The 71554-nt window shown below is 33.3% G+C and overlaps 6 protein-coding genes and 2 long non-coding RNA genes across 8 annotated transcripts in view; 2 read left to right on the forward strand and 6 right to left on the reverse strand.

Annotated features, from left to right (window-relative positions):
- Nucleotides 1-20663: 20663 nt before the first annotated feature.
- On the reverse strand, nt 20664-27737 carry LOC121208314 (uncharacterized). The gene is made up of 3 exons (XR_005903270.1): nt 26155-27737; nt 25937-26048; nt 20664-20989 (listed from the first exon to the last, which is right to left on the reverse strand). It is a non-coding gene; the product is annotated as an uncharacterized lncRNA (long non-coding RNA).
- Nucleotides 27738-29643: 1906 nt separating this feature from the next.
- LOC107896805 (receptor-like protein 15) lies at nt 29644-31210 on the reverse strand. The gene is made up of 2 exons (XM_041078558.1): nt 29902-31210; nt 29644-29744 (listed from the first exon to the last, which is right to left on the reverse strand). The coding sequence occupies exons 1-2, from the start codon at nt 31208-31210 to the stop codon at nt 29644-29646; spliced, it is 1410 nt and encodes a 469-aa protein (XP_040934492.1).
- Nucleotides 29709-34007, reverse strand: LOC107896804 (receptor-like protein 13). Its single transcript, XM_016822083.2, has 9 exons — nt 33647-34007; nt 33416-33574; nt 33173-33328; nt 33025-33090; nt 32752-32907; nt 32553-32627; nt 32324-32479; nt 32087-32236; nt 29709-31970 (listed from the first exon to the last, which is right to left on the reverse strand). Exons 1-9 carry the CDS (start codon nt 33987-33989, stop codon nt 31276-31278), a joined length of 1956 nt encoding a protein of 651 aa, XP_016677572.2. The 5' UTR covers nt 33990-34007; the 3' UTR covers nt 29709-31275.
- Nucleotides 34008-34968: 961 nt separating this feature from the next.
- LOC121208316 (uncharacterized) lies at nt 34969-35551 on the reverse strand. Its single transcript, XR_005903271.1, has 2 exons — nt 35336-35551; nt 34969-35254 (listed from the first exon to the last, which is right to left on the reverse strand). It is a non-coding gene; the product is annotated as an uncharacterized lncRNA (long non-coding RNA).
- Nucleotides 35552-39186: 3635 nt separating this feature from the next.
- Nucleotides 39187-41505, forward strand: LOC107896803 (uncharacterized). The gene is made up of 5 exons (XM_016822082.2): nt 39187-39386; nt 40291-40360; nt 40451-40870; nt 40967-41022; nt 41105-41505. Exons 2-5 carry the CDS (start codon nt 40303-40305, stop codon nt 41294-41296), a joined length of 726 nt encoding a protein of 241 aa, XP_016677571.1. The 5' UTR covers nt 39187-39386; nt 40291-40302; the 3' UTR covers nt 41297-41505.
- A 1061-nt stretch (nt 41506-42566) lies between these two features.
- Nucleotides 42567-48992, forward strand: LOC107896802 (membrane-associated 30 kDa protein, chloroplastic). The gene is made up of 11 exons (XM_041078876.1): nt 42567-42855; nt 43731-43852; nt 43962-44072; nt 44339-44403; nt 44494-44575; nt 45569-45643; nt 46333-46403; nt 46495-46577; nt 47257-47321; nt 48063-48137; nt 48579-48992. The coding sequence occupies exons 1-11, from the start codon at nt 42720-42722 to the stop codon at nt 48696-48698; spliced, it is 1005 nt and encodes a 334-aa protein (XP_040934810.1). The 5' UTR covers nt 42567-42719; the 3' UTR covers nt 48699-48992.
- A 17934-nt stretch (nt 48993-66926) lies between these two features.
- On the reverse strand, nt 66927-68895 carry LOC107896801 (endochitinase EP3). Its single transcript, XM_016822081.2, has 2 exons — nt 67597-68895; nt 66927-67509 (listed from the first exon to the last, which is right to left on the reverse strand). The coding sequence occupies exons 1-2, from the start codon at nt 68006-68008 to the stop codon at nt 67106-67108; spliced, it is 816 nt and encodes a 271-aa protein (XP_016677570.2). The 5' UTR covers nt 68009-68895; the 3' UTR covers nt 66927-67105.
- A 136-nt stretch (nt 68896-69031) lies between these two features.
- LOC107896800 (transcription initiation factor TFIID subunit 1) overlaps nt 69032-71554 on the reverse strand; it is an 18749-nt gene continuing 16226 nt past the window's right edge. Inside the window, exons 20-21 of the mRNA XM_016822080.2 lie at nt 71184-71554; nt 69032-70074 (exon numbers count right to left, since the gene is read on the reverse strand). The exon at nt 71184-71554 is cut by the window's right edge and continues 757 nt beyond it. Coding sequence (XP_016677569.2) covers nt 69718-70074; nt 71184-71554 — 728 coding nt within the window. The 3' untranslated portion in view covers nt 69032-69717. The remainder of the gene's footprint in view (nt 70075-71183) is intronic.

Below are 71554 nucleotides of genomic sequence, written 5' to 3' on the forward strand. Positions count from 1 at the left end.
CCCTAGGGTGCTCCTGTATTGTTTGTGAAAAAGAAAGATGGCACGATGAGAATGTGTATCGACTACAGACAACTTAACAAAGTGACAATCAAGAATAAATATCCTTTCCCGTGGATTGACTATTTATTTGATCAACTGAAAAGGGCTACAGTGTTTTCGAAGATAAATTTGAGATTGGGTTACTACCAGTTGCGAGTTAAACACTCTGATGTGCCGAAAACCACATTTAGAACGAGGTATGATCATTATGAATTCTTTGTTATGCCTTTTGGACTAACAAATGCACTTGCTGTCTTTTTAGATTTAATAAACCAGATTTTCAGACCGTACCTAGATCGATATGTTGTTGTGTTCATAGATGATATTTTGATTTATTCGCGAAATGAATCCGAGCATGCTGAGCATTTGAGAATCATACTACAGACTCTGCGAGATGATGATATCCGAGTTGACCCAAGTAAGATATCTACGATTGTAGATTGGAAGCCTCTGAGAAATGTTTCTAAGGTCTGTAGTTTTCTGGGACTAGCGGGATATTATAGATGGTTCGTAAAATACTTTTCTATGATTGCAACTCCGATGACAAAATTGCTTCAAAAAGAAGTTAAGTTCGGGTGGTTAGATTAATGTCAAAAAAGCTTCGATTAGTTGAAAGCTTTATTAACAGAGGCACTAGTATTAGTTCAGCCTGAATCGACTAATGAGTTTGTAGTGTTCAGTGATGCATCATTGAATGGTCTGGGTTGTGTTTTGATGTAGGAATGCAAAGTTATAGCTTATGCCTTGAGACGGTTAAAACCGCATGAAAAGAATTACCCGATGCATGATTTGGAATTAGTAGCTATTTTGTTCGAGTTGAAAATTTGGCGTCATTATTTGTTTGGTGAGAAATGCCACATCTATATCGATCATAACAGTTTGAAATATTTGACAACTCAGAAAGATCTAAATTTGTGACAACGGAGGTGGCTTGAATTACTAAAGGATTACGAGTTAGTGATCGATAATCATCCGGGAAAGACTAATTGTAACAGCCCGATTCTGGGCCTAGTTGGAATAGTGGTTTTGAGACCATAAATCCAGAGTCAGAGAAATTATTTTGGAATTATTTTATGTGTTATGGCATAATTATACGAGTGGATGAAAATTTTGGTGGGTTAATTTTAGCAATTGCATGCTTAATTGTGAAAAAAGATTAAATCGCATAAAGTGCAAAAGTCCTATTTTGATAGCTAAGGGTGTCAGATAGCTAGAAAACAAAATTTGGGGGTCTTTAAAGGGAAAATAAACCCTTAAAATAGTGGTGGCCGACCATAGGGACAAAAGGGATGAGAAAGTCAAAGTTAGGTGGCCTAAATTGATTAAAATAAAACCTAAGAAAAAAGGCTATCATCTTTTTGTTTTGCTCCTTCTTCTCCACCAATTTTGCTCCAAGAAATAGACATTGAAGCTTGAAAAATTTTAGCAACTTAAAGCCTTTGCAGGTTAGTGACTTTGAGGGCTTTTCTTGAATATTTTTGTACTTTTGAGATCCTTGTAGCATGAGCTTTCTAACAAGGGGACTATTTTGCAAAATGGTTGAAAGTCTAGGGTTTTTCCATGATTGTAGACATTTTGATTTATGAAATTTTATGGAAGAATATGAGTTATGGTTGTGAAATAAACAATTTTTGTGAAGTAGTTTTCATGAAAACCCTAACTAGGGACTATTTTGCATAAGTTGTAAAATAGTTGATAAATGTGTGAAATAATGAGAATTGTGGGCTACTCCTAGTATGCAAAGTATTCTACTAGGCTTGATTAATGAGAAAATGTGATAAAAATCGATTTTCAAACCTAGGGGTAAAATGGTCATTTTGTGAAAGTTTAGGGGCAAAATGGTCATTTTTCCAATCATGAATTTTAGAGTGCCTAGATTAATATGCTAACAAAACAAATTAATTTCTATTTTAGATCAAGAATTACAAAATTCAGGCCTACACTGAGAAAAGCAAAGCAAGTGGACTAAGCCGAACTAGTCACCTACATTTTGTATACCGAGGTAAGTTGTATGTAAATAATACAACTACATTGTTATTATATGTGTTTGAATTGATATAGCATAAATTACTTATTTGTGGAAGTGATTATGTATGATGACAATTGAGATAATAGAACTCCCGGGTGAACCTTAGGAACAAATCGGATATTCATGCCAGGACATTTGGGTTATTTTTGCGCTAGTGTAAGACATGTTTGAGACATGCATCAGGCACATTATGAGAGCCAATGAAAGACCATGTCCGGGACATGACATCGGTATTAAGACGAGAGCTAGTGTAAGACATGTCTGGGACATGCATCGGCTACGAGATGTATCAGTGTAAGACCATGTCTTGGACATGGCATCCGAAAGACTATGTCTGGGACATGGCATCGGCACGAGTATGTGAGAGCTAGTGTAAGACCATGTCTGGGACATGGCATCGGCTTCAATTTCTATAGTCAGTGTAAGATCATGTCTGGGACTTGGCATCGACATTATACCCTATGTTTAAGGTTTAGTGAATATCCGATAGCATTCCAAATGGTTCAATGGTGAGAGTTACAATTTAAGTTAAACGAGAAAGGTATAACCATGTTATGAGTGGTACAGGTACTTATTTGAAATGTATTAGATGTGAGCTCAATATATTCTATGTGAATTGTGTTGGATAGTGATGAGTATGTTGTACTTATGTCTATTTATGGTATTCATGAATAAGTTATGAAAGGTTATAAGCATATTGCTTGATAATAAGTAGTTGTTGTTTATTTTCATACAACTTACTAAGCTTTATAGTTACCCTATTTCCTTTCTATTTTCTTATAGTACTGCCTAATTAGCTCGAGGATCATCGGACGTTGGAGGCATCAATCACCCTATCATCCGAAGCACTTGGTATAGTTAGTTCTCTTACTTTGATTACGGCATGTATAGAAACTTTTGATTTTGTGTTAGTGTCACATTGTTTTGGGGCCAAATGAGTTGGCTTGTTTTAGTATTTGACTCATTTTGTATAAGGCCATGGAAAATGGCTAATATTGAAAGTTATTATATGAATACAATAAGATCTTTCATGAATGAGTAATTTGTTGATTGCTTAAGCATATGTGAAATATGTAGAGACCTTAAATGTGGTTGCTGGATTGAGAAATCATGTTATGTTAATCTTTAGTATGTGGATGTTGTTATATTATGTTTTAGGGTGGCAAAGGGCTTTGTAGATAGCCTTATATTATCCATATGGGTAGACACACGGGAGTGTGTCTAGGCCGTGTATGACACACGGTCAGCCCCACGGGCGTGTTGTTCGACCGTGTGTCCTCTGCACATTAATTTTACAAGTCAGTATGCATGGTAGTAAACACACGGGTAGAGACACAGTCGTGTGTCTCAACCGTGTGGAGGACACGACCTCTGGCCATAGGCGTGTGCCTTGGCCATGTGCCCCTAATTGGTTGCTGACGTAAGAAACAGAATGTCAAGGTTTTTAGACACGGGTGTGTCATGGCTATGTGAGGAAAATGGGCCATGGACACGGGCGTGTGTTAGGCTGTGTGAAAGCCCTTGTAGGTTCGAATTGAAAAATAAATCTATACGGGTAGGGGGACACGAGCGTGTCCCTAGATGCTTAGGTCGTGTGTGTCATACGGGCCATCAGCACGACCATGTTCACGTTCTACACGGGTGTGTGCCTATTTCAAAGGTTATTTTCCTAGTGTTGGTTAAAGGACCTGAGTTGGTCCCGAGTGGTTTCCAAGAGATGTTTTGGGCCTATTATGATAAGAAGTTTTAGACAAAGTTTGAAAATTTTTTAAATTTTAATGGGCTCGTATGATCCGACTTGTATGTATGTATGTGATTTGTGAACGATAATGCGTCGTACCCAGAATCAGAGTCGAACTCGGGTTAGTGGTGTTACACTAATGTCTTTGCTGATACTTTGAGCTGAAAATCCCTATTCACTCTACGTGTAATGAATACTCAAATAGCTTTATGTAATGGCGGCTCAGTTGTAGCTGAGTTGAAAGCAAGACCGTTTTTTTTACAGCAGATTTGTGAAACTCAGAAAGTTTATAATGAAATGTTAACAAAACGAGTTCAATGTGATTCGAAACTTGATTCAAAATTTCAAGTTAACGCTGATGATTATTTAAGATTTAGAGGTCAAATATGTGTTCCGAGAAATTCAGAGTTGATTCGGATGATTTAGGACGAAACATATAGTAGTCGTTATTCTGTTCATTTGGTAAGCACGAAATTGTATAATGACTTGAATCAGCTCTATTGGTGGCTTGGTATGAAACGTGACATCTCAAAATTTGTTTCAAAATGTTTGATTTGTCAGCAAGTCAAAGCTGAACATCAAGTACCATCAGGTTTGTTACAGCCTATCATGATTCCTGAGTGGAAATGTGACAGAGTAACTATGGATTTTGTTTCGAGTTTACCCCTATCTTCGAGAAAGAAAGATGCAATCTGGGTTGTTGTTGATCTATTGACGAAATAAGTCATTTCATTCCGGTACATACGGATTTCTCGCTTGATAAGTTAGCTGAGTTATATATCTCCGAGTTGGTGAGATTACACGGAGTACGTATTTCTATTGTTTTAGATAGGGATCCAAGGTTCACTTCGCAATTTTGAAAGAAATTGCAAGAAGCTTTAGGTACAAAGCTGCATTATTTCATCCTAAAACGGATGGTAAATCCGAGCGAGTTATTCAAGTACTCGAGGATATGTTGCGTTGTTGTATTCTCGAGTTCAAAGATACGTGGGAAAAGTATTTTTCGTTGATTGAATTTGCTTATAACAATAGCTTCTAGTCGAGTATAAAGATGGCAATGTACGAAGCTCTTTACGGACGTAAATGTTGAACACCGTTGTGCTGGATTGAGCTAAGCAAGAATAAGATTCATGGGATTGATCTGATTAGAGAAACAGAAGAAAAAGTGAAAGTAATTCGCTATAGTTTAAAAGCAGCATTAGATTGATAGAAATCTTACGCAGATTTAAAATGGAAAGATATTGAATTTCAGATCGAAGATAGAGTGTTTCTAAAAGTGTCTCCGTGGAAGAAGATATTGTGGTTTGGTCGGAAAGGGAAATTGAGTCCGCGATTCATTGGACCGTACGAGATTATTGAACGAGTCGGACTAGTTATTTATCGACTAGCATTGGCGTTTGAGTTAGAAAAGATTCATAATGTATTTCATGTATCGATGCCTTGGGATATCGATCCGATCCTTCACATGTCGTTTCAGACTGAGGTTGAAATTCAATCAGATTTGTCATATGCTGAAGAACCGATTCGAATTCTAGCTCATGAGATCAAAAAGCTGAGAAATAAGAAAATAGCTTTCGTGAAAGTCTTATGGCATCGAAACGGGGTCGAAGAGGCTATGTGGAAACTCGAGGATTTTATGAGAAATCAATATCCAAACCTATTCACCGGTAAGATTTTCGGGAACGAAAATCCCTAAGGGGGGAAGAGTTGTAATAGCCCGATTTTAGCTAAATCAGAACAGTAGTTTTAGAACCACAAATTTGAGGTCAGAAAATTATTTTAATATTATTTTTGGTGTTTACAGCATGTGATTATATATGTGTGAAAGTTTCGTGGAATAATTTTATCGTTTGGATGCTTAATTTGAGAAAAAGGACTAAATAGCGTAAAATGTAAAAGTGTCATTCTATTTTATAAAGATGTCTAATTGCTATGGCTTATTACATGAAAGGTCCTTATGATGATATTAGACCATTGATAGTGGAATTTGACATAAATGGGCTTGTATTAGGTGTTTTTAAATGGTTTTAATTAAGGTTAAAATGGTAAATTGGTTAATAAGGTTAATATTAATAAAACAAAACAAAAACAAGCCTTATTATCATCGTCCACCACCGATTATTGAAGAAGAAGAATCCATTTTTGTTTTTTTAGGGTTCGGCTAGGATATAGCTTGATTAAGGTATGTTTTGAGCTCGGTTTTTAATGATTTTTATGTTTTTGTAAACGTTTCTTTTTATTCTAGCTAGCCCGTACCCTAATTTCTTAATTGTTTGGTGAATTTGTGAGTTTCCATTGAAGATAGCTTGATGTTTGTGAATGTTAATGATGGAAAATGAATAATTGTTGATAGATTTTAATGTTTTGTAAAGCGATTTTTGAGAAAAATGTCAAATAAGGATTAAATTATGAAATATGCAAATTGAGCTTTTAAATGTGAAATAAATGAAAATTTTGGACTGCTAGGGGTCCCTATAAAATTCGGCTAGTATGTATTTAAATTGAATTATGTGAATTTTGTGTAATTATGAAATAGGGACTAAATTGTTAAAGTGTGAAAGTTTAAAGGCTAAAGTAAAAAATGCCCAAATGTATATTTTGAAATAAATTGAATGAGTTGGTGATTAAATGGGTTAATTTTGAATACATATAGATCAAGAAAGAAAGAATTTGGATTTAGCTCGGGAAAAAGCAAGGTTATTGAGTAATCGATGCAATCAGTCAATTTTGAATACAAGGTAAGTTTGTATGTGAAAATTTCATTATAAATGTATGTTATATGCTTTGGTATTGCACAAAATGTGATTATGAGATTACAGATAATGTTTGAATTGTGAATACGATTATACGAATGTGTTCGACGATGAAATCGACAAGTGAAACTTCCCAGTTGAACCTTAGGAATAGTTTAGTATGCTAGTGACATGTAATTAGGTTAAAGAATTGGCTTCGGGCCATGATATCGTCACTTCGGGTGCGAATAATACCTTGATTTGGCTATGGCCCATGGTATAGGTACTTATCGATTGAGATCTTGAGTATCCGACTTCTTTTCCAAATGGTTTAACAGGTAAAAGAGTGGCATACTTGAGAAAGAGGTTAGTACGATGCGGTATAGGTACGTACGAAACATATTCAAGTATTACATTGAGAAAGTTCAATGAGATGGTATTTAATCATGTTTTGAGACATGATAAAGGTTTGTGGTTAATGTGATTTTGATTTGGTAATGTGAAAATAGTTAAATTACATTTATTTGATGAATTGAGCTAATCACTTACGAACTTACTAAGCTATGAAGCTTACTGTGTGTTATTTGTCTATGTTTTATAGATAATCAAAGCTAGCTCAAACCCGAGGATCGTCAAAAACCATCATCACACTATCGATCGTTTATTCGGTAGAAGCTTGTAATTTTGGAATATGGCATGTATAGGCTAGTGTCATCTTGGTATGATTTGGGTTATGATATTAGCCATGAGATTTGGCTTGTAAATGTTGTTGTGTATTTGACCATATAAGTTGGCTTAATTCATAAGTTTGATAAGTGATTTATGATGTTTATAATGTCTTATGTTTTGGTAAGATTAATATGGATTCATGTGTTTGCTAGATGGGTAATTGATTTGGTTAATTGTCAATGATGTATCATGGTTGAGAAATGGCATATAATGTGTGAAATAATATGTTTTGGCTGCCTTTGAATGTATTGAAATGATACCATTTTGATTTCTAGGTGTACATGAGTAAAAGGGTGGCAAATTGGCTTTGCAAATAGCCTATTTTTTTCCATACGGGTATAGGCATGGGCATGTACCTCAGCCGTGTGTAACATACTGTCACGCTACACGGCTATGTGTCCCTTGAGGTAACCCTTCAAAATAAGTCAGGATACCCTATAGGTTTGACATGGCCTAGACACAGGGGCGTGTCTACTGGCTGTGTGTGGCATATGGGTTGACACATGGGGGTGTGTCCTGCTGTGTGACCCAAGTCAGTAACCCCTCCAGTTTTCCCACGACCATGGCACACAGGCGTATCTCGAGCCGTGTGGTGCATGTTAGTATGTATGCCCTGTTTTCACACGGCCTGTGACATGAGCGTGTCTAGTGGCCGTGTGAGGCATACGGCTTGTTCACACGGGCGTGTGACCCCTGTATGCACCTGTATGCATGAAAATTTTCTAAGATTTCCAAAGTTTTCAAATGTTATCAGTTTAGTCCCAAACCTCTTTCAAGCATGTTTTCAGGTCTTGTAGAGCCTTATAAGGGACACTGTGATTATATTTAATTGATGTTTATGTGAAAATGTATGATTTCTGTTGTGATTGATCGGTAATGCCTCTAACCCTATTCCGGTGACGGATACGGGTTAGGGATGTTACATAACCATTTCATATATATATTTATACAATCACATACACGATTCAATTCAAGCATAAAAACATGCATAGCTAAGTTATACGAACTTACCTTGATAATTGGTCGTATACATAAAGTCTATTAATCTGACATTTTCTCATTTCCTCGTTCTAACCCTGTATTTGATTTATCCGGATCTATATGAGTAAATTTAACATCAATTTAATGAAATTCATACTCAATTTAGTCCAATTTACATATTTGGTAAAATTACCATTTTTCCCTTAAACTTTTAATAAATGACGATTTCATCCCTAGGCTCGGAAAATGAAATCCATGCAATTTAATCCTTGTTTCGAGCCTAACCAAACTTTACATGTAATATTTACAGCCCATTTATTTCATAAAAACCAAAATTTTTCCATGTATTTCACATTTTTACAATTTAGTCCCTAAATCAAGTTTTCATCAAAATTCACTTTGTAAAAGTTGTTTATCTATCAAAAACCTTTAATTTCTACCATAAATTTCATAATTTCAGCATATTCATCCATGGAAAAAAATCTATACTTTGATATCTTTTCAAATTAATCTCCAAAATAGATAGATTAAGTTATCCCGATCTCAAAAATATGAAAATTACTAAAAACGGGACGTGAATACTTAACTGTTTTGGCCAAGAAAGCTTGCTTTCTCTTTCATAGGGTTTCCATGGATATATTTGGGGAAGAAGATGATAAATGATGATATTTTTTATTATTTAATCATTTATCATCTTTTATTATTTTACTTTCCAATTTAGTCCTGTTTTTTATTTCTTTTTCCATGGATGAATCATCATCCTTAATGACTAAGCATATTTTAATAGTATATTTATGATATAAGGACCTCCAAATTAAAGTTCTATAGCTATTTAATCCCTTTAGCTATTAGAACTCAACTTTTGCACTTTGTGCAATTTGGTTCTTTATCAAATTAGGCATGTAATCGGTAAAATTTCTTTACGAAATTTTCATATGACATTTCAATCATACTATAGTTCATAAAAATATATTAAAACAATTTTTTTCTTTCTGGATTCGGATCTGTGATCCCGAAACCACTGTTTCAATTTTTATCGAAAATGGGCTGTTACAACCAAAGGTGTGAAACCATAAGGTACCCCAAATCTCGGGCACGTCAAAAAAAGTATCGAGCATCTATACCGACTGCTGTATGGGCGTATGTATCGGATGCTACAGGTATGTTAGCGACTGTCTCGAGACAGGGTTTTGCATCGGTACAGGGGTGGAGTATGTGGGATTAGACGTTGGTGGAGCCCAATATGTACCTGCAAGAATAGGAGAATCGACAACGTGCGATGGTTCTCTGTAGTGCTATGGTGCTTGTGAATAAAACACATGCGGTGGTAATTGAAAGGGATTACCTGGAGGGAAGTGACCTGGAAATTGCCTGGCCATAGGCGACGCATCCTCTGCCAGAGTGGATGACGAACTTGTCATGCAACTGCATCCTCTACTAGTTTGTTGTGGCCAAGTATGGATTGTATCCTATGATTCCACGCCTCGATGTGCACCCTATGTCACACCGACTAGTCGATGTTATCCTTTCCACGCATGTCCACCTTGTGCAGATCCTTAAGGTCTTGCGATGGTGACAAAATTCGTTGCCTCCACCCGAACTGCCTCAACATTTGATCTGATTCATGCATTTCCAACAATGCGTACACTATCATGGCGCCTTCGCATCCCACATCCACCGATTTTCCAAAAATTTAGTAGGATACAGGATATGACATCGATATCAGTGTACGACATCCATTCAAACTGATAACTAAAATTGTAAATATCATTATTTATGATTTTTTTTACGAATCGTTACGTAATTAATGTAGATACGAAAGAATAGGTAACTAACCTCAACTTTCGACCATTGATCTAACAATAGCCTAATATCTTCTAGGACCTCAGGCAGTCCCACGTAGCTCGACTCATGGTTCCACTTGTACAAGTGATATGCTAGTCGAAACGTATAATAATAAAAATTATTGTACAAACTACGTATTTGTTAATAAATGGTTTTACCTCATTACCAACAGGATCATATATGTGATGGTTACCTTGGGACATAAAAATAATAGTCGCCACCAAGCCCACGATTGCAACAGGAGCAGACAACCACCAATCGACGCTGACTTCGGGTTTATGGTGTAATATTCCGGTTTAAACCCTAGTCGAAACAGTGGTTTTGAGACCATGTAACCGATTCTAAAAAATATTTTAATATTATTTTCTGTATTTGTGATATGTGAATTATTATTTGCGAAGTTTCTGTGATTTAATTTGTCTGTTTTTGTGCTCGATTTTACAAAAAGGACTTAATCGCGTAAAATGCAGAAGTTGCATGCTAATTGTTAATGGGGTTATTTGGCCTTGGCTTTTAAAATAAAGGTCTTTTCATGTCAAATTTACCATTTGTTTTAATGGTGGACAAATATGGACATTAGTAGGTGGGTTTTTATATGTAATTAATAAGGGCAAAGTTGGTATATAGCCTATAATGTGTAATAAAATAAAATAAAAACATATTTCATCCATTATATTGAGTGTTCATCCACCGAAAATAGGAAAGAAAAACCTAAGTTGAAGAGCTTTAAGTTTCGGAACTTATTTTGGTTGATTAAGGTATGTACTTTGGTCCGTTTTTTATAATTTCTATGTTTCTATGATCGTTGCTTCGTGTTCTTCAAAATCCATGTCTGAATTTCTATTTCTTTTGAGGATTATGAAATGTGCCATTGATGATTATATGAGCTTTGTGATGTTTTTATATGGATTATGAAAGATATATGTGAGATTATCATGTTGTGTTCTTAAATTTTGATGGAATAGAGGTATTTGGGCTAATTTGTGAAAATGAGATTTTGAAGGACTAAATTGTAAATTAAATATGTTAATTGGGCTTGTATGGAAGCTAAGAATATTCGGCCAAGATATAGTCTTGGTGAATTTTACATAGTTGTGATTTTGTGAAAAATGGACTAAATTGTCAAAGTGTGAAAATGTATGGGCTAAAATGTAAAGTGCCCTAAATATGTGTTCGTGGATTATTTTGAATGAAATGAATGATTGACTGGTTGAATTTGAATTGTATTAGATCAAGAACAAAGAAAATCAGACTTAGATCGAGGGAAGTCCAAGATAGTTGAATAGTCGACTCATTTTCGTCCGAAATCTGCACAAGGTAAGTCAAATTACAATTACGTGTTAAATTGGCTAAATCCTGCATATTCAAACTGTAATCTGTATTGGACGGCCTTGAGAGCCTAATGAATGAATTTCGAGTAAATTTCTAATAATATGTTAGTATCTGAAAAGCTCTGTATGTATTTAAAGGAATGTGGATATCGATCTGAGATATCGTGTAAGACCGTGTCTGAGACACAAGCCTCAATTTGAGATTTACGTATAAGGCCATTTCTAGAACATCGGCATCGTATATGATTTCGTGTAAGACCTTGTCTGGGACAGAGGCATCGATACTGAATTACATGTAAGACCACGTCTGGGACGTCGACATTTTACTCGTTTGTGAGTATTTGTATCGTTTCTGAACCGTCTGATGATAGAGTGTAAGATATGGGAATGAATATATGAAATCTATAATCTATACAGGTACGTTTGTATCGTACTAAATTTCTGAATATGAAAGAATTTGTTTCTGTGAAATAATGGATGTGAAGTATGTATGGAATTTGGAAATGAAGCATGACATGTATGCAAACAAATGAGCATGGTAGGCTTATGAACTATTCTGTGAAATGGCTATGAATTCTTACCGTTGATTTGTACTTTATATGCTTTAGTAGTTAGACCAATTGTATTTGACTTACTAAGCTCTTTGTAGCTTACTTTGTGTGATTTCTGTCTGTTTTACAGTTATCGTAGCTACTGAAGGCTCAGGGATAGTCGAGGATCATCACCACACTATTGAATTCATTTTGGTACTTTTAAAAGTGTATATATTTTTAAGTATGGCATGTATAGGCTAGAAGGTCTATGTGTTTAAGTTTTGATATGTATATATATGTTATGCCATGAAAGTTGGCTAGCAAATGATATGTTTGTGCATAGTTTTGGTATTTGGTTGGTGATGCCAAATGATGTATGTTTGTAATGTTTTATAATCTAATATGATTGGGTCATTTTAAGAATGGAATTGACTGATAATTGTGGAATGAATATGGTTTAATATTGCTTGTATGATTGACCCAAAAAGGGGTGGCATGTTAGCTTAAACCAAGCCTGCATTGTGCTACACGGTCAGGGAGCACGAGCGTGCCTTGTGGCCGTGTATGCAAAGTAGTAACCTCTTAAGATCACATGGTTAAGACACATGGGCGTGTCATATGGCCGTGGGCTCAAGTCAGTAGCTAGCTAAGTATCACACGGCCATAGCACACGTGTGTGTCTATTGGCCGTGGGTGAAAGTTAGTATATGTGCCTTATTTTGGCACAGCTTGTTCACATGGGCATGTCTGGTGCCCATGTGAGGCACACGGCCTAGTCACATGGGCGTGTGACGTCAACAAAATTGAAAATTTTTTGAGTTCTAAAATTTATTAATGTGTTCGATTTAGTCCAGACTGTCTTGAAAAGTATGTTTTAGGTCTCGTAAACCATCATAAGGGATGAATGGTTGATGATTGCTTACGTGATAATGTTATGTGATATTTGTGATTCTAAATTTATCTGAAATGTTCTGTCTGTCTGGTAATACCTCGTAACCCTAATTCGATGATGGTTACGGGTTAGGGGTGTTACATTTTATTGGTATCAAAGCTATGGTTTAGTCGGTTCTAGGACTAACATAGTGTTTGTGAATCTAGCTATACATGCCATATATCTGAAACTGCGATAGTATGATAAATCCTTATATTGAAATGTGCTTTTACATAGCAAATAGATCCCGATAGAGCTGTAGATGACGATGTTGAAAGTAATGCGCCTGATCCCGCGCAAGGTACGGTGCAAGCTTATTCTCGATCGGCTACGTGTAGTTGTGATGGTGAGGCTAAGCAAGCCTTCTATCAAGTTATGAATGATTGGTTCACTCAGTATATTAGAACCAATCCGGCTATACAACAACCTTCACCCCCGGTTAATCCTTCTCAAATTCCTGTTATGACCTTAATGAATCTGGTTCAGTTAAGTAAACCACCAGTTGAAAAGACTAGAAAGTATGGGGCTGAAGAGTTCCGAGCTACAACGAATGATGATGCTGAAAGAGTCGAATTCTGGTTAGAGAATACAATACGAGTGTTTGATGAAATGTCTCTGAATCCTAAGGAATGTGTAAAGTGTATCATTTCACTTCTGAGAGAAACGGCATACCATTGGTGGAAAACTTTTATATCTGTGGTTCTGAGTGAACGGGTTACTTAGGATTTCTTCCAAGCTGAATTTAGGAAGAAATACATTAGTCAGAAATTCATCGATCAAAAACATAAAGAGTTTTTTGAGCTTAAACAAGGCCGTATGTCTGTTACTAAATACGAAAGTGAATTTGTGAGATTGAGTCAGTATGCTCGGGAATGTGTATCAAATGAAGCAATAATGTGCAAAAGGTTTGAAGATGGACTAAATGAAGATATACGTCTATTAGTTGGGATTTTAGAGATTAAAGAAATGGTAGTGCTCATTGAGCGAGCTTGTAAAGCTGAAGAATTAAGTAAAGAGAAAAGAAAAGTTGATTCTGAAGCTAGAGATATTAAAAAGAGATCTTCAAGTAGATCATTTCAGTCTGTGTCAAAGAAATTCCGAAATGATCATAGTCGTTCAAAGGCTGATGTAAGACATTCGAATCGAGATTAAGCTAGATCGTAGTCGAATTTCAGAGCTCCTGCTACTTCTATTGCAAGTGTTAGGAATGTCCGATCTGAGAAACCTGAATGTAAATACTGTGGTAAAAGACATCCGGGAAATTGTAGATTGAATGATCGAACCTGTTTCCGATGTGGATCTCTAGACTATTTTGTAAGAGATTGCTCTGAACCTGCTGCGCAAGAGAATGTACAGAATTCGAGACCGAGCAATAGCTCAGCTAGAGGTAGACCTTCCAGAAATATGGGAAATGCAAGTGGTGGTCAAAGAACTGCTAGGGATGCTGCTGTTAGATCTGAGGCCATAGCACCTGCCAGAGCCTATGCTATTTGAGCTCGTGAGGAAACTTCATCTCCCGACGTGATCACTGGTATTTTTACTCTTTATGATACTTCTGTGATTGCATTGATAGACCCTAGATCAACGCATTCTTATATCTGTATAAATTTAGTGCACAGTAAGACTTTGCCTGTAGAGTCTACTGAATTTGTGATTAGAGTATCGAACCCCTTAGGCAAAAGTGTCTTAGCTGATAAAGTCTACAAGATTTACCTGTTATTGATTCAAGATATCTATTTTCCTACTGATTTGATGCTTTTGCCTTTTGACGAATTTGATATAATTCTAGGAATGGATTGGTTAACTTTGCATGATGCTATAACGAAAAATCATTAATTTAAGGTGTAAGAATGATGAGATAATTCGAATTGAGTCTAATGATCTGAATGGACTATCAGCTGTGTGCCTATTGAGATCGAGATTCCCTCTCTACGTGTACTTTCAGAACTAAAATTAGATGAAGCAGAATGGATCCAGTCTCGATACGACCAGTTGAACTTGATTGAAGAAAAGAGGCTAAAGGCTATCCGTCATGGTCAAATGTATCAAAAGAGAATGATGCGGGCTTATAATAAGAAGGTTCGCCCTAGAGAATTCCATGAAGGAGACCTCGTATTGAAAAAGATCCTCCCCATACAAAAGGACTTCAGAGGGAAATGGATGCCGAATTGGGAAGGACCTTATGTGGTAAAGAAGGCTTTCTCTGGAGGGGCTCTAATTTTGACCGAGATGGATGGTAAGAGCCTACCTAATCCCGTTAATTCGGATTCGGTCAAGAGGTATTTTACCTAAAAAAAAAAAGGAAGAGGCCAAGGTGAAAACCCGTGAAAGGGCGCTTTGAGACCAAAGGGGTTTGAATTGAAAACCCAGGAATGGGCAATTCAAATTTTGATTCGAACATGGGGCATGTGGCAATTTTGCCTTCTCTGAATTAACAGGAGGGAGGGATGCTACATATTAGGGCATCAACAAAGTACTCTTGGTCTTCCAAACACATACCGAGTTCAAAAAGTCCTCGAGAAGTTTGTGCAGCGAAGCTCATACTGCGATATCTGGGGCACCTATTCTTATCTTATTCATTTTGTTTAGTAGAATGTGCCACCGTAATTAATTCGTAGGTTCACATTTTGTACCTTAGCAAATGTGCTATCTTAATTACCTTGTTCATCTTGAGCTTCGCTCTCAATAAAATTCCATTTTGCCTATTGCGATAATCTTTTTCAAGCGTCTTTCATTAAGTTGATGATTAATGGACTAATAATATTCAAAAAGAGCTCTTCATATTACTCTGAAATTCTTCTAAATGATACAAGGACCTGAAACGGGACTAAGTAGTTTGAACCGCCCAAATTCAAGGATTGGAAAAGTTAGGGAAAAATATCCCAAATTGCGATTATCCTTCGGGTATTCTGCAAGAGATACCAGTCAAGAAAAAGATAGAATAATACGTCAATAATAAAATCTTGATGAACAACGAGTGATTAAAAAGGGGGACATTTTGCATTCATGCAAACGGCATTTATACACGTCTAGCTAGGAGCATTTGATTCATTCTGATCATGACATCCTAATCATTTGGCATAAATAGGTCCATGAAACGAATTCAACAGGTCATGTTCTCCAAAGAATGGTGTAACAGATCGAAGACAAAGGGTCTTAAACCCCTAAGCAGTAGGGTAACAGACCGAATTGTAGATCTTATCTCCCTAAGCAAAAGTGGAGCAGATCAAAGACGAAGAACCTTAAACCCTAAATAGTAGGGTAATAGGTTGAATTACAGATCTTATCTCCCTAAGCAGTAGTGGAGCAGATCGAAGACGAAGAACCTTAACCCCCTAAGCAGTAGGGTAACAGGCTGAATTTACAAATCTTAGCTCCCTAAGCAGTAGGGAAACAGATCGAAGACGAAGGGCCTTAACCCCCTAAGCAGTAGGGTAACAGCCTGAATTTACAGATCTTAGCTCCCTAAGCAGTAGGGAAGCAGATCGAAGACGAAGGGCCTTAAACCCCTAAGCAGTAGTGTAACAGGCTGAATTTCCAGATCTTAACCCCCTAAGCAGTAGGGTAACAGACCAAATTACAGATCTTAACGCCCTAAGCAGTAGGGAAACAGATCGAAGATGAATGGCCTTAACCCCCTAAGCAGTAGGGTAATAGGCTGAATTTACAGATCTTAACCCCCTAAGTAGTAGGGTAACAGCTGGAAATCAAATATCCTCTCTCTGAAATGGTGTTGGAACGACTAAAAGTTACAGCAGATTTCCTTGAAGTTTCAGAGGAAGAAGATCAAAACAAGTCTTATCTCCCTGAAGTTGCAGAGGAGCAGACTGAAGATAGCAGATCTAACCTTCCTGTGCTTACAGTGAAGCAGATGGAAGATTTCAGCATGGCATCCCTGTGCTTATAGGGAACAAGTTGAAAACAGCAGATTTGGCATCCTTGTGTTTGTAGGGAATAGATTAAAGATAGCAGATATCGCCTTCCTGAGTTGCAACAGCAGATTGAAGCCGTCAAGAGGCCATTCAAAGAAGATCAAGGATCGAGAACTCAAGACTCGGTGAGCCCGGGCAAAATTGGCCTTTTTTTATATAGTCTTTGCTCCATTCTCGTTACACGACAATGAGCAAAGAGGGGCAGCTGTACAGGCCTAATTATGCCTGGCCCAAAGCCAAATTACCCAAGCCCAATTTACATCAAACCCTAGCCCAAATAATAGCCCATTTGCTTAAGATTTTTCAGCAACCCTAGCCTCCTTCAGCCTCAGCCGTCGCATGCCTCTTCTGCCGCGTGCACCACCACCGCTCAGGGCACCAACCACCGGCCTCACATGCCTCTGACACACCTGCAAAGAGAGAAACACGCGAGCAGTAAAAAAATAATAAGAAAAATGACAAATAGAAGAAACAAATAGCAAAACGACAAGAAAAATGGATGTAAAATATTGTAATCCGGCTTTAAAAAGCCAGAGGAGATCCCTTCTCGAGGGTACGCACACTAAAATCAAAAAAGGAATAGAGTTTTCGAAAGGTGAATATTTTTTGTGGATGTTTCAATCTTCGATTCTCTTTGTTTTTTTATATATTTCTTCGTTTACGAAACAAGAATAAAAAAGGAGTAAAAAATACCTCCGATCCACTGTTTGGGGTGCTCCGACGAACCGACCGGGGCCTTTCCTTTTCTCTTCCATTGTGGTGGGCCGCAAAGGCTCTGTCTTCGACCTCCGTTCGGAGTAGGAACAAGGGAAGCCCGCCTCGTTTGATACCGGTCGCCGTTCACGGAGCGAACGTGGAGTCACCTTCCGATGAACCCATGTCCGGCCATGGGGGAGGCTAAGAGGAGAAGAAAATGGGGGAGAGATAGAGAAGGAACGTTTTCTGTTTTAAAGAAAAATGGGATATTGGGGCTAAAAATGAAACAGATGAAATTTGGATCCTTTTTTTTTTCTTTATTAGGCAATAAAACGACAATATTTTGGGTAAGAGGAATCCGTGTGGCTCCCTTGAATGGGAAATTGCCCACTTTGGTCCCTCTCCCTTTCCTAACCCTTGATTTAATCCTGATTTGCCTTTTTCTTTTTTAAATAGCGCCAAATTATTTTACTTCATTATTGATTTGGTCCCCGACCTGGATAGGTGAAACGCAGCACATTTGGGGTTTGGGATAATGTCCCATTTCGTCCTCACAACTTTGAATGCGTTTTGATATAGTCCATGGCACTTCTTTGTTATACTTTGTACCTTTTCTTTCATTTTGATTTTAATTTAATCATTTCCCCTTTTTATTTCAAACTGCTTCATTATATTTTATTACATACCCCGTTTGCAATTTATGTAGATATTATTTTATTTAGTTTCAAACTTGATACTGATTTGTGCATTTGTCTCTTTTATTTAATGAATTGTTTTATATTTATTTATTTTAAGTTTTTACATATTAATTATTTTAGTGCATACATATATTACATATTTTATTTTCATTCTTATTAGACTATTTGTTCTTTTTATATTCCATTATTTTGCATATTCGTTCTTAAATTTTTCACATACTGTTTTATATCTTTTTTGATCTGTCTTGGGTCCTTTATACTATTTTGCCTTACATTAAGACCCTTGTTCATATTAGTTATTATAACTTGCTATGTTTTACTCTAGGATACCATTTTTATTTTTAAATTGCTGCATGTACTATTTATTTAAAATTATTTCGTTATCTTGAACCCTTTTTTATTTCTTTATTCTATTTATTTATTTAGTATTATATGTATTATTTATTATAAGCTTTTTCGTATTACCCATTTTTAAACTTTATGTACTTACGTCTATATTATTTGTTATAAATTTTATATATATATATTTAAAAAAAATGGTTTTATGCATTATTGGTTTCAGAAATTTATTCTTTACTATTATTTATTTTTAAGCTTATTTGCTATCTTTTTCAAATGGTTCATACGTTTTATTTATTTCGATTGATTCCACACCTTTTAGATTATTATATATGTTCTTGTCGTTCTTCCATAGCTAATTCCAGCATGTAAATAATGTATGTTGTGAAACTATTGCTATTGCACGTATGCAAATTTGCTTACTCATGTTCGTATTATTGTCATAAGCTTGTGGAATATTTTATGCATGAATAATTGTTCCATGTCGCACTATACTTCATTCCATATCATCACCTCAAATTAGACCCCAATGTATTTATCCAATAAATCACCTTATTTTAACCTAAATAAATAGCACATGTTGCTTGAATATTGCATTCGCTACTATTCAAAAGCAAAATTTTCCAAATAAGGCAATGTCATGCATTTTGAGATATCGAGGAATTGTGCCCTAACTTACGGGGTTTCGATTTTCTCGTTGTTTCTAAATAGCAAAATATCCTTTTCAAGTTTTAAAACACATGAAATTCTCATTCAAATTAGGGGACAACTTTGTGCTCGGGAATTCATGGTATTGTGTCCTAACTTACGGGATGTGATACTCTGATATCTCGAGACAATGAAATCTCTAAACAATCGATTCAAGCTAACTCAAGCATTTTTAAAATCGACGTCAATAAAAAGGATTGTATTTTAAAATCCATTCCCGATTTTCAACCTTCAACATTAAGACATTAACTAATCAATTCGGTACCAATTTTTGGGCGTGTCGAGGGTGCTAATCCTTCCTCGCACGTAACCGACTCCCGAACCCATTCTCTCAAGTTTCGTAGACCAAAGGCACTGTTTTAGTAAACTAAAATTGATTTATTAAAACAAATGTGATCCGATCACACCTAATAAAGATCAGTGGCGACTCCCGTTTTAATTTTCGCTTTCAAACCAAGTCGATTTCCGTTTTCAAAAAAAATGGTTTCGACAACCATGATTATATATTTATAACTGTTTGAACTAGTCTTTAGGAATTCTTGTAATAAATTCAAAACGAATTAAGTATTACTTTTTCCATTTTTATTTTCTCATCAATTGTCATCCCTCGGTAAATTTCTGAATTTTTTTAATTATTAAATCTGTGAAATTTATTCAATTGAAGGATGTCAAAAATAAATATTTGAGGTGATGCCATGTAATTATTTCTCTTTTATCATTTAATTAGTGTTACTCATCGATCGGCTCTCAATTCAGTTGGAGAATTATCAAAAATTCATATTATTTGCAAAGTTAAATGATATATGAGTGATTTTATCTTTTTATATTTTTTTTAAAATCAATAAAAATATTTATATAATGAGATTTGAACCAATGACACCATACATATAAAACTTTTTTATTTACGATTTGTTATATGATTTTTAGATATTTCCGTATATTAATGATGTTGATTTAGTGTCATAAATTAATTCGACACTAACTTAGGATTGTTGACAAAACAATTATAAATAATTTTTTTCATATTTAAATTTTTTTACTCGCAATTTATTTTATTTTTTTCATTTTAACATCATACATTTTCATACGTTGCTATTAATTAGTTCCAAACCGTACTTTTTACTATTTATTTATGTTACTTTAGAATACACTTTTATATTTTAAATATATTATAAGATTTCTAGAAATACATAAAGTATTACTTATAAGTTTTAACTAAAGTTATTACATGCAACCATGACTCATGCAAATCATGCTTATCAAAAATATTAATTTAATTTAATTAATTATAACCACTTTAATTTAAAAAAAAACTATAATTACTTTACTCTCTATTTTTACTGATATTTTACAAAAATAATAACTTAGGGAAATAAAATAAAACAAAAACAAACGTAACTTTACAATTCCCCTTATTCATTGATCATTGAACTTCATTTTTGTTCTTTGAAAAAGAAAACCTTAAGTAAACTGAAAAAGACATAAGCATAAACGTAGGAAGCATCGTAAAGGTAGTTGTGTGACCTCAATCATCTGCACTAATCAAGTTTTGTTTTTATTACTACCAAGTCCCTGCCCAAACGAACAGGGAAGCATCTAATTGCAGTCTCAAAAAAACAATTAGTTTTGTTTTTACTTAGATATTTGTGACTTGAGGATCTCAATCAAACATATTCATCACTCCACGAGGTCCTCATCTCATTGCTCGGCTGAACCCCCAATTATCTGTAAATCGACTTGGAATGGCCACCGTTTATCATCAATTAAAATTGAAGACTCTCCCATTCACACAAATTCAATGCAATAACAAGATGGAGTCAACAAGACGTTATGCTCCTCACACATTATTCTATTTATTTATTTTTGTTGGTAATTTATTGCAATTGTGTTAATATTTCTCAAAACACTTTATTGTCGTATTTATGTTCTCCTGGTATTTTAATTAGTTTTGCGTTGATTTGAGTCCGAAAAAATTTAAATTTGTAACAATTAAAATCGTAAAAAATTTAAGTCCGAAATTTGAGATGGAGACTAATTCAAGTTTGAGTCTGAACTCAAGATATATCTTATCTAAATTTAAAAAAAAAAACTTAAATTTATAATTAGGTCAACACAATAATTAATATAATTATATAACAATAATTTAAATAATAAAATATAAATGGAAAACATTTAATTTACTAAAAAGAATTTATGAATATTATTTAGCAATAAAAGTAATCAATAATAAATCTTCATATCAAATTACAAATTAGAAAAAATTAGTTATAAATATGAAATATTTTTAACTAAACCATTATATATGTTAAAAATATAAAAAAATTAATAAATATTTAAATTTAAACATTATATATGATATATATCGATATAATATCATTAAATCAAAATTTAGTAAATTAATTTTATCATTTTCACAAATGATTAATAAGAATTTATATTTGTTATATTGAATTATTTTTCAGTAAATTTGTAAATAATATTTTGGTATTCTTCTTTATTTCCCTATGAATAGCTGTGAAACTCATAATTGATTTAAAATTTTTACCAAAAATTTGCAAGACTTTCCTGTAGTGATTAATCATTTTAATGATGACTTTGAAATTTAAACTAAAAGTTGAGATATTTTCTTATTAACATAAAATTAATCTGAAATAATTATGGTTTATAAAATGATTGCTGAGCACTTTTTTTATAAACCAATGACAAGAATGGATGGTTCGAAAGGTTGAGTTTTTTCCTCTCATTTCTTTTTTTTAGTTTTTAGTATTTTTTTTTTCACAATACAATTAAAAATTAGACTTAATTACAAAGTATTAAGAAGAATTAATTCAGTATTCTCAAAATGTATCATAATTACTAAGACTTTTAAAATTATTTATAGAGTGAATTTTTTTAATAGAATCCTATCTTAATATAATTTCAACTTCAACAAATTAAATTAATATAATTATATTCTTTCTCAGGTATATATATATGTTGTCTGTCGTACTAGTACAGTTTTTTCTGAAATTTTGTCTACCTTTGTGACATGTTTTTCTAGAGTTCTATTTTTCCTAGGGTTCCAATTGTAGTGAATTTGTTTCTTCCAATCATAATAGAGAGTTTAAAAGTAGAGATCTGGATCTTGGCTGGAAAAACGACTTTGATATGGAGGACAATATTGCAGATCCGCGACTTGATGATGGGGAGGAAGAGGCTTGGATGGTTGATGGAGGTTGGAAGGGGGAATGATCAAGGTTGGGGTTTTGCTTGGTTTGTTATTTTTTGACAGCAAGTGTGGTACACTTCCCGGCCATAAGGAAAACGATGGCCAACTTATGGCATCCCATTGCAGGGGTTTTAATTTCAGATATTGGGAAAATAGGTTTTTGTTTGAATTTTATAATGAAGTGGATATATGTAAGTTTGTTAATGATGCTCTATGGACATTTAATAATCATCTATTGGTGAAGGAGGATCCGATGGATGTGCCGTTGACACATTCTTTTTTCTGGGTTTAGATCCATGACTTGTCGCCAGGTATGGTTTCTAAGGAAATTGCTAAGTAGTTTGGAGTGTTCCTAGGTTCCTTTGTGGAATATGATGTAAAGCAAACCAGTAAGAGTTTTAGAGATTATATGTGAGTAAAGGTTATAGTGGATGTTAGAGTTCCATTAAAAAGGAGGAAAAAAAACCTAATAACATCAACAGGTAAACAATTCTATGCTAGACTTTTGTTTCCTACGTAGATGCCTTAGGCATGGTGATAGTTTTTGCCCTATTATGGTAGCAAAAGCGAATCAATATCTAGAATTGGGATGGGATCCATCCGTAAGGGCACCAGGGAGGAGAGCAACAATTACCAAAAGTATTTGGCTGAGGGAAGATGATGGAAATAATCTTCTTGGGAGCATGGTTGGTAGGAAAGATGTGGGGAGACGAATAAGGGATGGGGATCAGAGATGTTCACAATTCTGGGTGTTTTAACTAGTGAATTCTATCTTAGGGATTAACTTGGAAGAGAAATCAAAAGAGCATAAGGGAGTGAATGAGGGGTTCTGGGAGGGCCTGAAGGGAAACAATGGAAGCAAGAGGCAAAAAATAAGCCAATAGAAAATTCAGATGGAAAGAAGATACCGAGGTTCTCCTTGAAGGTCCTAGAAGAGGTTGGAAATTTAGAGTTGATGGATTGTAAAGAGGTTCGGGGATCAGTTAGCCAACTTAAAAAATCGACAGCCGACACGAGGTCTGCTGACCGGATGTAATGAAAATCTTTAGTTGGAATGTCTGAGGATTGGGGAGTTCTCGGGCATATAGAAGGTTTCAACATTTGTAGAAAGTCAATCATCCCTAAGTGGTCTTTTTAATGGAGATAAAATTGAACTGCAGAAGAATAGAACATGTGTAACGAAAGTGTGGTTTATATAATGGAATTTATATACCATCAAAGAGTATAAGAGGTGGGATAAGTATAGGGTGGAAGAAAGGAACCAATGTGTCTTTGAGGAGTTTTACGGTGAACCATATTGATGTGGAAGTAGATGAGGAAGGTGTAAATGAGAAGTGGAGGTTTACAGGTTTTTATGATTCTTTTGATGGTCGTCAAAAGAAGGAAACTTGGAATCTTTTAAAGGTTTTAGGACGAGATTACAACATGCCATGGTTGGTTGGGGGGACTTTAATGAGATCCTATATTCTTTCAAGAAGAAAAGGGAGAGGTAAGAGAGAGAGAAAGAATGGAGGCACTTGGAGAAGCTTTGGAACATTGTCAATTGGAGGATTTGGGGTTTGTAGGCCCGTGGTTCACTTAGAAATGAGGGAATTTTGCAGAGAACAATATTAGGAAGCTTCTAGATAGATATGTTGCAATATGGATTAGTGGACTTTTTTCTCGAAATATAGAGTCAAACATTTGGGACATTCTTTTTCGGGTCATCGCCTAATACTATTGGTTTGAAATTGGACCTTAATATGGAGATAGATAAAGAAGTGTTATATTGGGACCAAAGATCAATGGCTAATTGATTAAAGATGGAAGGTTGCAACACGACATTCTTTCACCGATTTGCACCCCAGAGACGTAGAATTAATTATATTAAGGAACTAAAAATGAAGAATAATTCGGTTACTACATATAAGAGTGAGATGGCAGTGATCACAAAGGAGTACTTTTCTAAGTTATTCAAGTCAAGTAGGGGAGAGGGGTTGGAGAGTGGCTTGGAAGGTGTGAATAGATGTGTTACAGAAGATATGAATCGAGAATTGAATGAGGTCTACAAAATTGAGGAGATCCAAAAAACTTTGAAAGAGATGGCTCAATTGAAGGTTGTCGGGAAGGACGACTTTCCAACATTTTTCTTCCAAAAATTTTGGCATAAGTAAGGATGTAGGGAGCTACTGTCTTAATGCTCTAAATGGTTGATTCTTTAGAAGCCATTAACTCCACCCTTATTGTCTTAATCCTGAAAAATTTTAGGCCCAATAACTTAAAGGATTTTAGGCATATTAGCCTTTGTTCGATTCTCTATAAGATTATATCAAAAATCATGGTTAATCGTTTCAGAAGAGTACTTGAGAGTTGTATTAATAAAGTACAGAGTGCTTTTATTCCAGGAATAATGATAACAGATGATATGCTATCGGCCTATGAGATTTTACATTCTTTGAAGCAGAGGAGAATTGGTAATAATGGATCATTTGCACTAGAATTAGATATGAGTAAGGCTTATGATAAAGTTGAATGGGGTTTCTTGTCCGAGATGATACTAAAATGAGTTTCGAGAGGTAGTGGGTGGATTTGATTATGACTTGTATCTCTTCAGTGTCATACAAAGTATGTTTTAATGGAGAGATAGGGGAAAAATTCAAGCCTACAAGGGGTCTCGGACAAGGGGATCCTCTAAGCCTTTATTTGTTTCTAAATTATGGGAAGGGGTTGTTGACATTAATGAGAATGGCAAAAGGGGAGGGGAGAATAAAGGGTGTCAAAGTATGTAGGATGGGTCTTGAGATTACTCATTTACTCTTTGCAGATAACTGTATTATATTTTGTGAAGTTGTGGAAAGGGCAGAAAATGAGACGAAAAGGATTTTGCAAAAGTATGAAGAATATTCAGGGCAGAGTATTAATTTAGAGAAGTCAGCATTATTTTTTAACTCAAATGATTTTGTGTAGGCAAAGGAATTGGTAGTTCAATTATTAAGGGTGTGTTGTTTGATGAATCCGGAGAAGTATTTGGGGCTCCCAAATATTGTGAGGAGATAGAAATGATAGAATTTTTAGAGTTTGGAAGAGAGAATTACAAAACGAATAAATAATTGGTGTGTTAGAACACTCTCCCGGATAGGGAATGAAGTTTTTATTAAGAATGTTTTGCAATCAATTCCGACTTATGCCATGTCTTGCTTTTTATTACCGAATGCTTTATTTCATGAAAGGGAAAAAGCTATAAGTCGATTTGGTGGCAGAAACTAAAAAGAAGGAAAGAGATTCATTGGTGTAATTAGAATAAACTATGCGAATTAAAGGAGGATAGGGGAATGAAATTTTGGAATTTATCTAAGTTTAATTTGGCCCTTCTTGCACAACAGGGCTGGCGTTTAATGAATTACCCAAATTCGTTATTAGTTAGAACTTTGAAAGCTGAATACCATTCAAATGTGGAGTTCATGCATTTAGAGTTAGGAAATTACCCTTCTTATACCTAGAGGAACGTATGGGCGACGAAGAAATTATTAAAGAATGGAATGGCTTGGAGAGTGGGTAACGGTGATTGTATATGCATCTGGCAGGATGCTTGGATCCCTAGGTTGAAAGATCAAAAAATTCAAAACTTAGTTAGAAATCATAATATAGTTAAAGTGGCTGAATTGATTGAACCCAATTTGAGACAATGGAAGGACCTTGTTACCTTTTTGTTTACAAGGGAAGAGGCAGAAGCAATCTTGCAAATTCCTCTAGTAAAACATCTGAAGGAGGATCATAGGGTATGGGGTGGAGAGTCAACGAGAGAGTATACGGTGAGGAACGATTATAGAAGTCTACTTAAAGAGATCTCTAGCCTAGATGTCGAAACTATTGATATTACAAACAAAGTTGTCCTAAAAAGCCTATGGAAAACAGACTTGCCAACGAAAATCAAAATTACAAACTGGAGGATTTATAACAATAATATTCCGATTTTTAACAATTTGAAGTTTTGATGAGTGTGTAACTCGAATATGTGTCCAAGGTGCAAAAATAGAGCAGAGCTGTTGGAACACACGTTTAGGGATTGCCTTGCAATTAAAGAAATTTTCGGTAAGCTAAGAGTTCAGAGAAGTCAGGGGGTAATGGGAGAGAGTTTCTTGCAGTGGATAGGGGAAATACTTACCAAATGTTTGTTCCCTCAGAAAAAGCTTTTCTTCTGTAGCTTTTGGGCCATATGAACTGGATAGAATAAGGCCTTGCACGAGGGATTTCATCGTTTAGCGTTAGAAACTATACAATTTACTAAGGCATATCTTAGTGACTGGGATAGGGTAAACAATAAGATACTTAAGCAGAGGATAGAGGAGGAGCAATGGCGACCGCCAAACTTTTCTAAGGTTAAAATTAACTTTGACACTGCTTTTGAAAAACAATTGAATATCACTGGTACGGATATTGTCTGTCAGGATTTAGATGGGTTATTTTGGGGTCCAAAACAGTGGTTAATTTGCATATTCCAGCTCTGTTTGCGGTTGAGGCGTTGGCTTGTTTGTAGGCAGTTCAGACAGGGCTAGATCTTGAATATCGACAGGTAATAATAGAGGGAGATGCCCTCATTGTCATCAGAAAAATCCAAAGCGAAGAAGAAGATAGATAAAAAAATAAGCTTGTATATTACAAACATTAAAGCTCTAAGCAAAATGTTTATGTTGTTTCAAGAAAATATCAAGAAAGGGAAATGAAGTTGCACATGTGGTGGCTAGGGAGGGTTTGAACCGAAAGGAGACAGCCCACTTGGAAGGACAAGTACCGGAGTCAGCAGTAGCGGCAGTGGAAAAAGATAATAGAAGACGGGATTTGTCATAGAACGGTGTAAAGGTTCGAGAACTTTTACCAGAAGACGAAATGTTACAGTGAGGAGTCTTGGGATTCTGAGAGTTTTCTTGATTTCCTAAAGGAGAGGAGGAAACTCGGGATTTTTACACTAGGCATTGGGTATGTAGAAAATGGTGTTTAGCTAGCTTTTAGTATTTTTGTTGTTTTGGTTTGGGCTTAGTGGACACCGTTTTCATTTGGGTTTGTTGTGTTTTTTAAGAAGGTTAAGTTGTTTTATTTTATTTTGTCAAGTATGTGGTTGAATGGCTAGCTAGGCTCTGATTATTAATTAAAGTCAAAGAGCATTTTTCAAAAAAAAAAATTATATTCTCTGATTTAGATTTATTAGAGGCTCAAATTTTCTCGGGCTGAAGCCTTTTGAACTTAGTCTTTTTTGAGTTCAAATTTTTCGGATTTGAGCTTAGATCGAGCAGAGCTGACTCAAACAGATTCAAATAATTTTAAATTTTATAAGTTATAAATATTTTAATTTCGAATGTAATAATTTATTTTACTTTTCTACAATGATAATACAATTCAAATTTTCCTTAAAAAAACATAAATTATATATTTAATAGAATTTTTTTATATAAAATTATTAAAGTACCTATTGTATGTAAAATTTATCATTCAATGATATTAGACAAGTTAACAAAAATATCTTTTATTGTTCGTTATCATATTATATATTATATTGACAACTAAATAATTTTTTAAATTTCTTATTAAATTTATAAATCTAATACTCATATTCTAAAATTTTTTTCCCAAAACTCAAATATATTATATTAAGCCCAAACTCAAATGATATACTCATTATTACCAAATCTCAAAATAAGCTAATTATAGCACAAATCTCGTGTCTAAAATAGAAAGAAATTAAACCAAATATCCAAATACAATTTGTAAAGATTAAAATTCATTTCAAAATCTATTTTAATAAAAATAATAAAAATAATATTTTATTAATATATTAAAATTTTAATAATATTTTATGTATTGTTAGTTATAGTTATATACTATTGAGACATTCAATACTTCGAAATGTGGTTGAGAAGACATATGTTATTCTAATTTTTTTTTCCATATTTTACATATGTTGGATTGCATTAGCATGTTGTATATTTCATAACCTTAGCCGTAGGTGATATTAAAATAATCCATACTTCGAAGAGTACATGAAAGAAGGATATTTGATAAAATTAATGGTGCAAATTTAAATTCAGATGATACTAAACTTAGTCAAGGACTAACAGATACTGATAAGGAGCGTAGGTTAAATAATAAAGAGAAAATAACCCAACAAATATGCTTTAAACCAATTAGATAAAATTGCATATGACATTTGTTTTTGTTTTTTTTTTATTAGTAATCATATCATCACCTACTTTTTTAGACTAATATAATACATATGATGATTTGGTTTTTATATTTATTACTTGTTTAGAAATTATTTTTATCATATGGCCCAACCAAGTTAATTCTTTCACAAGGGTAAAAGGACTTATAATGTTAGTGTTTGATATAATGTCTAAAATTATCCATAACCCCTCCTTATCTTTTAAATAAAAGGATAAAATATGTTTGAATGTACTCGAACTTATATTCTCTTATATCAACAACAATATCGATACCAATTAAGCTAAGATTCAAACAACTTATTGATAGCTAATAGTATATTTTTGAATGGCCAACCAATATAGCTTAAAAAAAGTCTTACTTTTGTGAAACTTCTTTTAACTTTCTCTCATTATTTTTTTTTTAAATTACTTATTGATAGTTGAGAGAATAGTTAGATATTTTTTTTATTCAAATAGTTAGGTACTTAATTATGATAGTTATGTGTAATATTATGATTTAGGTGAAATATTTTATTTGAATTCTAAAATTTTATGCTTTTTATCTTTTTCTATTAAACGATGATCATATCGTACTATTAGTGATTTGTGATTTTTAAGTGAATTCTTAAGTTACATAAAAAATTATACAAATTTGTTTTATTATAATTAAAAATGATTGAATATTTATTTAAACTTGAATAGATTTATCTCACATGTAGAATACTGAGTTGTTATTGTTGTTGGTAGTAATTTAATAGATAAGAGGACAATGCCAGATATTATGATTCTAAAACTAGAAAGGTATATGCAAAAAGTATAATATAGTGTATAGGTATGGATATTAAATGCAATACATCTCATAACTAAAATTAGATATAATTAGTTAACCAAGCATAAGTTTCTGAAATCAAAGATACTGCGTAGACAACATGGCACATTTCTAGCTAAACACAATGTCTGAACCAAATTATCTAAACATAAAAATGACAAATATCCTACCAACGAAAGAAAGGACAAAGATCTATTGACCTTGAACTTGGAGTCCAGAACAAGTGAACAAGCACAGGGTTAGATGTTTCTTCTGAAGCAGGGCAACCTACAAAGACTATCCACAACGAAAAAATAGCAAGTGATGCTACCGTCTTTAATGAAATAATAGCATGCTTGGCTCCAATATGAGTTTATGTAGAGCACAATGATAGTTGTTAAAAACATAATTGCATAGGAAACTGCAAAGCTGATATAGAAATCACCCATGCCTATAAGACCATGTTCTTCTTCGCTAGCTAAAGCACTTGAAGTTCCTCGTGAATCACCATGGTTACAACTATTGTTCAATGGAAGACCACAGAGAAGAGGATTTCCCTCATAACTGCTCTCGTCAAAGGTCCCAAATTGAGCTTTTCTATCAGGGAGAGGCCCTGACAAGTTGTTATGTGTGACATTGAATACCTCCAAAGCATTCATCTCCGTTAGTTGAGGGGGGATTCTTCCATTTAAATGATTGTAGGAAAGGTCCAAACTCTCAATCTGCTTGAGTTTTGAGAAAGTTGAGGGGATAGGTCCAGTTAAGTTGTTGTGCGACAAGTTTAGACCTCGGATTTCACTCAAATTTCCCAATCCTGGTGGGATTATCCCTGTGAGTTGGTTGCAAGAGAGATCAATTGCAGACAACAGGTCAAGAATATTTCCCTTGTAAGTGTATGTTGCACCCTTTGTTGAAAACTCTATCTTTTCTTCTGCAAAGGTGAAATGATCATATTTGCGTAATGGAAATACACTTCCCATATAGTCTTTTGTGAGATTATATATTGTTAGTCCCATGTCTATCAATACGTGGTCAAAAGAACCAAACCCAAAATTGGCAGAATTGATGTGAGACTTTTCATTCTTTGGCTTAAAAGTTAAATTACTCAAGCAAAAAGGTACATGACCGGAGAGTTTATTTTGCGAAAGGTCCAAGATGCTTAATGACTGCAATCTACATAAGTGTAGAGGAAATTCACCATGGAACTGGTTTGCTTTTAGAAGAAGAACGCTCAAAGCTGGTAGCGTGCTAATCCAACCAGGAATTCTTCCAGTTAAATTGTTTTCACTGAAATCCAACGTTACCAATGAAGAGCTGTTACAAAGGGCCTTTGATAGTGTTCCACTAAGCCTATTGTTGGCCAAATGTACATGTTTCATCATTTTTAGATTAGAGCAAGACGGAATGGTACCAGACAGATGATTTAGAGAAAGATCTAGGAATTCAAGACTCACCAAATTGCATAATTCCATAGGAATGAAACCTTCGAAATGGTTTTTGGACAAATCCAGTACCCACAAATCTGTATGATTCCATAACCATCTTGGAAGCTTGCCAGAGAAATGATTACTACTTAAATCTAACACTTGGAGATTTTTAGAGCTAGTAGTTGAAAAATCAGAAATATCTCCCTCAAACTTGTTTCCGTCCAAATATAATGCTTCCAACGAACTGATTAAACGATAAATTGCAGGAATAATTTTGCCGCTCAAGCTATTATTTGAAAGTCTAATCCGAAGTAATGAGGTACTCATGGCCAACTCTTCAGGAATCCCTCCAAACAAATTATTGTGGGACAGGTCTAATCTTTCTAACCTCTTCATACTACTGAACAAAGAGGAATGGAAGTCTTAAGGGCATTTTTCGACATGATTAAGAACTCTACATATGGAAAAAGTGAACAAAAATTTCTTGGAATTTCATGTTGTATCTTATTATTGGATATATCAAGTACTGATAGCTTCAAATTAGGATGTGGTGATAAGGTCAGAGGCCCCGCAATTGAACAATCTATCATGTAAAGTTCTTGTAGCCTTGTATTATTCTGTAGCAACCAATGTGGGAACCTTAGCTCGCCAAAATTGCAATAAGAAAGATCAACGTATCTCAAATCATGTTGGAAATAGAGAAAACTAGGAAGTTGTAGTTTTCCATGTTCTTCTATCGTACAATTTAACAAGCTGGAGATCTTTAGTTGAAATTTTGGCAACCATGTTTGGAGACCAGCTGGCTCCGCTACCAACTTGTTTTCATTGGCTAAAAGGGCTTTAAGGTTAGAGTGATTTGCAAAGGACCTGAATGACACCGGAACTTGAAATTGGTTTTTTGAGAAGGAGAGGAATTGAAGCATTGTGAGGTTAGTGAGGGGAGTGGAGGCAATATTTCCAGTGAAGTGATTGTTAGAGATATCCAAATAGCGAAGAGATGTTAAGTTAACCAAACATGAAGCGATTGCACCCGCCAGAGCATTTCCTTTGAGATTCAATTCTTCAAGATGGTTTAGAAAACATAAACCTGAGAAAGAAAATTAAGGATAATGTAGAGGTTTTGTATTTATCTAAGATTGTGTTCGGTTCAAAAAAATAAAGAAAATTTTTAAAAGCACAGAAGAAATTGAATGTTTGTATTACCTCCATGAGCAGGTAAGGTACCGGTCAGACCACAGTTAAACAAAGACAAGGCTTTGAGGGAAGTCAAGATGCCGATGCTTCCCAAGAAGTTGATTTGCAGAGGAGTATAATCCATGATCAAGTTCTCCACATTTCTCAACACATGCAACTCTGTATTAAGGTTTTAAAAATGTATGAATAACAAATTGAGTCAACATATTTATCCTAAACTGACAGCCAACCATGTATAGAACTTACTTGTATTAACCATTGTTTTGTTTAAGAAACAATTATCTCTTAAAAACAGGGTTTTGACAAATGGAAACGCCTCAAGGAGTGATACAAGGGAAGTGTTTCCGTCGGTGGAAACAGCATCTAAATAAAGAACCTTTAACTTCTGCAAACATCTATTTTCTGCAAGTGAAAATGATAAACTAAATTAGCAGCTAATATCAGAATGAAATTTATATTAATCATCAATCCGTACCTTCATAAGTCATAAATTGGTTCACCTCATTTTCGCTCAGGTCTAAACTCTCTAAATTGCTCCAACCACAAAACTCTGCCACATTCAGCAAATAAAACCAATCAAACACTATATATATAGGATTAAATTAAGTGCTCCAACATCTATTTTTGGTCTTCACGTTCATTTTACCACCATTACATATTGGTTAGTTCTTTACCTTTAACATCTATTGATCCATTTAGTTGATTCCACCTTATATTCAAAGACTTCAAATTTAAGAATCCACTAAGTTCTGCAAATATATTATTGTTGAAGAGATTAGAACTCAAATCAATTTCTTCTAAACTGATCAGTTTCAGTTGTCTTCCACTTCCTGCATAAAAAAATGGGCATAATTTCAGCTTCATTATAAGGTTTATTTTCTACTTTATTTTTTTTTAATCATGTTGAAAACAAGAGACTTAATTAAGTAGTTTTTGCATATATTTACCATAGGAAGATTGTAGGCTCTCAATTCGATTTTGACTTAAATCCAACTTCTTCAGATTATAAAAGGCTGTTCAAACCCATTTCAGCATTATACTCCAAAAGAAATAAAAAGTGAAAGAGCAACAAGAAAGCTATATAAGAAACCTTACCTTGAAGATGAAGTGTTCCTTGTAAATTATTTCCCTGAAGACATAAAGTTCTTAAAGATGAAAAGCCACCCAAATATGACAAGAAATTGTTGGTCATATTGGTTCTACTAAGATCAAGTATTTCCAAACTATTCAGCCTTGAAAGCAGCTTAATTTCTGGTAAAGGAGTAAAATAATTATATGAAGATAATCAATTACATTACAAAATAGATATATAAATCACATGATATTATATAACTTCACCATTAATCCGGTTTGATCCTGTAAAAAGATCATTTCCAGCTAAACTTAGAGACTCGAGACTTGAAACTTTGCTCAAAGATGATAAAATGCTATCATTAAAGCGATTCCCAGTTAAGTTAAGAACCTGCAGATGCCTCAACTTGGATAGCTTTTCAAAACCTGCATGAAAAGACCATTTTTTATATGCAAATAACTATATATATAACTTTAATTAGAGAGCAGATGAAATACCTTCATTCTTAACGGAACCAACAAGTCCAATATTACTGAGATCAAGAATCCTCAAATCTCCAAATGGAAGAAAGATAGAGGCATTAAAGAGATAAGACTCGTACTTTGCAACGCTTAGAGAGAGTCCAGTGACTCGTCTAGTAGCGGCGTTGCACTCAACCCATCCCCATTTCCATTCACAACAATCTGAACCCACTTCCCTCATATTGAATTTGAAGAAAGATTTAAGTTGCAAGAGTGCGGTACGTTCTTCATCCCAACATCCATTACTCCACTTCGCTTCTTCCAAAATTAACACACTTATCATTATTACAATTACCACCCTTATCCATTTTGATTCCATTTTCTCAACTCAACATACTTATTGCTTTAACTCAGTTGATATATATACATGTGCCAGACTATGTGGTGGAAAAAAATTATATAAAAATTAATGTAAAAAATAAATAAGATTTTAGTCAAAATGATTAAGTTGATATATTAAAATAGGTAATTTTTTCCAATTTTGATTCATGTAATGAAGTGATTCTTTATGATTATATCATATCATCACTTAAATTTTATAGAAATATTTATAATTTTTTAGGTGATAACATAGCACAATTATAGAAATATTTATAATTTTTTAGGTGATAACATAGCACAATATCAAAGTATCACATTATTGCATGGACTAAAACGTATAAAGTACTTAACAAGTTTTAGGACTAATGTTGTCTAAAAAATTTCAAGAACTAAAGAAAACTTGTCAAGTTTAAGAACTAAATGATGCTTTATTATGTTTTCAATAATAAAATGAGCATTGAGCTATATCTTAAATGAAGCTTCTCGTATTCTTTGTATAATAATTAGATGCAATAACGAAATAAGAAATTCTTTTTAAGAGGTTAGAATTAATTTATAAAATATTGGAAGCTAAAATGGAAAGTTTATCACTTATTAACCATAATGTCGCAAATTTTAAAGGCTTAAAAGCAACATCACCAAATTAAGGGAGCGCCAAGGCCTTCACATGTCCTCTCAGTGCCTCTCTTAAATGGACGTGTAATTAAATTTAGCATGCATGCTTGTTTGAATTAGAGCAGCAGGTTAAATTGATTATATCGAAAATTAGTCTAGGTACTAATTTGGAGAGAGATATTAGACTTGTTGATCCATGAGTCAATATAGATTAATTGAACTGTGTTAAAAATTTAATTGAATCAATTTATTTTATTTTATGAATCTTAATGATTTATTTAATTAAATCGATCAGATCAACGAATCAACAATTTAATCAGTTCGATCACCAGAATGTGGTGGTATTTTTCTAAATCCATAAATAAAATTAAAAACCAGTCTCATTTATTTAATTTTTTTAAAATATTAATTAAAGATGCATGAAAATCTTCTAACCCCACAAATTAAAGGTTTACAAAAGATGAAACTTTTTCTTGTTTCACGTAAATTGCATGTTTCAACCAAAAATTGTAAGCTTTTCATCACTCCATTTCCAGAAAAGCTTCGACCTGAGTCGTCTTCCATTCAGTGAGTAGTAAAATGGGGGACTCCACGGGGTCCTCATCTTTTACTTTGTCTACCCGGGTTGAGCCACAGCTATCTTTAAATCTGTAAATCATCGATGAACACTTGGATTGAAAAGACTGGCAACCATTTTCATCGAATCAAACTTAAAACTCTCGCACTTACCAAATCAAGATGATGACCTCTCGAAACGTAATTTGCATGTTTGAACCAAAAGTTGAATGATTTGTCATTTGTCATCTCTCCACTGATTAGAGAAGCTTCCACCTGTTGTAAAATTATAGGGAGCTAACGAGATCTATGCGGTACTCAATTATTTGAATTTTTCCATTTTTAGTTATTAGTGGTTAAATGATTAATGAAAAATAACAAGATATTTTTAACATAATAATAAATTTAGTCATTAATATTTACACATTGTTCCAATTTTAGTTTTAATTTTTAAAAACATTAGTTATTAATATTTACACATTACCTAATTTTATTATATTTTTTACATAAAATATAATTCAATATACAATGAATAAATTAGAAATAAAAATAAAATATTTTTTTAAAAAATGTTTATTATTAAATTAGACAATCCTCAAATACATTGTTTTTCTTTTACTTTAAATGGTTGACAACTTAATATATTTCAGTGAAAATTAACTCATTTTTTGTAGGTTTAAGTTGGCTATCATTGATAAATCAAACAAAGGCTTAAAACTTTTTTGAAGCCCATAGACTTAAAGTTGGGTTGAATTAACGTAGTGGGTAGTTTTTCTTTTGAAGGAATGGAATTGGCTAGTTTACAAAATTTAGGACATTTTGTTTATTCTTGTTATTATTCATTTTTCCATTAAGTTAAATGCAAGATAGACATCACAAAGGGAAGAAGTGGCAATGTTCTAATCTCTCTTATTTACCAATGAAATCCATTGTTTGATGTCAGCTTCGATAACCGATAATGTAAGTTCATTCATGGCTCTGTTTAAATTTCTGAGTCCCCAAATTATTCAACTTATTCACTCTCTAGACTAGGCTAAATTATTGTGGCTCTGACTCTAGAAATTGGTTATTTCAAAAGCACTTTCATTTTCCTTTTCACATTGGGTTAATTGTACGGGTGACGAGACTTTTTGTGTTTGCTGGAGATGTTAATAATGACGAAAAAAACAATAACCAGAGCTGCTTGACAGAACTAATGTCAAACGATTCCATCACAAATCTTTTTTTCCCTATGAAATCAATAAAGAGTGAACTATCGAAGACCAAGTCATCTCAACCATTAGTGTTCAATCCAATGGTGGAGAAACATAGTATCAAAAGAAAAGAATGAGAAAAGGCAAAAATATGATCTTGGGTTTTTGGGTATGTTTCCATTTTTAGTATATATCTATATATATATTTATCAAATTTGCTCTCATATAAAAAATATGAGATTTCACTAAGTCGATTTTTCTAGTTTTTTAGGTGAAAGGGTCACAAAGAAGCAAAACTGCAAGAAAGATCAAATTACACAACGTATAAATATTGATGATTAAATTTTTAGAATCAAGACTAAATTAACATTAAGTATAAATATTTGAGGGTTAACACGGCTAATATGCTAATTCTAAAAGTTGACACATCATCTTTCCATTAATCATTTAATGACGAGTGACCAAAAAAAAATCAAATAGTTAGGTGACCATTTTATAACTTTTTAGAGTTTGGTAACCAAAAAAGAAACTTACCAATAATTGGGGACTACCAATGTAATTTACCTTCTATTTTTTGGGTTGAAGTTGATTTTAATTATTATTATTAAAAAAGGGCTTATACTTTTCCAAAATATTCAATTAAGTTTATCTAAAAAAAACACACTTCATTTAAGACTTCAAACGTTAAAAACGCATTAATTAATTTAGTTAACTGACAATTTCCATCATTAATAGTTAATATGCTAATTGTAACAGACACAATGTTGACGTGGATGAAATAAAAGTTTTAAAAAACTATTAAAAATTATTTAAAAATTTTAAGTTCAGGGTTTTACGTTAATTTAAATATGGACATCGAATTGTTCAGATATGTTAGAAATTTAATTTTTTAAAAAAATATTATTAAAATTTTTTAAAATATTATAAATATTATATAAAAATGAGAAATAAAAATTCAAGAAAATAAAAATTATTAAAAATTATCTAAAAAATTTAAGTTCACAATAAATTTAAACAAATAATCACCAAAAATTATTTGAATCTAAACATTCTATCTCACAACTAGTAAATCCTATATTTTTTTTAAATAAGCTTTTAGTTCCTGTTGTTGATTTTTATCTAATTTGGTAATTGTATAATTGGTGTTTGATATATTTTTAAGATTATTTTTTATTTAATTTGTTTGACACATCTATATATATAATTTTTATTTCTCACTCCTTTTATAATTTTTATAATGTTTTATAAAATTTTAATATTTTTTTAATTTTTAATATATACATATAATTTAAAAATGACATTTAAAGTGAATATAAACAAGTGAGTGTCCATATTCAAATAAATCTAAATGTCTATTTGTCAATGTTAATTTTAGGTTTAAATATTTTTAATAAATTTGAATTTTTATTTCTCTATTTTTATAATGGTTTACAAATTTTTAATAATTATATTTATATATTTAAATTTTAAAATTTAAAAAGTTCCATTTAAAATGAATTTGAACAAATGGATATTCAAATTCAAATGTACTTGAACATCTATTTATCCAAATTTATTCTCAAATTTTTTGTTGATGTAGACTGCCACATCAATTTTATAACTGCTAAATCAACAGCCACAATATTAATCAATGAAAAAAAATCATTGGTCAAAAAAGTTAGGAATTTTTAACATCTAAAAATTTAATTAAGTATGTTTTGGTGAAAAGATTTAATTAAAATTTTAAGAAACCTTGTATATATCTATACCCATTTTTGCTCTAGTAAAGTGCTAAGAATATTGAGTTGTAACTAGTGGTGTTTATGGGCCGGGCCGGGTTGGGTTCGGGTCGGACTCAACTAAAAAATCATGCCCATTTATTGGGTTCGGGCCGGGCCAAGCTCAAAAAATGGGCCTAAAATTTTGCTCAAGCCCACTCGGATAAAAATATTAAAACCCGGGCTCGGCCTGGCCCGCCCGTATTAATTTTTTATATTATTTTTAAATATATGTATAATACATCAAAAATACTAAAAATATCAAAATAAATATTTCCCAAAAAATTGAAAATAAATTTTGAAAAATATGTAGACTTAAATAACACTAAGATAAATGCAACTTAACAAGCAAATGCTTCTAAAATAATAAAAAATTAACAAATACATTTAAAATAATAAGAAAATTAACAATAAAATAAATTTTATACAATATCCAAACAATAACAACAAAATAATAGCAACATAATAGTAAAATGGTAGCAAAATATGGAGAAAACAACAAGAAAATAACATTCAAAAATAAAAAAAATATGCAGAATTTTTTTGTCCTTTAGTGAATTCGGGCCAGGCCGGGCCGGGCCCGAACTAAAAATATCTTACCCGAGCCCGGCCCATTTTTTAAACGGGCCTTATTTTTTTGTCCAATCTCATTTTTCGGGCTTATATTTTTGCCCAAATCCTCCCACATTTCGGGCGGGTCTTTGCGGCCCATGCACACCTCTAGTTGTAACTCAAGATAAAACAAGTAGGAAAATTGAATGTAAATGAACATCAGTTGCAAGTAGGCTTACAACACAAGTATAAGAACAAAAGAGAAAATAGGAGTTACGGGTATATTAATTCAAATTTGTGAAATCTTATACGGTGAAACTATATTTTAAACTCAACCTGACCTAAATTGAATAAAAAAAATTTTAAACCTGGATGGGAGAAAAATTGTAGATACCAAATAGTGATTTAATGGTTAATTTATTAGGTTATAAACCTTAAATTTGGGCCTTCATATTTTTGTGAAAAATGCGGATTCGTTACCGTTTTATAGAGCCCACGTTGCCCAATTGAAAAACCTATAGTTATTTAATTATAAGCCAACAGAGGGGTATTCCTGTAAATGTGAAAAAAGTTACCGTTGCAGCTCTGGGTTCTTATAAACAGAAATCGAACTCCTTTTTTTTTTCAATTAGCAACGTTCAAAGGAAACAAATCCAGAAAGCAAAGCCAAGTGCAGAATCTGCAGATCAAAAGCAAGAAATTTTGACTCGTCAAAAATCCGTCGTAAGTTTTGTTTTATAGGTTTTTTTCTGTGTTTAAAGTTATTTTGTATTCTTTAATGGTTGAAAGAGAAATATTCAATTTTCTTTTTTTTTTCTTAGACTTAGGGTGAAAATGAAAAGGGGATTTGAGTTATTGATTTGTTTCTGAATGGAAAACCATAAAAAAAAGAATACCTGTTTGTTTGTTGAGAAATGAATGGAAGAAGGAAAGAATAATTCCAAGAATGACCCATTTGTCTGCTGTATCCTAGGTTTCTTTTTCTCCCTTTCTGGGTTTGTCCTTTGGGATTATCATAGAATTCCATTGTTTTCCCTTCCTTTGTACCACATGTATCTTGTAAACCGAAAAGTTTTTGGATTTTGTAAATTAAGGTTTCGATTTTAGTTACATGTTTCATTTTGGACTAATTAAGACTTTTGATATGCTTCGGAGTTCACTTTTCAAAATTTGTTCCAACATCTGATGATGCTTTAATATGGAAATAGAATATAACAAGAGCCTTGTTAATACTCAGCATTCCTTGCATGAGCTTCACAGTTTACACTGGATTCTTGCGCTGTTAGTTTTAGGATGAGTGCTGTAATTGAATCAAAATAGACTGTAAATGATACTCGATTACATGTAAATATTTGAAAGCTACATTTCTTATTGGACAGTTCCATACCTTGAATGTCTTTCTATTTTAAGCTTTGACATGACATCTTCAAAACCCTTTCAGTTTCCTCAGGATTTAGCATGATTTCTCCCCTATTTCTTGTTCAATTTTCCCCTATCTCTGTATGGCTCTTTGGTGGATCTTGTTTTATGAACCGGATGTTGTTTGAGTTTCATACCTTTTACATTCTTAGACTGTAACTTTTCTTCCCTTACATCTCATAGGTGGTGTTGATTTGGATCTTATCAGCAAATTCCACAGATGGCATCGCGTATTGTCAGTTTGATTCAAGATCAGAATCTAAATGTTCAGTTTAATGGTACCATTCCCAACACTTTCTATTATTTTTTTTGGTTTTGTCCATTTTGTTTTTCATGTAGAATTTGATAATTGAAATTGCTTCCTACAGGCAAGGCTAATATCTCTAAAGCACCGAGAAAAGCCAGTACTGGTGGAAGAAAACCACTTGGTGATCTATCGAATTCAGTGAACCCAACCGCAAAGCAGACATCTAAAAAGGAGAGTTCCAAGATCATTTCATTCACTGAGAAAGAAACAGTTGCCTTTAAACTCCCAAATGATTCAAGCAAGAAAAAGAGTGTCCCTAAGGCCTCTGAGAAAGTTCAAGCTAGTGGCAGGAAAGCTCTCTCTGACATTTCCAACTCAGGCAAGCCTCACTTGCAAGGAACATCAAAGAACCAAACTGCAAAGCTATGTATTCCAGAAGATATTGCAGAGGAAGGGTTTCTGCACAATCATGAAGAATGCATCAAAGCACAGAAAAGAGCCATAAGCACTAATGAATTTTTACGGATCCTCGGATTAGATGGTAAAGAAATTCACTTGGCATTCATTCATATGTTTACATTGAATTAATATTTGGCTGACTGGATACTTACATTTGCATGCATGGTTTTTTGTTTAGATTTCTGCAAACGTTCTGCATCTGCAAAGCAACATTCATTGTCAAACAAAATGGAGGTAAACGTTCATCTCATTTTAGCAGTCTCATAAGCTTTAGCATATGGATTGTCCTAAGAATACTAGTTTACTTCTGTTACAGCCTACAAGTCCTTCAAGGGATGCCAAAATGAACGAGATAACTGCAATGCTGATTGAAGAACTATCTCCTCCAAAGCATAAGTTGTCTAGGAAACTCGACTCTTGCCCAGCTAGTCCAGAGGCACCGGACCATTATATGCAGTGGGATGATCCTAAGTACATTCCCAGTTTTAAGTTGATAGAATCACCATAATGGTGAAAAAGCATTGATTTCAAGTTTCAAGGCCTGGTTGTCAATTCTAGCTGGCACCATATATTAGCAGTAATCCATGTATTAGAAAGAAATTCTTTTATTGTACTTGACTGCGGTTATTTTTGGTAGTAGGAAAACCGTAAACATGTTGCAACTTATGTTGCATTCAAGTTTGAGGTGAAATGAAAGCCTGGTTGAATGGTCTGTCATCTGGTTTTCTTCTGTCGAGCCAAATGATCATAGTGCAGCATGCTCATTTTTATTGTGAACATGATATAAAACGAGAAATTGACATGGAAAATTATGTAAAATCTGTTAAAAGTACGAATATCACCGGAATATATTGACCATAAAGTCTTTTTGGTCTTTTTCAAGAGAAATTTAAGTTTTTTTTTTTTTGATGCTACGTAAATTATTAAATTAATTTAATTTTTACCTAGCATGTTTTTATTGGATGTCATACATTTTTTTATTAAATTAAGACAAAAGTATTCTAGTAAAACTTAAGGTACCAACTCCATTGGGTTGGGTGAGATTAAAATGAGATGAGATTGAATAAAGATGTGTGTTTAGATTTAAATATACTGGCAGCAATAAAGATGAAAAGAAAATAACTATTAAGATTCTATCACACCCCATGTGTTAGTGTTTAGGCCCATTGCCACATTAGCATTTATTGTACTTTTATTCAATTTTACTCATTCTTTAATTTCAAGTGACTTTATAAAAAATTTAAAAAATATCAAATTATTTATTAACAACATATATGGATGAAATTTTTAATGGAAAATTTAATATTCATTTTTTTAATGTACAAGGATTAATTTGTAATTTTTTTAATAAAGTGACATTTTATCTCATTTTCCTCAAAATATGATATTAACCGGTAAAAACTGTCAAATTTTTATTGGATATCATACACTTTTTCTTATATAAATTGACAAATAAAAAACTTTAAATACCTAATAAACAAAAACTATATAATTTTAGAGTAATTTTGTAGTTAATTTTTTTCTAGAAATATAATAAAGCGTTTTTTAATGTTGAAATTTTTTATTTATTGGACAATACGTTATTGAAAAATCTTATATTTTTCTTAGATTTTGGAATGCAAAATCTAATTTATTAATCTCATAAAAATATATGATTATAAAATCGAACCGAGAGCTAGAGCTGAACCGGTTGAACCACCCCCGGTTCAACGTTTTTGGGCAGCACCGGACGAAAATCAAAATCAATCACATATATAAAGGGGAAAAAATCCGAATCTGAAAACGCCTATTTGCGAGAGTGATTTCTTCATCTCTTTAATTTGTATCTATAAAATTTATATTTCTTTATTTTCTCATAGCAATAAAACCTTGTTCAAAAAAAAAAAAAAAGGCAATAAAACCCTTCAATTTTTGTTCCCATTAATCCTAAGATGGCTGTCAAGTCTCACATAATCTCAGGATTTACCATACCATTGAAACCCACTGCTTCTTCTTCAAGCTCGGGGAATAGTAGCACCCTCTGTTTAGTTAAGAAACCACTCACTTCTTCCTTCTTCAATGGCGGAGGTACTCTTCCTTTTCTTCAATTTAAATGGGTATTCGTTATTTCTATTTTTTAAGATGGTTAATGCAGTTTTTTTCCCCTTTTACTTGCTTTTGGAAGAAGACCAGCGTTAGAATTTGGAACTGAGTTTTGTTTATTAGATGGCATATATCAAAGTTATGCTTTTTTTCTCTTAAAAGGAAAAAAAAAAAAGGCTTTGATTCTTATTGTAATTTTAGAGTCATTGTGTCTTACATAGCTTTATTAGTGAAAACAGGGTTTCTATGAATCTTATTTGATAAGTAGATTGACTAGGCTGCTAACTTAACTCAAATGGAATACATAAAATACTTTTCAAGCTCAACTGGTTGAATTGATGATGGCATTTCTATGTTCAATGGGCTACTGGTTTATTGGTTGTCTGCTAATGGTATAGTTAAAGCAAAAGCTTAGTTAAGTGGTGAGTCAAATGTGTTCTTAAAGACGTTAAATTATTAAAGCATAAATGGTTTTCTGGATAACGGCATTTGTATGATTTACATGTCAAAAAAGTTAACGAGTTCTATAACATAAAAAATTTGTTGATGAATTGGTTCGGTTCTCTAGCAATTAAGTATGCTTTTTTAGTGAAGGGCTTTTTTTTTGGTAATGAAATTTTGAACTGCTTATCATGTAAGCCACCATCTTTTCAACCCATTTTCTTCCTCCCATTTTTCTATTTGACTATTTTATCTGCATTCTAACTTATGATTAGGGAGTGTGAAACTCCTGTAAAGAAGGACATACATACGACATGACAATACCAACTTTAGAGACCCTCTAACATCATTTGAAGGAGCTAAATATTAACTTCTAAAGTGGTTTGTCATTTTATTTTCCCTTTTTTCCCTTTAAACAGTAGCTTCCCTAAAACTTACAAGGTTAAGGAGTGTTCCTGGAAGATCTCATTGTTACAGACAAAGAGGAGGTGCCCTTGGTACGCGCATGAACCTTTTTGATCGGTTTGCTAGAGTTGTTAAGGTCAGAGTTTAGGACCTGTTTATATACATTAATGTAACAATACCATGGCTTCTGATTCCAACTTTTGGTCTGTTACATCAATAACATGAAAATTCAACAATGATGGCAGTCGTATGCAAATGCACTCTTAAGTTCCTTTGAAGACCCAGAGAAAATTTTAGATCAAGCTGTGCTTGAAATGAATGATGACTTGGTAAAGATGAGACAGGCCACAGCGCAAGTAAGCCTCATTTTATTTATTTATTTTGTTTCTTTCTTAAGTTGTCTTTTGGATCCTTTATTTCTGTTCTTGTGATCTCCTTTGTCTCACCTTTATTTTATCATTTTTAATATTCTTTTGTTCTTTTTTATCCATGATCGCATTGCTCATTTACTCAACTATAGATGCCTTTATGGTCTTAGAATCTATGTGACTTTTCGTTCTTCCTTTCCAGTGTAATTTTCTTCCCACTTTACTATACATGTTATCTTTTATCCTTTTTGAAGGTATTAGCATCTCAAAAACGGTTGGAAAATAAGTACAAAGCTGCACAACAGGCTTCTGAAGATTGGTAATTGATTAAGGAGTTTTTTTTATTTTCCCTCTAGCTGCCAAATACGTGGGTATTTAAATGTCCCCTTTACGTTTTGGTTTCATATAGGTACCGTAAAGCACAGCTGGCTCTGCAGAAAGGAGAAGAGGATCTTGCACGTGAAGCCCTTAAGAGGCGTAAATCTTTTGCCGTAAGATGTCATCCTGCTATCAGATAGAGTTTCTCTGGGCATTCATATAAAATCATTCCATATCTACAATTTCTTACTCCTTGAAATTTGTCAAAAGAACATTAATGAATTTTTTTTCCAAGTATTTGATTTCAATAAGATGATAGGACAGCTAAATTTTGATATAGAAGTAAATTTTCCCTAGTCAAGGCGTTTGCTGAACATTCTTTTTTTTTTCTTTTTTGTCTTTCTAAAGGATTTGAGAAGCTGGAAATTTAAACTAACAAGATTAGCATAGTTTAGCCGTTTATCGTGGTGATTGTATTTTTAGAGTTTACCATTTCAATCTATGGAGAAGTTATGGTTTGGAGTTGCAACAAGGAAAAACAGATCAGTTTTGTTGGGCTCGGGCTTTTATGGTTCTATTACTTTTGTTCATTTTAAAGTAGAGAATATATAAAAGGATGCTGAATTTATATGGAGCAGGAAGAAGAAAAGAGAGAAGAAAAGATGAGCTGATGAGTGGAAAAAAAATGGCTGATATAAGAAATAAAGCCATTTAGGACATTCTCAATTGCTTTTTAATATTTTTATGGATCAAATTCTAATTTGTGGTTTGTAGGATATTTTAGGATTAGTGTTGGCATTTTGAATCTTAAGATTATAAGTTGTAGATATAAGTGGTTTTTGTTATTTTGATTTCTGTTAGCTTTGGTTTTGGAATTAAAAGCTTGAGATTTGAGGTTTTGGTGTTGACTTTTGTACTTTTATGTCTCCTATCTGTTTCCTTCATGTCTCCCAACATAGTCTTGTTCTAACACAAACTTACAAAAAGACAAGGGGGCAGAGTATTTGGTTTATTGGCTAAGAGCTTGAAACTAACTGATGCATAGAATTTGATAAAAATGGATTCTTCTTTTAGTTCTAGGACCTGTTAAATTCTAAATTCCTAAAGTGGATGGTATCTTTCAGACTGAATGGTTGATTAATCATCATTTTTCCTTTTTGTTGCAGGATAATGCTAATTCATTGAAAGCTCAACTTGATCAACAGCAAACCGTTGTTGATAATCTTGTCTCTAACACACGGGTATCTTTCTATTTAACTTTTTTACTCTAAATTCGATTGAAATATTATTTATTTAGATGGTTTGGAATTTGATTATGTCATATACTGCTTAGGTTTTGAATTCACTTTACTTAACATTTGGCATGAATTGAAATAAATGATTATTATGTCTTGGAATATGAGACTTGAAAATCTAAAGGTTAAAGATCTGTTTTCAATATATGAAACATGAAAGAGAGTTGTGTTGATCTTGGTTTTAGAATTATAGGTTAATTAGGAACCTGGAATAAGATAGGATATGGAACTGAACTATCATCTTGCTGTATATGATCCATTAGTTAGAGATAGTAAATTGTGCTGAAAACATGATGGAGCAGGTTTAGCTGTCATGTAAGTTGCTGAGTTATCAGGGAAGCTTCATGTCAGCAATGTGTTGGGAATTTGCAGGATGTCAAGTAGCTTGAAAATTATCCAATCTATCTTGATATATATGCCTCTTAATATAATTTGTAGGTCATTTTGTTAAACTGAGACATGATTTTTGCCTTAGAATTATGACTGATGAATTTGATGGAAATAAAATTGATGAAACACTTAATAAATGAATAATAGATGTAATAAGAGAACTATGTATGTAATTTTTTTACCTTGGTATTTATACATTGATGGATTTGTTTGCTATTTCATTTCCTGAATTTCATTTTGTGTAGCTTTTGGAGAGCAAGATACAAGAGGCAAAGTCGAAGAAAGACACTTTGAAAGCTCGTGCTCAATCTGCAAAGTAATCTCCACTATTCCCATTGTGACCTCCCTTTTTCTCTGTGTTTTATACATTGGACTTTCTGGTCATGATCACTTTGGTGTTTCTTCAGAACTGCAACTAAAGTCAATGAGATGGTGGGAAATGTCAACACTGGCAGTGCTTTAGCAGCTTTTGAGAAGATGGAAGAGAAAGGTGAGTTCCTCTTAGGTTGGAAGCTATTTTTTTCTAAGTGAGAATTGCAAATTAATTTCTGCTTTAGCGTTAGCAAGATTAGAATTTGACTTGACAGAAAGTGTGCCTAATTAACTTTCTTGAACATATCTTAAACATTAAAGTCTTATCCAATCAAGTTATTGGGTGATTTCTTCTAGTGCACTGACACAGTATTTCCAGTTCCTGTTTAGGAAGCTGAGGTGTGAAGAAGCTCCCCAAGTTGAAAAAATCAATTTGCTAAGGGATGTGAGGAGTTCTGAAGTTCGGGTGTCCTTATTGGCTTACAAATGATGCTGTTTAATCAACTATAATTTTCTGAACTAAAAGTTTCATAAAAGTGGTGCTATTAATAATCATATATTATTTATATAAAGTCCTTGTTACTCAGACTTAGGTGTAAGTATCAGATAGGGGTATGTGTCCGATATGAGTATATTCATCTTTTTCATCCATATAGAAGGTCCTTAGAGGGTCATATCCCCTTATTCATTTTCAAATGTGTACGAGTCAGGGGTACTTAAAAAAAGAACAGAAGAGTCAAAATACATAGTCTGAAAGCATCCTTATCATGCACCTGATGATTTGAAATCCCTCCTAAATGCAGTTCTTGATCACTCTAGATTGACCATCCCTTGCTTATATATGTATTTTTTGACAGTTTTGGCAATGGAGTCTGAAGCAGAAGCTCTTGGGCAGTTAACCACTGATGATCTTGAAGGAAAGGTAGTAACTGCTTTATCTTTATTTGCATTCTTTGAATCTGATATGAACTTTATATGGCCAAATTTCTCTTGTTGATATATGAAATATACATCATTAATGGCAGTGGCCATCATAGGCCTGGTATTTAACAACCTAATGGCTTGTTGATGGTGTGACTAATAAACGTCAATTTAGCTGTAGGTTTATGCTTGAATTTTTTTGGTGTAAACCTAGGGTATCCCCAAGCCACATTAGATTCAAGACTAATCTCTGTCAGGCCAGGAGTGTTTAGGGTAAAGTCTTCTCAACAAGTGTGCTTCCCGGGGACAGAACTTTTGCTCTCATCCTTACAGGATGAGGTTGATACCACTTCAACCAACAGTTTTTTGGTTTATGCTTGCATCTTTTTGAAATCGGGAGCTATGTTCTTTTTGTTTCTGTTGAATTTCTTCTAGGACAGGAAATAAGGAAAAGGTCCTGTAAGTTCCCTGAACTGAAAATAGATGGAAAGTCAATTTGATGTGGTAGCCATTGTTTTCTGTAGTTGTGGCATGAAGGTCATGTAGTCGGGATTAGTAATATTTTTATTTTAATTTCAAGATAAAAATCAGAATTATAGTCAGTTCTTAGTCAGAAAATCTGGATTGTCTTACCACCTGAAAATTTATAATAAGAATGCAAAACTACAATGTGCTGCAGCATTTGTAGAACCCTTCCGCTATGATAATATAATGTATTTTTCGATCTCATTTCAATTTGCAGTTTGCATTACTTGAGAGCACATCAGTTGATGATGATCTTGCAAAAATGAAAAGGGAACTCTCTGGTAGCTCGCAGGTATGTCTCATACTTGTTTCATGAATGGCAGGTTCTGTTTGATTATATTAGGTTCTCTCACATACATAACTTCCCTGCCTATACTAGGCTTTTAAAATTAAATTACGTTAACAATATATTGAGCTCCATCTGGATGTTGGGTGATGAACTGAATCCAGACCTGACTGACCAGAAAACTAAAGGAAAAAATAAATAAAATAAAATAAAATGAATCAGAATTGACTGAACATGCAGAATCTTTTTGTGCATATTTTTTCCCCTTTCCCTAGTCTGTTTTGGCAACTAGAGTAGTACTTTGAGGAGGAAAAAAATTCCCCACAGTCGGTCAAAACCTCATGGTTATTACTTATTTCTGAAGCTGTAAGCCAAAGGCACAGTGTCTTGAATTTCAACCTTATGGAAGTTTTTAATTCTCTTTTGGCCTCTTATTTTGACTAACAGAAAGGAGAGCTTCCACCTGGAAGAGCTGTTTCTGCTAGCACAAATACAGCATTTCCTTATCGAGATTCTGAGATTGAGATGGAGCTCAATGAACTGAGGCGAAAGGCAAAGGACTTCTAAGTTCCTGATCTGGATACCCAAATGATGGTATTTTTATTTCATGAACAAACCAAAACAGTTTTATCATATTGAGCTAGAATCCAAACAGATCATTTGTATAGCTGTAGTCCAAGATCAATGAACTATAACCAGTTTTGGATGGTTATGTACATACTTTTTATGTATTTATCATTGTCATGTTGCCCTTATAACCTACTGCGCACCAGCGGCAACGACCCATGTTTTTGGACCATTTATTCAATAGCTTGCTAATGTACAATACTACAAATAGTCCATTGCAATTTAGCATTTTAATCTGTTTTGCATACCTTATTGGCGACAAACAGAATACTTTATATATACATATAGAGTCAATTACAGGCGGCATGCAAGGACTGAGTCACGATTCCCTGGCCCTTGTTAGGTACTTTTCTCTGTCTCTTCCGAAGGATTTTAGTATACCCGATTATGTGAATATTGTATTGAAATTCCCTTCTTTGGTCGACATGGAACTGTTCTACTTCTATGGGAGCCTTAAAGACACTGTAGAAATTGCTTACCAAGTTGAAGGAGGAGACGTGTCAAAACTTCAAGTAGAGGTAGACTATAAATTGCGGTCATTGAACGAAAAATGAGGTGCCATCACAATACCTTCGCTGTTAATAGCAAGAATTTCGGTCTTATTTGCAAAGTCATTCCATTCAAATTAAGCAAAGTACTTGAAATTTTCAAAACTTTGCACTTGATTAATTTTGAATAAAGAAAAAACATCGTAATTTGATAATTTTATGGAGATAAAAGTAATCCCCTACCAAATGACAAAACCCAACTTTCTACTTTATGGAGAAATGACAAAAACCAGCTTTCTACCTTATGGAAAAGGGAAGGTTAAATTTTGCTATTAGTCCCTGTATTTTATAAAAGTTGTGTATTTAATCCTTTTACTTTAATTTGATAATTTTTAGTCCTTATACTTTTCAAATTTTAAAATTCCAATCCCTACCAAATGATAGTTGTTAAACTCTCTATGTTAAGTTATGCTATTCGCAAAATCTGATACTGCAAACATATTATCATATGTGTAATGCCTTGTTATTTTTACATATTATTCACTAAAAATTTAGTTAATGGATTAACAATTATAATTGATTTCAACTGAAATTTCAAAATTTGAAAAGTATAAAGATTTAAAATGATTAAATTGAAAAATATAAACTAAATTTACGATTATACACATAATATAAACCAGTGATTGAATTTAATCAAAAATATTTAAATACTATTATTTGAGTCAAGATTAAAATTAATCAAATAAAAATATTGTAAAAACTAAATCCACGAAAGCGCAAAAGAAAAAATAGAATTTAACTAGGAGGAAACTACAATGCATATGCCGTATTAAATCAAATGTTCAAACAACTTAGTGCTTCTGACATGTTCAAAACCCCAATCCCAAACCCCATTTTCAGTCATTATTATTATTTCCATTTTATGTCTGCTGCATGCATGACTGTTTCAAAACTCCTTGGTCAACAACACGTAATCTTCTTTGTAAGCCAAATTGACAAAACCCTAACTAATATATTCAAACTATTTTACTTGAGTCTAAATCTAGCCACCTTTCCTCTATATATATACCCCCATTTCCCTTCCATACTTCATACAAACACAACAACCTTCATATATACCTTTCAGGGAAAAAAAAAAGAAAGAAAACGTTTGATAGTTTGGGTGACGGAAAATACAGTGTTTTTGGAAGATGAATAGCAGAAAATTAAACACCCTTATGATCATTTTTGTCATCTCAATGGCCATTTTGAGCCACGTTGGGGTGGAGGCAACAAGAGTTATAGCAGAGGATTTTGCTAAAGCAAATCACTTGGAGACATACTCGTCAGTGTACGAGAAGGCCAAGTTCACCATGTCGTGCTGGCTCGAGCGGTTGGCTTCTGGACCCAGTCCTAGAGGACCTGGTCACTAGAATGATTCAAGTCATGAAATCCAGTTAAGGATCGGAAATCACACTAGATGAAAGTTAAACATGGTGTTTTTGTTTTTTTATTTTTTTATTTTTTATTTTTCGTCTTCTTCTTTATAGGTAGGTTCAAGATATCTAATAATGCAGCTTTCTGCAACTATATGTGCAAATGTAAATCGATAATTAAAATCCTTTGTTGCAATTTTGAAATAAAACACTATGAATGTTAATGTTCAAATTAACACTTACTGAAAGTTCAAACGTGAAAAACATTCATGAAAACATACACGTATGGCCAGGGATTTAAATTGCGGTCGCGGCCGCGTTTTCGGTCGCGTTGCATTTATCGCGGTTGCGGACATAACGGATGCTATTGCGGTCACTGCGGGTATCGCGGTCGTGAATTTTTTTAAAATTCGCACAACCTATTGTAAAACATAATAATTTTAATTATAATTATAAAAAGTCACTTTTAATAATTTTTAGAGTATTTTCTAACACTTATGAACTTTTATTAATATGATATGAGAACACAACTTTTATAATCATTAATTATTCTTATATTTATTTATGAATTTTCTAAGAACTTTATATTAACTAATAACAAAGTAAAAAAGAAGAAAATATTAAACATTTATCATATTTAATAAACTTGAAAGTTTTTACAGATAAAATAATTGAAAATTCATACGTGAGAGATGTCTTTAATATTTCTTGACAGCTTTGAAGATGGTGAAGATATAAACATTCTATGCTGCAAAAAGAAAAAAAGAAAAGATAAATGTATAGATTCTTATTAATTATTCCTATTTCCTATCACTTATTCTCACTCTCATTCTACTTTCATATATAGTTTAACATGCTTGGATTCTTAATCATCTTTTCATAAAATATACTCTATTCATTTATCTAAAGATATATTTTAAATGTTTTAATATCATCAAAATTAAGAACATTAACAAAAGTTTTCTTTAAAAAAAACATACCTTACAAATAATGGTAGTGGTACGATTTAGTTTTCACCAATTACTGGAATGACAAGGAAGATCGGATCCTTCACCTTCACTTTGAGAGCGTTCTTGACTTGGTTCTCTTGACCTTTGTCCAAAAATATATCCAAAAAAAGTGACATTTTCACCTTGGTTTTCATATAATTGATATGGAGGATATATTTGAGGAGGAGGATACATGAGAGGTGGAGGTGGGTGATACATTGGTGGTGGAGGATGCATTTGGGGCTGGTATGGCACACCATAATTAGGAAATGGTGGATAATAACCATATGGTTGTGGATAACCATGTGAAGGCTGAAAATATGAAGGTTGTTCTGGTGGATAAAAACCTTGAGTACTAGTAGATGAATCACTGTATCCAAGGTTACTAGAACTCGATCTCCTACCAGATGAAGAGCCTATAGAAGTATGCTTCTTGCCTTTTCCTTTTGATGGAGCTCTAAGTTCACTTCTATCTCTCCTAGGTTCAGGAAACATATTTCCATCAAACTCTGATCTATCACGGAAATGTCCACTAGTAGTACCAACCCCATATTCTCCTCCATACTGACTAGAAGACCTAATTTCACCTCTATCACCACTATATCCATCATCCTCATCAATTGGACTTAAACCACCACCATCGGGTCCATTACCACTCTGACTTGGCATTGAACTAGAACTTGAATGAGACAAAGTTGTTGAGATTGATCAACATCCATTTCATCATCAGAGGTATCCACAGGCAATACACCGGCATTTTCACCATCTAATAATGGATTCTCTTTCTCATGAAGCCATTCTGATAGCGGATCAACATCTTCAAAGATATGATCAAGGCTGATAGGATTAAAACTAGCGTTTATATCATCAGTGCTCATTCTTTTTTGATGCCTTATCTGAAGCCTCATATTATAATAGGTAAACACTAGTTTCTCAAGTTTTTTATACTTTAACCTATTTCTTGCCTTGGTGTGAATATAACTAAATGTGCTCCAATTCCGTTTGCAATTTGATGCTGAAGTTGTTTGACTAAGCACTTTAATTGCTAATTTTTGTAATTCGGGAACACATGTGCCGTATATTATCCACCACTCAGCTGCATAATATTATTTAAATTTAAAAATAACTTCAAAATGTACAATATAATTAAATAATATAAATTAAATTAAATAATTTAATTAACTGTTTACCCGGATTCATTTGCTTCCAAGCTCTTTGTGCTTGTGGAGTACCGAATGTCTCATGTTTATCTCTAAATAGTAACAACTGCATAAATAAAAGATAGAGTAAAAATAAAAAAAATAATTCTATTTCAAATTATGTAACTAAGTAAAAAATAATAGTACTTGAATCTAACCTGATTAACCATTCTGACTTGAGTATCAAGAGAATGTTCTAATCTTTCAATTACTGATCGTGTACCTTCTAATGTTTCTATTAGTACATTCTCAGAATACTCCACCCCAAATTGAAATTGAGGATTGAGAAAATAACCTAAGTATAATTTATAAGAATATCATCAAATAATAATCTAAAGCTTAAAATAATAAAATATAAAAATAGTTCTTAATTATATGAAACATTTTATCTTACCAGCTGAATGCAAGTCGGAATGCATAAAATTCCATCTATTGTTGAATTGCTTGTTTAGCTCTATCAACAGCTTCATAAATAAAACCCATTATTGGTTTTTCATCACTATCCACAAGTCTCAATACTTTTACTAGGGGCTCATAAACTTTTATGAGGTCGTTGGCTTTTTTCCAAAAATCTTTTCCCAAAACAATTTTTTTGACTTCATAAGCAGGCCCTGACTTTTGTTGTCCCCATTTTGATTCTTTAAATTCCTATATATTCATAAGAAAAATTTTAAAATAATATAATTTAAATTATTTGGAACTAATAAAATCAGTGAAGGTTGTTATATTTAAGTAATTATATTAACTAATTATAAAATACTAACCTTTGAATTAAACATTTCTCTCAGACCTTGCTTTTGTCTTGTTATCTCTTCAAGTTGAATGAAATGAGTTGCAAATCGAGTAAGAGCGGGTCGAAGTATTTGTTTCCCTTGTGTATACTTCTTCATCAAATCAACAGTCCAAATGTGATTGTATATAAAGCAAGTCACTTTCTTTGCCTCATCTAACACTTTTGCTACACTGGGCTTCTTCCCAATATCTTCAAGGCATAAATCTAAATAGTGAGCTGCACATGAGGTCCAATATAGATGTTTTCTTTTCAACATTAATTTTTTTCCAGCAGCTTTCATTGCTGCCTCATTATCAGTCACTATTTGGACAATGTAATTTTCTCCAATTTCTTCTACTACCGAATCTAGCAAACTATAGTAGAATTCAGCATCTCTACTACGAACACTTGAGGCATCTACCGATTTCCAAAAAATGGTTCCTTTACTACAATAAACAAGGAAATTAATGATGTGCATTTGATTCAAACTGTTGGTCCAACCATCACACATTAGAGTTGCACCCAATTCTTTCCAATGAGTCTTTAGTCCATTTACCCAATCATGAACTCGTTGATACTCTGACTCTAAATACACATCTGAAATCTCATAAGGTGTTGGGAGCTTTACACCTTGTCCAATTTCTGTTGACACTTGAATTAAGTTATATAGCCATGGAGAGCTTGCTAATTGAAAAGGAAGTCTTTCATATATTAATAATTTAGATACCGCTTCACCTATCTTCTTTCGAAAAGTCTTTAAAATAGAGTCACTGACCTTTGGTTGCTTTGAACTTTTGCTTCTGGCCAATTCAGGTATAGCTCCCCTTAAGGTAAACTCAGACTCACTTGGGATGGATTTACTTGTTCTTTCTCTATGATATTCTCTAGCTGATCCATGAGAAGATCGCCCTTTTTCATAAATGTTATTCCAACCACCAGTACTTCATCTGAATTCTTCTATTCTATGCCACTCGTGTTGTGATTGGATACTTTCTCGAGTTGCTTGCCTTATAGCAGAAACCTCATCAATGAATTCCTCGTGTTCATCTTCATCCTCATCTTCTCTTAATTGAGATAAGAATTCATCTTTTCTCCTTTTTTTTTCTATTTTCTTTGTCTTGCTTTCTTTCAATATATTCATCATGCTTTCTCTAATGACACTTGTTAAAAAAATAAAAATAATTCACACTTTATATTATTATCAATTATATATAATCTTTATAGAAAATTTACAATAACATTTAAAAATAATAATAAAGTATCACATACCAGTAACATTAGGGCATGGTGCAACATTGCCAGTTTTATGAGAAATGTGCTCTTTAAATCGTGTTATTCCTCCTTTCACAACTTTACCACAAAGTTTACATATGATATTTCCTTTCGTATTTGGCACTGGAGTTCCAAAGTGCCAACCTATATCATTGCTTGGTGCACCCTCCAATCCTTTAGTCGGGAACTCTTCACGTGGTGGCATGCTTTATTTTTATTTATATATAAGAAACATAAAATTATATTTAGAAATATAAGCAACTCATTACTTATATTATCAACAATATAATACAAAAAAAAGTAAACATCATTAACATGGAAAATTTAAATTTATTGCATAATTCATACATAATAATAAATAATAAATTATGAAAGTTATGAAATTTTAAAATAATAATAAATAATAACTAATTATCATTATAAATTATAATTACAATATTAATTAAAAAATAACATATAAAGTAAAATTATAAACCTGATAAGATTGAAGCTTTCATATTAAAAAATATAATAATATGATTGTTATCGATGCAATTTTCATTTTCTATAAAATCTCTCCAAACTCTAATAAATCAACCCAAATATACTTTGCTTCAACAAGTTAAAAGAGGATGGGAGTGAGAGGTGGAATTCACTCTTTTCCACTTTAAATACTTACTAGTTTATAGAAATAGCATGTGAAAACATTTACGTAATATATTTATAAAAAAATTGCTATGAAAATTAAGGGCATGAAATGATAAAGTTAAGATGATTTTAATGTTGGATTTCAAATGTCATTATTTACATTTATATGCATGTATTTTTTTCTAAATTTATCAAATATAAAAATATATAAATACCTCGAAATAATATTTGTTGTTTTATAAAATGAATGGATAATAATTTTCTAATTGAGTTTGGTCTCGGTTATTAGGTTACATCAACTCAATCAACTCCTTAATTTATAGTATAGATGATTTTTATGGTTGCATTAGCATAGTATTTAATTACACAAGAAAATTATTAAAACTCCATATGTGTACGTAAAAATTTAATTTCATAAATTATTAATATGTTAAAATTTATATCAATAAAAATTAAACAAATAGAATATAAATATTTATATTATACTTAATTGTCGATAAGTTAATGTCAAGAGTCAACTAAACACTAACTTGATTGGAAATTAATTAAAAAACATAACCTTTTTACAAAGTAGCAAATATTAAAATATAAAAGTATTTTTACATTTTATACAAAATACAAAAAAAATCAATTTAAATCCAAAATACATATAGAAAAATACAAACAATAATCATATTTAAAAACTTTCAAATCCTCAATTTTATCATTCAAATTAAATCTCATTTTTTATATTAATTTTAATAAATATAGTAAGGATATCATTCTCATTAAATAATATATACTGGTTTTATTTTTAAAATGATTATATACATATATATATGTTTAACAGTTATAATGAATTCTAATTTCAAGTCTTACAGCCTATTAATTTTACAGCCTATTAATTTTAGTCAAAGTGCCAAATTTACACCCATTAAACAGTGACCTGTCATGAAAATATTGGAAGCCTAAACGGTGCCTTGGTTTTGGCTAGGAGTAAAGACAATAAAAATGAAAAAAATAAAGAAAAAGGGAAATCAAACGTCAGAAATATCAGAAACAGAAAGAAAAACTGAAGAAGAGTCAAGAGGGAAATCAAACGCCAGTTTCCACTTTCCAGCTTCCAAGATCTCTCTTCTCTTGCTCGTTTTCATCTTCGTTGCTGGATTGATTTCATTTTTCTCGATCTTACAACGGTTAGTAAGGGATTGATTCACTTTGTGATCTAAGTCTAAACTCTATCATCCTCTCAAAAAAACTCTGAATCTACTGCAAAAACAAGCAAGAATCAACAAGACAAAGTTTTAGGTACTTACTTGAAGATTATCAGTCTCTGAATCTGAATGTGAAGTGATCAGTTTACTTTGTTTGCCGTTTGGGTTTCAGTTTAGGGACCGAAATATGAGAAAGGAGTTTTGAATTTTGATTGCTTATTTGCTTGCTGTTTATTTGGTTTCAGTTTTTGTTTGCTTTCTTTTTACTTTTTTGATTGAAAACACTGATTTTGCAGGGGAATATATTCCCTTTTGTTTTATTAAGTTTCACTGTTTCTGCTGATTTTTATTTAGAGGAGGGAGATGGATTTTTTTAATTCACTATAACGGGATATATCGGGAATAGCGTCCCGTTATTGCCGCGACCGGCCGTTATCCGTTAAGTTGCGGCCGCGACCCACCGTTATCGGTGTGACTCCGCTTCACACCGTTATTTTCAGCCGTTGCGGTTTCGGACGGCGCCGCTACCGCTATATAACAGCCGCTATAGCGGTTTCGGTCCGCTATTTAAATCCCTGCGTATGGCATAAACAATCTTCTTGTTTCACAATTTGTTTTAATATGGTGTGTAATGTCCATGTTTTATAATGCAAAATATTTAATTTTCTTTCCAACACGGACTTGAAGCTTCTTTTTTCTCTTTGAGTACTTTAGGTAACATTCTCTTCGTCTAATCTTATGAAACTTTACTCACATAATTTGTTCAAACTTATTCTCTCTTGAGAAACCTAACATGGTGTTCTACTTAGCACATCCTGCCTACCATATTGGACTCATGATATAGTGTTAGACAATTAAAATTTTAATTTGATACCACTTGTTGCATGTCGTATAACCATCATCATAATCATATTTCTTTTATGTTAATTATCTTAAGTATCTTAAGGGATCATACAAAATAATTAATTATAGTTTAATCATACTAAAAGGAATTCCAATATTATTAAAGAATAATCATTATTAAAGTAGTTATATAGTACCACCTTATCCAAGCCGACTGCCTCGACTAAGGATGACAACAAGAAAGAACTCGACCAATTATAACTAAGGAACTATTGTTGGTGTTAGGCACACTTTAACCGGATGAAGTAAGAACTTCAATCTGGACTTTAACAGCAACGTATTTTACCCAGATAAAAAGAAGGAAAAATGCTTGGAATTTAAGCTTTGAGCTACTGCCAGAAATGAAGAACAGAATTTAGAAGGCAAAGAAAGATGGAGCATATGGAAGAAAATCTGATAATTTCATTCAAAAAGAAACTTTGGCTCAAAGCCATTACATATACCAGTCATTGGCTGGTCAAAAGATCAACAAATTCATCACCTAAACACTACCTAACTCCACTTATTACATTGGAACTAGGTGATATTACTTCACACTTAAACAAAGTTGGTAACTAGCTCTTTGACCATCAAGTTACATCAACTTGTCATCCAAACATAATTCAAAATGAACTAAGTTACAAAAACATTGTTAAAAGGTAACAAAATGAAACTGAGATGAAGCAGTAGCATTAACATCTTCAGTTGCACGTACTTTACCCGGGAAACTTATGTGCATGGATTTTTGCACGTACTTTACCCGGACAACTTATGTGCATGAATTCTTGTGTACATGAATCTGCATGAGCTACATGGAGGCCAACTTTTCTGGTTCAAGATGCATACTTCACCTGGTAATAATACAACAGTTTGATCTCTTTTCTTCACAGCTGCATGCATGGCTCCGACTGCTTCTTGACATGTTGGAAATTCACATGCTGCATGCAGGCCAATTTCCAACACTCATCCTTGGCTTGCATGCTGCAAACTCTTGTTCATTAAGCATTCTCTAATGATTTGGTTCACTAAATCATTTTTATCACCTCCTTTTGTTTCCAAATCTCTTTGAAGGTCCTCGACCATTTGCTTCAACTCCAATTTTTGATTCTCTATTTCATTCAATCTTTCGGATGACTTTTGTTTCTTTCTCTCAAACTGCAATTCCAGTTTTGCCTTCTGGATATGAAGGGATTCCAGCTGCTGCTGCAATGTTTTTGCCTCATCTATTAACCTCTGTACTTGATTCGATGCTTCATCACTTTCAAATGCAAAATTTTCTTTCAACAGAGCCTTCTTAGCTTGCAACGTCTCCTTCTCTGATAGCAGATTATTTTCCTGAGCAGTCAAGTTCTTCACACCAAACAATGATTCACTGCTATCATCCTCAAGTTTCTTCGTGAGAATAAAAATTTCTTTTTCTCTCTTTTCTAACATTATTTCGAGTTCTAAAATGCGAGATTGGAGTCCTATATTTTGTTCTCCCAGTTTTTCTGCTTCACTTGCTTTGTTCTCTAACTGCTCCGCCATATCTCTGTTAGTTGTCTGCAATGATTTCAACTCAAGTTCCAAGCTAGTTACATGTGCCTTTAATTCTTTTATCTGAGCAGATGATCGGTTCCCATGCATATCATGCACCTCTTTAAGTGTCAAAAGTTTCCTTTCTTTCTCAACAGAATTAGTGAAATTTTCAATCAAATCTTCTTTAGTTAGCTGAGCCATTGACATGTAGTTGGCATGGCTAAGCCTCTTGTGACACAGCTTGGATTCATCTATAGCAGCTGTGTAGGCACTATCTGGACTCTTATTCCAGTCCACAATGTAACTTTTTTCTGTCATAGCTACTGTCATGAGCTTGGATCCACTAGGATCACTAATCAGGCATTCTTTGCCTTTGAATACAACTGAATAGCCCTTCTCAAGCAGTTGAGCAATGCTAAGCAAATTTCTATCAATTTCAGGCACTAACAAGACATTTGTAACAAGTTTAGTACCTGTAGGAGTGTTTATCAGCACATCTCTTTTGCTTTCAACTTTGATGAAGTGTCCATTTCCGACCTTCACATTTGTTTTGAAGCTTCTATCAATTGACTTAAAATTGTCAACATCAGGGGTCATGTGGTTTGTGCAACCACTGTCTATCAACCATCCATTTGTGGTTTTTCCTTCTGCAGCTGAGTAAGAAACTGCAAAAACTTGTTCTTCTTGGTCATTGTCTTCTTCTACTACTTGAGCTTCAACTCTTGGCTGCTGGGGTTGGTTGTATCTTGGTCTGCCCTTGTTTTTGCAAACCCTTTCTACATGACCCATCTTCTTGCAGAATCTGCACTGCACATCAGGCCTAAACCAACATACGTTACCCGGATGACTTACCCTTTTGCAGTGTGGGCAGGGTGGATAGCTTCCTGGACCATCTGCTTTAGGCTCGTTTGACCAGGTATTCTTGCCTTTGTAGGCAGAGGTACTCGAGGCAGACTTGGCTTCGGCTTGAAAGGCACCATCTTGGTGCTCCTCCGATCTGCTGGTCCTCCTTTGCTCTTGTACATACAGAGCATTGATCAGCTCTGTCAAAGAGATGCTGGTTAGGTCCCTTGAATATTCAAGAGATGAGATTTTTTCCTTATACCTTTCTGGTAAGGTAAAGAGCACTTTCTCCACAATCCTTGCCTCATTAAATTGCTCACCAAGGAGCCTTATGCTGTTAACTACAGCCATGATTCTATCAGAATACTTTTTGACAGTTTCTTTTTCCTTCATCTTCAAGTTCTCGAACTCCCTTCTCAGATTCAACAACTGCTGCTGCCTTGTCCTCTCTGTGCCTTGGAACTCCTCATTGAGTTTGTCCCAGGCTTGTTTTGGTGTTTCACAAGCCATGATTCTAGTAAAAATTACATCAGAAACACAGTTCTGAATGCATGACATGGCCTTGTGCTTTTTACTTTTTTCTTTAGAGTACTGCTTCATTTGAGCCACTGTTGGATTTGCTCTCAATGGTTCTGGTTCAACATCTAAGTTAACCACCTCCCATAGATCAAATGCCTGGAGGTAGGTTCTCATCTTGACTACCCAAATGTGATATCCTTCTCTATTGAAAACTGGAGGTGCAGCTGGTGAGAAGCTTGATGAAGCCATCTTGTTTTATATTGTATATGAAATAGGTCCTTTAAGAAATGAGCTCTTGATACCAATTGTTGGTGTTAGACACACTTTAACCGGATGAAGTAAGAACTTCAATCTGGACTTTAACAGCAACGTATTTACCCGGATAAAAAAGAAGGAAAAATGCTTCGAATTCAAGCTTTGAGCTACTGCCAGGAATGAAGAACAGAATTTAGAAGGCAAAGAAAGATGAAGCATATGGAAGAAAATCTGATGATTTCATTCAAAAAGAAACTTTGGCTCAAAGCCATTACATATACCAGTCATTGGCTGGTCAAAAGATCAACAAATTCATCACCTAAACACTACCTAACTCCACTTATTACATTGGAACTAGGTGATATTACTTGCACACTTAAACAAAGTTGGTAACCAGCTCTTTGACCATCAAGTTACATCAACTTGTCATCCAAACATAATTCAAAATGAACCAAATTACAAAAACATTGTTAAAAGGTAACAAAATGAAACTGAGATGAAGCAGTAGCATTAACATCTTCAGTTGCACGTACTTTACCCGGAAACTTATGTGCATAGATTCTTGCACATACTTTACCCGGACAACTTATGTGCATGAATTCTTGTGTACATGAATCTGCATGAGCTACATGGAGGCCAATTTTTCTGGTTCAAGATGCATACTTCACCCGGTAATAATACAACAGTTTGATCTCTTTTCTTCACAGCTGCATGCATGACTTCGGCTGCTTCTTGACATGTTGGAAATTCACATGCTGCAAGCAGGCCAATTTCCAACAACTATCTTGCCCCAAGAGATCTCCTTGCCAAACAACATATGGTCACACATAACAAAGGATGATGAGCTATATCTTGACCAACTTCTATTAAAGTGATTGCCTCACACATATAATTGTCACATCCATAGACCTTTTCTTTCATTAAACACTTAAGTTCAGTGTCACAGGCCGCAGATTAAATAGAACTCATTTGACCCATTTGAACTGATCCAACTCGTGGAACATATAGAGAAGCACATCTACTTGAAGTATTGATAGCTTGGTGAAACACTCTAGTAAAACTAGAGTTATCAAAGTAATTAATGTAAATCCTAAGCAAATGTATAGAGTTTAAATCTATTAGGATTCTCATCTTGTAGATAGGCATAAATTTCAACCATTGATGTAATTCAATTTGCACTGTTTAGAGGTGAGCATGGGCTGGGCCGGGTTCAGGCCAGGCTCAACTAAAAATTTAGGTCCGTTTGCTAGGCTTGGGATCGGCCCGGGCCAAAAAATAGGCTTAAAATTTTGCCCAAGCCTGACCCGAATAAAAATGCTAAAACCCCGGCCTGGCTTGGCCCGACCATATTAATTTTATATTATTTTTATATAATTTTAAAAAATATATAATACATCAAAAATACTAAAAACATCAAAATAAATATTTCCCAACAAATTGAAAATAAATTTTAAAAAATATGTATACTTAAATAAGACTAAGATAGATGCAACTTAACAAGCAAATGTCTCTAAAATAATAACAAAATTAACAATAAAATAAGTTTATACAATATTCAAACAATAACAACAAAATAGTAGCAACATAATAGTAAAATGGTAGCAAAATAGGGAGAAAATAACAAGAAAATAATATTAAAAAAATAGTTTTTTTTGTCCTTTAGTAGATTCGGGCCGGGCTGGGCCAGGCTAAGCTTAGGCCAAAAATATCTTACCCGAGGCCCGGCCCATTTTTTTAAACGGATCTTATTTTTTGTCCAAGCTCATTTTTTAGGCCTATATTTTTTTTCCAAACCCTCCCACATTTCGGGCGGGTCCAGCCCATGATCAGGTCTAGCACTGTTGGATCTAGGGGATCTCAACTATAAATAGAGGTATTCCCCTCATTTGTAATTACTCAATTGTAAACTTTCAAAGTAATAGAATACTTCTTGCTTTAGGGTTTTAGAGAATTTCTATTAGAATTTTCATTTTTCGAGAGTAAAACTGACTTAAGACAAATTTAAACTTAAGAAATTGCCTAACATCACGCGATTTACCAAACTAAAGTTCTAATCTTGTGACACTAGCATATACATATGCTAGACAAAAGCAAAATCACATCAAACCCACCTATGGACTATTTAATAAGATAATAAGTCTGTCAATCACATCCAATTAATGTACATATTAAAGGTTCACCACGACTCAACTAGCTGCTTCTACCCAACATGACACCCCATACCATGAGACCCACTCCAAAGATATATAAACCCTTATGGTTAACTAGAAGAAACAGACACTTTTTATACGAAGATTGTTTATAAAGGTCACCTCAAAACCTTCTATTCTTCTACACAACCCTTGGAACCACTTTGTATTACTCTCAACATGTCTATAGGAACCATCACTAACCACAACACCGTCATCAACATTGGGTTAGATTTTTGCATTTCTTGAATTATCCGAATTTGAATATACAAATTTACCTAAAAATTTGAAAATGTTTATTATCATCAAATTATTTGAGTATCATTATTCAAATCTAAATTAAATATATTATCAGTTGATTGTCTAAATTTACAAAAAAAAAAAAATCAAATTTCTAAATTTTTTTTTTGGATATCTAAATCCATAAAAATCCACATCCAAATCCGCTAAAATTATTTTTTATATATAATCAAAATTATAAGTGGATTGTGATATCTAAATCTACATCCATTAGCTAAATAATTAAGCAACACAAATTTGGGTAATAGATATCTAGACTATCTATTAGCATTTGTTTTGAATATACAGTGTATAGTAATTTTAAAATCGGAATATGAGTCTGTGTGAATATATTTGTAATCTAAATTTTCATTCTTATTATGTATCAACAATAATGTATTTATATAGAAATTATTCAATTATAATATCAAGTAAATAATTTGAAAATGAAGTACTTATTATTTAGATTTATTTTATTTTAGTTAAGTTAAATCCAAGATGGGCCTGATCGAAAAGTGTTTCAACCATTAATTAATGAGTACACACCCATATATCATACATCATATATACCATTTATATTTTACCTTTATTCAATTGTATTTGATGAGATATGATTTTCGTTGAAAACAGCCCACTTGTAATCATAATGTAAAACCAAATTACTATTAGAATTTCATTCCAAATTAATTAAAATAAACAACGGAAGAAAGTCTAAATTAATTATTATTTGTAACTTATGTTATAGTTAAATAAATGAATATTTATTTTTTAAAACTATAATTCTAATAATAAATAGTTTATTTATTTTTTAACAATCTTGTCATATTTGTTCTCTCGAACTCAGGTCCTCCTATATTGGTAATAATGCGCATGCTAATTAAACTAAAACTCAATTAGTTTTAAAAAAATTGTAATTAAGTGTCATAATTTGAATGAAAATGTAGGGTATTTTAAAATTCTTAATATATTAAATTTAAAAATTTTGTATAATTCTTTATATGCATACATGTAGCATGTGCATATAAAATAAAGATATTATATGTATATAATTTTTTGTTTGTTTGTTTTAAATTGTAATTAAGTGTGGATAAAATTAAATGTGTGAAAATTTGAAACTCACTTCAAAATCTTTTATGCAATTCTTTATAAGTATACGTGTAGCTTGTGCATATATAAAATAAAGATAGTATACATATACATACATACATTACACATTTTACACTTAAAGATTGTGAGGGTCAAAATATCATTTTTCAACTTTTTTTTTCCCATTATTCTCTTATCTCAATCTACAAACAAAGACTTTCATTTTTCATACCTTTTCCTCTTTTGTCTTTTGCCTTTCTTTTATTTAATTTTCTCAAAATGTCATTGTGTTGATTTTCTATTTATTATTTTATCTCTTTTAATATCAATATTCAAAATTCCATTTTAAAAAAGTAAGCATTCAAACAATTATTTTCAACATCTTTCAAATTATATATATATATATATATATATAAAACTTCTACCCAATATTTTGTAGCAAATTTTTAAATTTAATAAGTTCAAAATTATTAACATTTAAAGGTGGGATCCATTGAAAGATTACAAGTTCAACTCCCATCCTTCATCAGGTGAAGGTATAATTTAGTCAAGTTTTTAAAAATTAGAAACAAAAAAATATTGAATTATTTCACATAATTATGAAAAAAACGTGGGTTTTTTTTATTATCAATTGATTAAATGATTGAAAATATATAATATAATAGGTTTAAGTTTTATTATGTTGCAATAATTATGTAAGAAGTCCAAATCTGTACTCCAAAAAAAGTAAATAATTTATTTGGGAAATTTCACATAAGTTCCTTGATGATAACATTGGAGAAAATCTCAAGAGTCAAATTCAACATGTCAACAGTAATGCTCAACGCTTTCCTATTCCTATAATATATAGAGAGAGTTATGTAGTTATTTTGCTGTTGTCATTTTGCTGAAGTACAGGCCACCCAACCAACCAAATTTGGTCAGATTCAATATTTCCAACTCTTGGACTTCATTAAATTACTCAACCCAATCTCAATTCTAACCCTGTCTTTTCCTCAAAATAACAAAACCAACCTTCACTAATCACTAGTACTTGAGTCCAAGCAATGAAAGGAAGGGCTAAACCAGTAAATTTGATATAATATATATATAAACTGTGGCAGCCATTGACAAGTTCAGAATAAAATAAATTAAACTTAGTGTTTTAGCTTTCCCGGCAGTAACGAGTTTGTAGCTATGACTTTGCACAAAATCCTTGGTCAACACGAATTGTATAGTCCTAAAAAAGCCCACCATTTTTTCCCACATATTTGATAATTTTAGCTGTTCTAGCATGACTTTGTAAACCTTTGTATTCTTTTATTCCTATATAAACCTGATATTCAGTTCCAAGTTCTCTTCATTCACAACACCAAGGACCCTAATTAAGCTTCTCTTACTGCATATTCAATACATAATCTTCAAAGATTTATTAGCCTTTTTTTTTTGTTGTTTCTTCTGGTGTTTAAGAGTAGTGTCTGGGGAAGATGAATAGCAGGAAAGTAAGTACCCTTTTGATGATATGCGTCATATCAATGGCAGTGTTGAGCGATGTGAGCGTTGAAGCTGCCAGAGTTTTACGGGAAGATTTGGGAAACGTAAATCATATGGAAACTTACTCGTCGGTTTACCACAAGGCAAGATCCACCATGTCGTATTGGCTCCAGCGGCTAGCTTCGGGACCTAGTCCTCGAGGACCTGGTCACTAGGGCAAAGTTCACCACCCATGGAACTTAAACAAAGTATACTGTACACCCAACACTTTATAAATTTTTTTTAAAAATTTTTTAGATTAAGATAGTCTGCAAATTTTAGTAGGTAGGAGGAAGAAGTTGTATGACACAAATGTAAATGATGAAAAACATGATTCTTTGATTGAATTTCCTTTTGTGGGAATGATTGTTCACTTTCACTTTAGTTTGGGATAAATTATTGAAGGTCTACAAAATTCAGAGTTATGATCCACGTTCTAATGTAATATTTTGCATTATCTGGCACCTATCCCTTCCAATGCTGAAAACAATCGCCTATATTTTGGCCACATTAAGTTATGTTGCTCCAGCTAAAATATTTCTACATGAGTATCCACTATTAAATGTATAAAAAAAATTTAAAAATTGAGAGTAAAAAAATTTATATGGTTTAGTAAATTGATCTCTCTAAAAAAAAATTAGAGCAATTTGATTCTGTTATTTTTGAAAGTGAGTAATTAAGGACAATTAACCATTCATACTAATATGTTTTGTCAATGTTACATGATTAGTTCTCATAATTTACAAATTCTATTAATTTGGTCATGATTTAATAAATTTAGCTTATAATATTTGTTGAAATATGTAGATATTGAGGTTAAATTTATTGAATTATTTAGAATAAAGATCTTGGAGCTAAAATTGTTACTAATAAAAATTATATAAAATTGATGTTATACATTAACGCATGAGTTAATTGTTTATTTTTAAAATTGATAAAGACTATATTAGGGGTAAATTTGTTGAATTTTGAAATTGGAGATTGATAAACATCTATATTTGTATCTAATACTGATTGAAGATTGTTAAGATGATTTGTTTTGGAAATTAAATAGAAATAGAAAGAGTTAATGTTTGAAATTAAAAAGCAGTGAATAAATTTATCGCAATTGATTATTACTGGACAATAACTTTTCCCTCTCAATATTTATTAATTGATTTCCAAAATTTTGGAATTAAAATCACAATAATTTTTCTGAAAACATTTATTTCTCACATTTTCAATGACCATATTATCTTTCTAAAACCTTTTTTTAAAGAAAATCAAAATTGGAGTAAAACAATTAAAAGAAATAACTTTGTTATTGTTACTAACAGTTGAGACTACCCCCAGGAGTAACACCAAGTTGATTACAATACCCTGTGAAGTAATCAATCCGAGACTGAACTTTCCGAGGCTCTCTACCACCACACTCCATTGGATTAATGGCTTCAATGGTCGCCCCAAATCCTTGGCTTATGGCTGCTGCAACATTTCTGGTCCAAAACCATAGGGCAGCTTTGAAGGCGATAACAGGGTCATTGGCCACCGTTTCTGGTGCACCTAAACCTTCGAACCCAAGCTCCAAACCAGCTGGTCCATAATTGTAGTTCCATGATAGTTGCAATGGTCCACGCCCATAGTAACCTTTGCCCGGAGCGCATGGATACTCTGTCAATGTCTCATTGCAGTAATCCTTCTTGGCCCCATCTGTCTCTTCTATGTGGCAAAAACCTTGAAACAACAATAACGGCTTATCGCTCAGCATTGAACAATTCTACGTATAGGATGCTTTTGAAAGGACATTATAAGAGATGTTACGTTCAGTTTCATGGCTCGCATGGGCAAAGAAAGCAGCAATCTCACGCCTGGAATCTTCAACTAAGCCAGACCTTGCAAAGCGAGTGAAAGACGTGAGAGCATCAAGAAAAGCTTCTCTGGAGTAAAAGTTTCTGCCTACGCAACTTGAGCCCTGATTCAATATCCCATTCAAGAATTCGGCTGTAACGATGTCAGCTATTGAAACACCATTGTTAGTACAAGGACCCCCTCGGCAGTTTGCGCCGCAGAACTCGGGACCTTCTCCGCAGTACCCATATTGACTACAACATTCATTTGGTTGTTCACAACTGTTAACACACTGTGCTTTCACCATGATTCCAGGCGTGGCTCCAGCAAGAATGAGCGCTAGGATGACAGCAATAAGACTGTTTTTCACCGTGAATGTTGCCATTTTTGGTGGAAATCTGTGTTTGATGCGGAAAAATTGGTAGATATTGGGACTTATTCATAGCTTTGGAGAGAGCAAAAAAGGCGAAAGAAAAGAGTTTAGAGTGAGAGTGTGTCCCCACGGGAAGAAAAGCTTGGTTTCACAGTGTGAAGATCACGGGTCTAGCGACCTAACTTTGACCGGTAATGATGAAAAGGAAGGGAAAGGCCATGGGAAATTTCATTGCTCATCAACATTGAAAGTTCAGCTTGATTATCTTTTTTCAGCTGTACTCTCCCTATGCTCAGTTGCAGGAGTAAGTAATCAATTTGCCTTAGGATCTGAGGGAGGGTCGATGGAACTTCCAATTTCTGCAGGAAATCTGTACTTATAAAGGAAACTATTATCACACATGTATATATGTGTATATTTCTGATTGATGTTTTAGCTAGTTTATTGTACAGGAATAGCTGAATAGTTGTGATGCTTGCTGTCATTGTCATCAAGTTATTGGCTAGTTTCATTAATTTCAATAATTTCTTCCTGTTGAAAATTCAAAGAAGAAAGGTCTCTAACTTGATTCTACTTTTAGTAACTTTTGACTTTTCAAATTGATTGTTAAACCTGAATTCATCCGTTCTGAGATTAGGGTAAGCTATCAATTTCTATTAAACCAATCTGCCAGTAAGATTTTATAGTTGATAATTGACTAATTCTCATTCACAGATCATTATATGAGATTCATGAAATCTTTTAATAAATTGTGATTGTGATTAAATAATTACAAAATTGTGGGATTGTAAAAGCTACTACAAGAGGAAGAAAACATGTTCTTATACTAGGAAAAGCTCAAAACTCAAAATAGCTATACATAATGATGGGGAAAAGCAAATATGACAACCTAAATTTCTGTTCACACATCATATTGAAACTTGGGTCCCATTTAATGGAATTGATTGATTTAAATGTTCCATCCTATATTCGTTTTTTTAATAACTAAAATTAAACACAAATGATTAAAATTCTTTACTATCGGAAACAAAAAAGGGAGAAGAATACATTAGAGGTTACATAGATATTTATGGTACAGAGTTATCAATTGTGCATCAAAATTCTTCACTATATATCAGCTTCCCTCTCTCTCACAAGTTATTATTAAAAATGTTAAATAAAACTTGAATCACACTAACCTATGTGGAAAGGACTTTTGACTGCCCAAGTTTTTTCATCTTGTAAACAACTGAAGCATTTCACCCACCAGCTTCAGATTCTTCCCCCAAGTAAAACATAATTAATGCCAAAAGATGAAAGCTCTTCAAGATAATTGCCTGATAGGTCCCATATTTACATGGGAATGATTCATCTATTGGCCAACAGTATGCAGACATGAAGCTCTTCTGAATGACTGCCTTGGGGGTCTTTTAGTCCTCAACGGCTAATGCTTTCAACTGGGATCTGCTTCACTACAAGCTTTCATCTCTAGACGTCCTTACTGGCTATGTCACCTAGGTTGTCATCATCCCTTTTTCTTAACCATAATAATCCTATATGAACTAGGTTCTTTTTTATGCCTGAAACGACTCGAGCACTCGAGGTTTCAACTATACATATGCAAAGCTCTATTACCATGGTTCATGAAAGCCTGGAAACCCCTAATACCCAGAGAAGCAGCAGTTCTACTGTGAGGGAATTTTGGCTTTCAGATGATGAATGATTTTAAATGTGTTACCCGATTAAGCTTCCCCTATACCTGCTTCAGCTTCAGCCAAGCTATCAGAATTCTCATGTAGCAAGTAGTCACAAAGCTCCAAAAGCTGATCGGCAAGAGGAGGAATACCAGGATTACGACCATCATTGTAGATATGAGCGTTGTAGGCAATCTGCCATACATCATGCCTAAATTCTTCTTGATTTTTGTATTCCATCCGCCTAACCTTGTCCCTTATCGTGGACAAATCCATTGGGTGCTTTACAATGTTCAAGTAGTCAGGGGCCTCCTTCTTGGACACTGGTTTTAAGAACAGATAGGACACCTCGGTATTATCTCTAAGTGTTTCTACAATCCGCTCTAAGATGTTGGCCAAACCAACCTGCAGGGCAATCAATTGAAGAATACATTAAGCAGCAAATTTGATTGATTAATGGTAATAGTTAAGGCATAAGAAAATTTACAAGCGGCTTTACATGCTCCAAACCTTTGTAAGAATCATTTAGTTCTCTCATTACATAATTTTATTTCTTCATAACTCTCATTTTGTAAAAATTTACTAGAGGCTTCCAGATGATGAATGGTTTACTAGCGGGTTTACAACAGCTATACTTGTTCATTTTTGTTGCCAACATTACAGAAAATTCACAACAATTGCAGAACTTTTTGTGATTCACACATAAATTTCTTTCGTTTTTTTTTTTCCTTTTTTTTTCTACAATAACAAAGATTTAGGGTGAGTTTGGATAAGCGGTGTGTTTACTTGCGGTTCATGTAAAAACAGCGGTGGCGGTGAGGTTAGATACTGTAACGATACTGTAGCGTGAGACAAAAAGTAAGCTAAATGCACCGCACCACACCACACCGCCGCCCCAAACCCACCCTTACAGTCCCTCAACAAATGTACCTTTAGTGTCCATTCAAACACATGAAACAGAATTTCCATCAAATACAGAATCATGCGGTTCCAACTATCTATCAAGTATTATGCTTATTATGTAGTTAAGCTCAGAAATCTATTACAATAACTCATAGATTCTGCTTTTCAGATAAAATATTTAAATCCCCCTGTTTTTCACAATAATTTAATTTAAAGTACACCAGTCCCATTTGAGTTCAGAACGTCTGCACTATAAAAAATAGCATTGTGATTATAGAGGTATTAAAACCACCACAGTACCAATTCAATAATGTGTAGTTTACACACATACCACAGAACGAAGCCAAAAAGAAAAGAAAAGAAAAGACCATTATAGTGTTTATGCACATACCATGGAACAAAGCCACAAAATAAAGCATATAAAACTATCCGTGAACTTTCAATCTTAAAGAACAAAATTCAATTGCAATTCTACCAGATCATTATCTGAGCCTAGTTTCAATTTCCATGATACTAGAGTTGATACATGTACCATCAGGAGTTGTAAAAGAGAAATAAAAGAAAAGATAAAACCAAGGCAAACGGAAGCAATGAAGAAGAAATGTAATTACCTCTCCCCCTCTGCGCCGCTTTGTTGGAGGGACATACTCTGCACCATATCGTCCTAACTCAACAGGTTTCCTTTTTGCACCTCGATCTCTTTCCGGTGCTCTTCTGTCATTTCTTCTTGTCCTGTAGTCTTCTAAATAATCCTCTTTTATTTCAGCCTTTTTCTTCTTTTTCTTCTTTGCTTTTTGGCGTTCCTCTTCCTCCCTCTCTCTTCGAATGTCTTCAGTGTATCTTGTGATCTCAGCAAATCTTTCTCGCTCTTCCAGCAGTCTCATTTCTTCCTCATAAAGCTTCCTTGCCCTGTCTTCTCTTATTCTCTCCACATTTCTCCTCTTCTCTTCCTCTTCCCACCATCTTCTCTCCTCTTTAGCTT

The sequence above is a fragment of the Gossypium hirsutum genome, chromosome A10, assembly GCF_007990345.1.
Source record: "Gossypium hirsutum isolate 1008001.06 chromosome A10, Gossypium_hirsutum_v2.1, whole genome shotgun sequence".
Classification (NCBI taxonomy): Eukaryota; Viridiplantae; Streptophyta; class Magnoliopsida; order Malvales; family Malvaceae; genus Gossypium; species Gossypium hirsutum.

What these genes read in the sequence shown, in the direction of transcription:
- LOC107896801 (XM_016822081.2), bottom strand. Translation starts at nt 68,008, where the DNA reads ATGGCAACATTCACGGTGAAAAACAGTCTTATTGCTGTCATCCTAGCG. An exon ending in TGCGAGCCATGAAACTGAAC is followed by an intron (nt 67,510 to 67,596) that starts GTAACATCTCTT and finishes TGTTGTTTCAAG; the next exon opens with GTTTTTGCCACATAGAAGAG.
- LOC107896802 (XM_041078876.1), top strand. Translation starts at nt 42,720, where the DNA reads ATGGCTGTCAAGTCTCACATAATCTCAGGATTTACCATACCATTGAAA. An exon ending in TTCCTTCTTCAATGGCGGAG is followed by an intron (nt 42,856 to 43,730) that starts GTACTCTTCCTT and finishes CCCTTTAAACAG; the next exon opens with TAGCTTCCCTAAAACTTACA. An exon ending in CTGATGATCTTGAAGGAAAG is followed by an intron (nt 47,322 to 48,062) that starts GTAGTAACTGCT and finishes TTCAATTTGCAG; the next exon opens with TTTGCATTACTTGAGAGCAC.
- LOC107896803 (XM_016822082.2), top strand. Translation starts at nt 40,303, where the DNA reads ATGGCATCGCGTATTGTCAGTTTGATTCAAGATCAGAATCTAAATGTT. An exon ending in TCTAAATGTTCAGTTTAATG is followed by an intron (nt 40,361 to 40,450) that starts GTACCATTCCCA and finishes TGCTTCCTACAG; the next exon opens with GCAAGGCTAATATCTCTAAA. An exon ending in ACGGATCCTCGGATTAGATG is followed by an intron (nt 40,871 to 40,966) that starts GTAAAGAAATTC and finishes TTTTTTGTTTAG; the next exon opens with ATTTCTGCAAACGTTCTGCA.
- LOC107896804 (XM_016822083.2), bottom strand. Translation starts at nt 33,989, where the DNA reads ATGGAATCAAAATGGATAAGGGTGGTAATTGTAATAATGATAAGTGTG. An exon ending in AGGATCAAACCGGATTAATG is followed by an intron (nt 33,329 to 33,415) that starts GTGAAGTTATAT and finishes CTCCTTTACCAG; the next exon opens with AAATTAAGCTGCTTTCAAGG. An exon ending in TGGATCAATAGATGTTAAAG is followed by an intron (nt 32,628 to 32,751) that starts GTAAAGAACTAA and finishes TGAATGTGGCAG; the next exon opens with AGTTTTGTGGTTGGAGCAAT.
- LOC107896805 (XM_041078558.1), bottom strand. Translation starts at nt 31,210, where the DNA reads ATGAGTACCTCATTACTTCGGATTAGACTTTCAAATAATAGCTTGAGC. An exon ending in ACATGGTCTTATAGGCATGG is followed by an intron (nt 29,745 to 29,901) that starts GTGATTTCTATA and finishes TAGTCTTTGTAG; the next exon opens with GTTGCCCTGCTTCAGAAGAA.